The sequence below is a fragment of the Canis lupus genome, chromosome 21, assembly GCF_011100685.1.
Source record: "Canis lupus familiaris isolate Mischka breed German Shepherd chromosome 21, alternate assembly UU_Cfam_GSD_1.0, whole genome shotgun sequence".
In the NCBI taxonomy this organism is placed as follows: domain Eukaryota; kingdom Metazoa; phylum Chordata; class Mammalia; order Carnivora; family Canidae; genus Canis; species Canis lupus.
The window spans coordinates 34,183,423-34,245,887 of record NC_049242.1 but is presented as its reverse complement, the minus strand read 5'-3'; the positions used below and the strand labels follow the sequence as shown (position 1 = coordinate 34,245,887).

The 62,465-nt window shown below is 45.9% G+C and overlaps 2 long non-coding RNA genes across 2 annotated transcripts; one reads left to right on the top strand and one right to left on the bottom strand.

The window, feature by feature from the left end:
* The first annotated feature begins 26,880 nt into the window (after positions 1–26,880).
* LOC119865009 lies at positions 26,881–30,629 on the top strand. The gene is made up of 3 exons (XR_005375741.1): positions 26,881–27,057; positions 29,060–29,193; positions 29,418–30,629. It is a non-coding gene; the product is annotated as an uncharacterized LOC119865009 (long non-coding RNA).
* Positions 30,630–36,883: 6,254 nt separating this feature from the next.
* Positions 36,884–60,105, bottom strand: LOC119865010. The gene is made up of 3 exons (XR_005375742.1): positions 59,923–60,105; positions 57,852–57,913; positions 36,884–36,928 (listed from the first exon to the last, which is right to left on the bottom strand). It is a non-coding gene; the product is annotated as an uncharacterized LOC119865010 (long non-coding RNA).
* Between the last annotated feature and the right edge of the window lie 2,360 nt (positions 60,106–62,465).

Genomic DNA, 62,465 nt, shown 5'->3' with positions numbered 1-62,465 from the left:
CGGTGCTTTATTTGTTTTATGAAGATTTTTTATTGTGGTAACATACATCTAACACAAAATTTATCATCTTAGCCATTTTTAAGTGTACAGGTCAGTGGTATTCAGTGCATTATGTTGTACAACTGTCACTACCGTGCCGCTCCAGAACTCTCTATCTTATAAAACTGAAACCATGTACCTGTTAAACAGTACCTCCCCATGACCCCTTCCTCCTGCCCCTGGAAACCAACACTCCTTTCTGTCTCTGAATGTGCCTATTCTACACGCCTCATACAAGTGAATTGTACGTTAATGGTCCTTTTGTGTCTGGCTTTTCTGACTTGGCATCATGGTTTCAAGGTGTGAGTACTTCATTCCTTTTTAGGACTGAATCCTATTCTACTGTGTATTTACCACATCTTGTTTATCCATCCACCTGCTGATGGACACCTGGGCTGCTTCTACTTTTGGCCCTTGTGAATAATGCTGCTCTAAGCTTTGAGGTGCAAGCAGCTGTGTAGTCCCTGCTTTCAATTCTTCAGGCTCTATTCCTAGGAAAGGAATTGCTGGAATATATAGTAATTCTAGATTTAACTTTTGGAGGAGACACCATACTGTCTTCTATAGCAGCTGCACCATCACTTAGTGTTCTAATAACTGTAGTGTCAATAAGGCACATGGCATTCACCATTTTATAACCAAGGAAATAAAAGCTTAAGTGAATTGCTTAAGGATACATGACTCCCAACAGATACAAGGGGAATTAGAACTGGGACCAGTCTGACTCCAGGGTATACACTTTCCCCCTGTCCCGTGGCCCTGTTATTCCCTGAGGCCAAATTACCTGTCACACCTCTATGGCTAGAAGAGAAAGAGCTGCTTACGCAGCTGGCCTCTCCCCATGCACAACCATAGCTCTTTTCCAGGGGGCTGAGAGACCACCCAGTATGGTGTGAGGCACTAGGGCAGAAGCTCACTCACCGCATGGACATCCAGTGAGTCCACAGTGAGGTCATACGGGTCCATGTGCAGGCTGTCGAACACCTGCCGCAGGGTGATCTTCCGGCCCCGCTTCTCCGCCACAGCCCTGTCAGGCTCTGTCTGGTACGTGTGCTTGATGAAGCGCAGCAAGTGCTTCTGGTTCATGCAGGCAGCCGCATGGATGTGTGTGTCCACCTGCAATGCCGTGCCCACCAGCCATGAGCCAGGCCACCTCCACTGGCAATAAGAGTTGGGGTGTCCAACCCTCAAAGTGGAGTGCAAAATCTCAGCACCCGTGGCCCCCACCAATGCCTGGATCTACACCCCTCCCCCCAGTTTCTCCTCTGGACTTTGAAATTGGTCCTCCCGCTAGCTTCGCTGCCCTACCTACCTCATTACAGCACCCAGAGTGCTTTTTAAAATGTAGGCTGGGTCTGGCCATTCCTTCTCACAAACCATCAGTGGCTCCTAAGTCTTTAAGATAAAGCCCAAACTCCATAGCTTGGGATTCAAGGCTCACTTCCAACCTTAATTCCCACCTTGCCACTGCCCACTCTCTGCTCCAACTCTGACAAACCACTAACAGGTGCTCAAGGCACTGCATCACTTTGCCCATATGTCTCCTCTGCTTGGCATGCCTTCCTTGCTCCCACCAATCATCCACCTACCCCAGATTTCTTACAACTTTCTCCACTTGGAAGCCAATCCTGATCCGCACCTCACACCCCCAGCACATTGGCCAGTTGTTCCCTCACCCAGCCAGGAAAACTAGCACAGACACTCCCATTACTGTCACATCCTCTTGATTCACTCTACAAAGTCCCTATCTCCTCTGTCCCTAAACTGGGAGCACAGTCATCAAAAGACAAGGACTTCATCTGATGCATCCAAGTCTCCAACGCCTACCCCAGGGCCTAGTATGACATATCTGTTGAATCAGTGGATGGATGAATGAACAAATGGTGATATCGGCATCCTCATAGAACTCTAAGGGCCCACCGAGTGCCCCACACAATACCATTCTTCACATTGACCTCTCTTGGGGCATTTCCTTCAGCCACTAGCCCTGAGGAACGGAGCCCTCGCTAAGCTGAGGGATGGCCTGAAGTCACAGTGGGCATCCTGATTCCCCTTGCATGAGCCCAACGGGCTTCAGAGAGGTCCCCAAGGAGATGGCAGCAGGCTCACAGGCCAGGATGCTGCCAACCACCAGATTGGCTCCGTAGGCTGCCAGGGCTGGGATGAGGAGGCGGTTGACCGCTGGCCAGGGAATGCTGTCCACAGCTGGCCAGGCATCTCCAACTCATGCCAAACCAGACATTTGATCTATGCAATCTCTGTGAACATTATACAAGCCAGCCCATGTCATTGGCCACATCACCGACTCATGGGGCCCTTCTTGCCATTAATCCTGCCACTTCCAACCAGAAAGGCCACTAGACATCAGAGAAATAAAACAATTACAAGCACAAAAAGCTAAGACATCACCCAAAGCACAGTGTAAATGGTCAATCACGTCAGGGACAGGCTGGGCTCATGTGGGATGCACAAGTGGTCAGCCTGGCTTAGCTCAGCCAGACACAGCTGGACTCAACTACCTCAGCATGACATAGCACATTCTGCATTTTCTCGTTGTGTCCTCTAGCATACCAATGACACACTGCAGGGGGTGCAGCCTGTCCTTACCCCCACAAGTCATAAGATGAAGGAGGAAAACAACTGGACAATCCAGGAAGCATCCAATCCAAACTTTAGAATGTCCAAGGTGGTTATTTTAGGAACAAGTAAAAGAACCTGTCATTGGAGGTCAGTGTTTTCAATTCACCAGAAGATACAAGTGCATTCCTTGCTTTTACCTCAGATCCGGGTCTAAGCAAACAGTACGGTTTACAAACAGGGCTGGCAATACCCGGCCCCGGCGCCAACACTGACCATTTCCACATGCGTGTCAGACATCAATAATTGATTGCAGCACTTTCACTAGGCTTTGGGAGCAGCCACTGCCAACTGGTCAAGTTTGGCACAGAAGATGAAGCCTATTTGCTATGCCTGATATGACACTTAAACCAAAGTGGAGAAGGCCTAATCTTACCCAACTCCTAGGCAGTAAACACACTCAGCCCTGGTTCTCAGCTCTGAACAAAAACAAATGTCTTATTACACAGTCCGGCTGGCTGGGCCTCGTTGTGTCATAAGCCATGCCCTGTTGTGATGTTGCAGGCACTTTCATAAACACCACCCCCGGACCCATGGCCCCTCACAGCTTCGGCCTCAGAGCACAGCTCTGGCCTATCCTCCCAACACTGACAGTTAACCTTGGAAATACGGAGGCCACCCTCCCAGCCCACCCTGGGTTTCAGAAATCCAGCTCTCCTCCCAAAGAAGCTTCCAGGGTAAGATAAAGCAGCCAGGACCCGGGAGGCAAGGAGGGGCAGGCAGAGGCCTGACTTGGAACAGATCTGGCCTGTGTTTATGGACTGCTGTGGTGCCAGAGAACAGGACACTGAGTCACAGCACAGGGGTGAAGGTCATCCCTATCTGGAGAACACATTAACCCCCAGACTGACAGGGAACGCCTAGGGGTAGGCAACCACAGCCCCCACCAGGACTCTCTCCCGTATCACAGCCAGAGGGCAGCTGGTTGGCCCAGGAACACCCACTGAGGCCCCACCTCAGAAGCAAACAATGTCCGAGCCAGTGCAATTCGCAAGGATACCTCAGCCCCAGGCAGCAGGAAGCAATGGGCCCAGAGCATTCATACACGGGCAGGGCTGCACTGGGCTGGCCAACGAGCTTCCTCAGACGCCCACCTGGGCAGGTGGGGTGCTTCAGGCAGGGCTGAGAGGAGCTGGCGTAGTGCCTGAAGCACCCACCTGTCTGAACACCTGAGGCTGGGAGAAGCAGCTGTGTTCAAAGGCGAAAATACCAGGCAGGTGATTTCTAACACATCCTCTCATCTCTGCCTAGAACCCCCGAGACACATCCCCCATAGCCCATGAGCTGAAGCCACCTCTCTTAAGGTTCCATCCAAGTGAGAGTCCATGCCAGACCCCAGGCTGCTTCACACAAGTAACCTCGGGGCCTCCCTGGAGGAGGCCTTCTGTTCATCACTCTGGGTATCCCCGAGCAGGTCAGGGAGGCCTGGGCTCCACATCCTCCCCTGACCCACATTCCCTTACCAGAGCTGACCCCAGGGAGGGGCAGTCCTCAAGGGGTCACGCCTGGGACAGAAGCCCCTATGGAGACCAGGACCCCAATCCCCACCCTTCCCCCATGAGCTTCTCTCCCAGAATACCACCGTGCCCCCTCCCTGCTCCCTGCTTCCTCTGAGAAACCCAGGGGCCCCGTCAGGGCCCAGAACCTCACCTACCTCTGCCACCTGACGCTCCCCACAGCCCAGCACCACGCTGTCCCCCGGCACCGAGCTCCTGTCAAACCGCACCACTTGCTGTCACACCACGCACTCGGCATGGTCTCTCCTCTCATGGCACAGAACTCTCTCCCCTGGTCTTCGGCATACGCTGCGCCCTCTGCCTGGAACGCCATCCCTTCCATTCCCTGGCCTCCCACCCCTGCCCAGGTGCACTCTTTACATCTGCTCAGTTCTGGGCTCTTCCTGGACGCCACCCCTGCCACAACACTTCACACTGAGAGGACTAGGCTAGGAACATCTAGGACATAGGCAGTGGCTCCTGCTCAACATCCAACACCCTAAGCTGAGCACTGATATTAGTTAAATGGGAGGAAATTGGAAAAGCTGGAGGCCATGACCCTTTAACACACACACCTGCCCGGGCTGCAGCCCCCAGGCCCAGGCTAAGGCTGCTCACCCAGCCTAGGGCAGGGGCAGAGACAGGAGCACTTCGGTTGCTCTTCCTTACCCATACCTGATCCAGAAGGAACCAAAACCATGAACTCCCAACCCAAAGAGGTCATAACAGCCTTTCTCTCTCCATGATGAACTTAAGACATCCTCTACCTTAAAAGCAGCCTGGCCTCAAGTCTTATGACCAATTAGCAGACCATACCCTATTTTCCAAGGAAGAGGGCACACTGCAACAGGTACATAACGTGGACCAAGGTTTCCACCTAGAGTCATACCAACTACCGTCTGAGGCATGGCCTGACAGAAAGAAGGCAACGCTCCAATCTTCCTTCTGCATGTACGCATCACACTCATCTGGCCAAGGAAGGCCACACAGGGGACCAGCCCCAGACTGGCTCACGGCATGCCAGTGGGTTGGGAGGGAGACCGGGAGGGCTGGCTCTCAATTCTGGCCCACTGACGCACCTTTCTCACATTATAGAAGTCTCGGTGGGGGTTACTCTTCAACTCTTTGAACTCAGACATTTCATTTAACATTTCATGAAGGCTGAACTTGGATTCCAGAAAGTTCAGTCGCCGGTGACAGTATGTTTTCCTGCAGGTGGGGAAGGGGGAGAAACCACAGTTGAGAAGTCCCATCAAGCTCTCCAGTCTACAGACCTCCAGTGGCCATGGAGACCAGCCCTCAGGTGGAGGGTCAGGATGCAGTAGGGAGGGATGGGGGTGGGTTCCAGCTTTCTGCAGACTCAGCTGGACTGTGGAACCACCTTCATGTGTTCTCCAAAACAAATGGAGAGTCAACTGGGGGCAGTGCAAAGCTGCCTTCGGGACCTTGTACAGGTTGTCTGACGTCTAGCTTTATGTGCTTAGGCAATTCATCCAAATCTGTTTCCCACAAGTAAATATGGAGATGGCAGTGTCCAAGACTGAGCAGAGTAGACGCTCAATAAAAGTCTCCTCATCCCTTCCTGCTTCTGCCCAGAACTTGAGTAATAGAGCCAAATTATATAAGGCGAGACCTGCCCACCTTGGCATGGAGAGGAACCATCTTGTGACCTAATGATGTTTCCTAAACCCCAACCCCTAAAGACTCTGCAACTCTGAGGTTTCAGGACAAGTGGAGGAGGTTTTGTATGACGGGTAGATTAAGAATGTAGGGATGTTTGTTACTAGGACAGAAATCTCTGTAGGGACTGATGCTTCCACCAGCCAGCAAAGGCCACCGAGGGTGGGAACACTCACTGCTCCTAGCCAACTCTCAGCCCACACCCAGCCCAGGGGCCTGGCCATGTGCCACAAGCCACACAGAACTTTCAACCACAAGTCACGCCACCCTGCTTCCTTGTGACCCCCAAACAAACAGCAGCTCCCTTGGCATGCAATCACTCGAACTTTCATAAGGAGCAGCTGCCGACCCTGGAAGAGCACCATCATGTTGACCGAGGCAAGCCCCAGAGCACATCACAGAGGAAGCATGAAGAGTCTGAGTCAGAAGGGATTTCAAAGGCTATCTCACCCAGTCCCTTCCCCAGGAGGACTGGCCTGGACAGCCTCCCGGACAGGACAACCACTGCTCACATACCTCCTAGAACAGCCAGAGTCCTCCCACCTCTCCCTCCCAAGGCTTCTCCTCAAAGCTCCTCCTTGCAGGGCAGAGGTGAGCCTCCTGGGAATTGCATTTTCCCCTCCCAGATCTTAGCGCTGCCCTCAGATCAGTGAGGCCCAAGACCCACTCCGCCCATCCTCCTGCGGTCCACTCTCCTCCCTTGGAAACTGGCGTCACACCATTCCCAGCAAAACCCTGAAGGCAGGGCAAGAGAGGCTCCTGGGCAGTGACCGCACCCTTCCCCTCCCCCAGCTGCCCAGTCCTGGCCGAGCACTCGGCACAGCCATCCACGGCTCAGGGCCAGGCTGCCGAACCTCCTGCTGATTAGCTGAGGGGCTCACCAACAAGAGAGGGGCCAGATGCAGAGATAACTGCCCACCAGTTTAACTCAGGCCAAGCCCACGAGCATCCTGGGGGCCGTGGTACAAAGTTCCCAGGCCTCCTGCACTCTCCCCTCCAGAAACATGGAAAACCTAACACCTAAAGCAACAGTCTTCATCTCTCTTCTACCATCTATGATGCCCTGGGCTGATTCTCTACCAAGGTGCTGCCCCGCCTGGGGTGAGGGAGAACAGCCACTTTAAGGTAGCCAGGTGGCCACCAGCAAACAGAAGTCCACCTCTAGGATGCAGAAGAGACAGGTAGTACCAACTCTAAGAATGTGCCAGCCTATGATGGGAAATTGTTGCAGGAACCCACAAAGCACTGGGGAAAGGGGAAAGTACTCTATTTCTGGGATGATTGAAGTGCAGGGAAGCCCAGAATAAAAAGGGGACCTGGTTGGCCTTTCCCAAAGAGAGGCACTTGGGGAAAGCTGGCTTACGTGGGGCCATCTGTGATGAGAGCCAGGATGTGGCTCATGTCCACCGTGTAGGTCTCCAGGTCGGGATAGGGCAGGCTGTGGGGCTCCTGGCGCTCCAGCATCTTCTTGTTATCATACACGAAGAGGATGCCTCCCTGCATGCGAACCAGGTAGCCCAGGTTGGGGGGAGCATCGTCCAGACAGTAGGGGTCTTCCTGGGGCAGAGGGGGAGGGTGGAAGTCTGCAAAACAGGATTGAGTGATGGCAATGTGCCCTTGACCTCATGAGCTGACATGAGCTCAAAAGTCACATTTTCAATGAGGGCCATCCTCATCATCTCATCTCAAACCCAACCATCTCGACTACCCCCACCTACCCTCACGTCACCTATCTCCCTCCCTGTTTTATTTCATCTCCCTGGCATTTACCACTATGAAAAATAATGTCACTTACTTATCTTGGGTCGTAGATGTTTGGTTTGTTTACTATTGTATCCCCATTTCCTAGAGCAGTCCCTGGCCCATGGCTGACACTTCAGTAAATGTTTTTAATTTAACTGAAATGGGCTTCAGCCTCCTGGGCATGACAGGGACGCCAGGCACATTAAAAAGGGCCACTGTGTCTTCTCCTAATAAAATAACAGGCAGCACCTGGGACTGCCCAGAGGGAGTAATTGTCCCTGTCCACCCACATCTTCCTGAGCCCAGGGCAGCCAAGGAGCTAGATGGAAAAGCCCCCCACCTCCCCAAATAAGCACAGAATAGGCAGTTTATCTCCCACAGAGCAGGGAATGGCAAGGACAGAGCTATCTGTCCCCACAAATATTAGCCCACAGGAGGCAGAAAATGCCTCTTGGCCATTTCCCAGCTATGAGACTGAACAAACCACTCCACCTCTCGGATCCTGCTGGCTCATCTGAGAATAACACACCCTGCCGTGATGGGCTGTTGTAAAGGCTGCAAAAGTAGGTATAAAAAATGCTTTGTGGGGCGCCTGCATGGCTCAGTGGTTGAGTATCTGCCTTTGGCTCAGGACATGATCCCAGGGTCCTGGAGTCAAGTCCCACATCAGGCTCCCTGCATGGAGCCTGCTTCTCCCTCTGCCTGTGTCTCTGCCTCTCTCTGTGTGTCTCTCATGAATAAATAAATAAAACCTTAAAAAAAAAAAAAGAAATGCTTTATGACAGTAATGCCTGACTGACTCATCAATTAGAGGATATTATTTTCATTACTCTTGTAATGAGTTCTCCTGACTCGATAAGCTCTGTCTCTGGCCAAGGACCAGATTATGCTAAATAGCAGTAGATCTGGGGGCTCCAACTCTGCACACCAGCCAACTCCACATAGGGTGCAGCTGCTCAGCTGCCAGCCCAGGCAGGGGAAACCCTAGGATCTTCATCAAAGAAAGCAATCAAGGCAGGGTGACCTGCCTGGGTGTCCTCCAATTAGTGCTCGGAACAGACTGCCCCAGGACAGAAGTGAGGCTTCGCAGGGGATGAAGCAGCACAGAGCCAATGTTCCCCAATCAGGCACAGCCCCAGGCTAGCTCAGGAGTCCCTAAAGTGTGCCAGGGAAACACTTTTCAAGTGTACATGAAACCATGGTGTCTGCCTCACTGCGCTCATTCCCAGGCCCCCTGGATACTCTGTTTTGTATAAAGTACACATTGGACGGTCGGTCCTGTCTGCTTTTGCCAAAACTGGGATAGGTGGCATCAACTTGCCTCAGATAGAGAGGGAAATGAGTCCAAAAGGGCTGAGATTTAACCAGGGTTCCAGGTGGTAACAGATGCTCAAAGTCCAGGTGTCAGAGCTTCAAGGAAAACCCAGACAGGAGACCCTTGGCACCTAACTATACCCAGAGGGCAGCCAGGGGCCTGGGCACTGGCACAGACCACTAGGCCCTTGTCTGATCCCCCAGGACCACCTTTACAGATTGTGGTTTCTTACTGTCTTCATTCATATTACCTAACTTACAGCCTTTACTGCTCCTAGGTCCTTCACAGGCCGGACTCCCCCAGAAACCATCCTGCCATCCCCGATCTCCTCTTCCCCAAATTCTGCAGCATAAATGCAGCTACCATTTGCTGAACACTCACTAGGTGCCAGAACTACACTAAAAGTACTTCAGATGCATTCTCTCATTCACTCCTCAGAACAGACCCAGGACATAGATACTATTCTCATTTTCCAGGTTTGGAGAAATATCTTGCCCAAGAAAGTAGTGGAGCTGAGACCAGAATGTAGGTGTGTTTAACTCCAGAGCCTACTTTCCTTGTCCTCAGAACATACCCCCTGCATCTACCCCGACTCTATATCACCCCACCAACAAACTCAGCATTTACTGTCTGATGGTGCTGTTTTAAATACCTAGGGTGAGGTTGCCATTGTCTCTGGAGGACTCTCAAGCTCAGGGACAGTCTTTTGCCTCTCTCTTAACTTCTATGGCTCAGCTCTACCCAGGGCAGAGTACACAGTGTACACAGAATCAATCCTCGGGGAAACCAGCAAACATGGGTATAGGAAGCCAAAACCAGGACCCTATCCTTAAAACAGCAGCTGGGACAAATACATCCAGCCAGTAAAAAGTCTTCACCAATTCTTGGGTGCTCAACTTAAGGATCCCACATGTACCCACAGTGCCCTACCTGGGAGGCCCTCCTCCGGTGGTGCAGCGTCTACCCGCCGATGACCCAGGTACCGGGCTGTGGTCCGTGGGAAGCGGTGGTAGGCAAGCCTGGCATACTTCTCCCGTATCATCAGGGCCTTGGCCAGGCTCTTGGCAGCCTGCTCATAGTCCTCTACAGTGATCTGCAGAAGAGGGTATGCAGGGAAGAGTTCACATAGCAGGTCTGAAACCACTGTCCTTAGCAAGATCTACTGCAAAGATGGCTTTCAGCTGGCAGCTAAGAACTTGGGTTTCGGGAGCATTCCTACCACTTGCTGAAATATGAGCAGCTCACCCAGCCCAAGCTGTTTGTACAAACACTACGGTTTTTGCTGAACACCTGATTTTCTCTGGGAGTCTGGAAGACAAGGTTTTTATTAACCTGCTAGAGACGAGAAGGAAGGCAGACACTGCAGCCTGCCACCCAAGGCCAGCCTCAAGTGCTGCCGGTTAAACCTCAGCCCTGCTGTTGCATCCTGCACACAGAGAGGCAAGGCCTGGACCATAGCTCTGACGATGGTGAGTGTCATCACTTGCCTTTCAGAAAACATACAGGCTCTTGGAAGTAACTATAAAAACTCTGCATGCTCAGTCTGCTGCTTTGCCATCCCCTGGCTTCTGAGTCGTGGGTTAATCACCCAATTCACCCAGTCAACAAGCACTTATTGAGAAGGGTTTGATTTCATTTTAGTCCTCACGGCAACCCATTCTACCCATGGGGAAACCGTGACCCAGAGAGGACAAATCACTCGCCAGAGGTTACCAAGTCAAACTTCAGATTCTTATCTGACTGGGTCCCAAAACCTAAGCATGTTCTGCTTTCCCAGAGCTGCCTGGCTCTTAACAAGGGAAGAGAGAAATCCCCACCTTCTGGTGGGCTCATTTATCTCTGTTTGGGAAGGATGTGTGCGGGAGAAACCCGAACATGTCTGGGGAGACAAGCAGCTAAACAGACAGTCATAACAGGACGTAAGTGACACAACACAGGGAGGTACAAGATGCTGGGGGAGCGTGGGGATGGGGTGTTCCTGGAAATTTCCTCTCTGCTTTAATTAAAAATCACTTTTAGTTTTCAAATATTTTAAACATACAGAGAAGACACCCATGTGTCTACCTTTCAGAGCTAAAACTTTTAATGTTTTTCATTACTGTGCCAGTTCTCTTATATATTTGGATAAATGAATCATCACAGATGCAGCTAAAACTCTACCCTCCCCACTCCTCCACCCTACTCCAGGCTCAGAGGAAGGAAGTTGGTATATATCTTTCCCAGTCATGTTTTTTCACTTTTAGTAAATGTTGCTCCTCGCTTTTGTTAAGAATGTAGCTTCTCCTTTCCTGATTCCACATGTCCCCATAAGGGTGTATTAATTCCATTTTACATCTTCCAGCGGATGGCTTCTGAGAGCAGCAGGAATAGGGGAATGAACACAAACACCTCAGAACTTTAGACAAACATATGTCCCTGCGACTGACAAGCCAAGCACTTTGCAGAGCCAATGGACTCAGCATGGCAAGGGGTTTAGGCCATGGCTAAAGAGATCAGAGAAGGTGCTCAGGATCCCCGTGGACCAGCAGCCACCAGCCAACGTATAGATAACTGTGGGCCTCATGCACAGCAGCAAGCCCATTGGGACCCAAGGTGATGTGCAAGGTCAGCCTGCCTCTCATGGACTCATAGATCTCTGGGAACCAACTGCCCAGGTCAGGGGCTCCGTGCCAGGAGACTGATGGAAAGAAGCTAGCTACTGCACCAGGCCAACATCCTCCCATTCAGCGGCTGCCAGTTTACCCCTACTCCCCCTTCTCCTGTTCTCCTCATATGTCAGGGCCAAGTAGACACTAAGGACTCCTGGTCGGGATGCTGCATCATCAGAGAAGGCCTGCATTGTTTCCAATCCAACAAAATTCCCATCCATAAGAACTTAAAGTGTGGTAAATCCATGCAATGGAATAGTACACACTTGTAAAGAAAAAAGAAGTTCTTTATCTATTGATATGTCATTATCTCCTAGATACACTGTTAAGTGAGAAAAAGCTAGACTCAGCATAATGTGCACAGTAAACTACCATTTGTATAAAAATAAACAAGTTATACATGCTTAGTTAATTGTAAGTACACAGGCCATCTATGGGAGAACACACAAGAAACCAAAACCAAGGGTTGCCTCAAAAAATAAAATATTTTGGGGGCATCTGGATGACTCAGTCTGTTAAGCATCTGACTCTTGATTTCAGCTCAGGTCATGATCTCAGGGACGTGAGATGGAGCCCCACATCACGTCGGGCTCCATGCTCAGCAGAGAGTCTGCTTGGGACTCTCTCTCGCTCTCCCTCTGCCCCTCCCCTCCTTTGGGCGCATATGTGCTCTGTCTCTCAAAAAAAAAAAAAAAAGAAGAAGAAGAGAGAGAGTAACAAGGACAAGGACAATTGAGGTGTGGGTAGCAGGCTCAGGGCCAGGGGGAGAGAACCAAACTTAACCCTGGCACTAAGTGATACTTCTCTTCAAGAAGTAAGCAACAAAAATGCAACATCCACCCAGGAAAATGAGCACATTTTCTGTGATGAAGTGAACCAACTTGGTTACTTGTTCACTTTCTCATCAAGACCCCCCTGCCTGGTTGGGAAGGTCGAGCCTGTATTTAAAGATACTGAGTGGGGAATCCCTGGGTGGCTCAGCGGTTTAGCGCCTGCCTTCCGCACAGGGCATGATCCTGGAGTCCTGGGATCAGGTCCCACGTCAGGCTCCCTGCATGGAGCCTGCTTCTCCCTCTGCCTGTGTCTCTGCCTCTCTCTCTCTCTGTCTCTCATGAATAAATAAATAAAATATTTAAAAAAGAAAAAAAGAAAAGAAAAAAAAAGATACTGAGCGGAAGCCCATAGATGGAGCGCTAAACCAGCAATAACTGATCCCACACAAACCAATCAACACCTGGACTTCGAAGTCCACTCAACATTTGGAAACCCTAAGACATGCAAGCTGGCATCTTCCTCAGGGGGAGCTTCCTCTCTTCCACAGAGAGCAGCATTCTAGATGCAGAGAACACAAGGAACGTGCAGGCCATGGCCACGGTGTGCCAGCCTGCAGCCCCAGGCCCCCCTCACAGGGGTGAGTGGTGCCCGAGACACACTCATCCACACCCACAACCTCCACTGAGACCCTCCTTCTCTTCAGACTCCTGTGCATCCTGCCCACTGCCTCCCAGACACCCACAGACCAGACCAGGCTTCAGCACTAGGCACGTCCCCAGTGACCCAAGGACCCCGGCCTCCGCACAAGGTGCATCGGCCCTCACTCAGTCCCCAGGGGAGCAGATAGAGAGTGGGGAGTGGGAGCCACCTTACCCCAGCACAGTAATCTCCGCTGATGGTGACTCGCTGGAACTCGGGCATGGCATAGGGCGCTGGCGTGGGCTGGGAAGTGGCTCCAGGGAGCACAGGGGTGGTGGGAGACATGACCGGACTGGCTGTCGGGGGACCCTTCCAATCTTGCTGCGTCGGCATTTGCAGAGACAGGGACTGGGACCGAATCATCTTGAAACTTTTCTTTCTAAAAGCCAAGGACAAGGAAAAGTGGGAAACATCAGCCACTAATTAGGGCAAGTGATAAAGAGTCTTTGTTATATACATGGCGGGAGAATTTCCCTCTGATTAATCACTGGTACTGGCCCTATCATTAAGAAGCTGCTAATTATGCCTTCCTCTCACACACATCTCTGCCTGAGGTACAGAACAGCTCTTCAGACACCTCTCCCTGTGGTCACTAAGAATGGCCGTGGCCTGTGTTTGAACAGCACTGAACATTGGAGAAAGCAACTGTCTCGGGAGACAGAAGTCAGACCACACGGCAGGGGCCTAACACCAAAGCCAGGAGGAGTGAGGACCACAGCAAGTCACCCAAACTCTAAGTCCCAGCATGTGAGCAGCCTCAGGAAGGACAATGGACAGGGTCACAGATGACAACCAACCTGTATTTGTATTACAGAGTTTGAAATTTGGGGCATTGGAAAAAGGAGAGATCGTGACCACCAACTAGTCCCGCCTCTTTTTATTCATGAAGGAGTCAGGGGCCCAGAAATAGAAGAGGGCTTGCTCGGGCCCCCTGTGGCTCAGTGGTTGAGCAGCTGCCTTTGACTCAGCTCATGATCCCAGGGTCCTGGGATCATGCTTGCTTCGACAGCACAAATACTAAAACTGGGATCCTGGGATCAAGTCCCCCGCCAGGAGCCTGCTTCTCCCCCTGCCTCTATCTCTGCCTCTCTCTCTATGTCTCTCATGAATGAATAGCTGAATGAATGAATGAATGAATGAATGAATAGATAGATAGATAGATAGATAGATAGATAGATAGATAGATAGATAGATAGATAGAGGGATCCCTGGGTGGCGCAGCGGTTTGGCGCCTGCCTTTGGCCCAGGGCGTGATCCTGGAGACCCGGGATCGAATCCCACGTCGGGCTCCCGGTGCATGGAGCCTGCTTCTCCCTCTGCCTGTGTCTCTCTCATTCTCTCTCTCTCTCTCTCTCTCTCTCCGTGTGTGACTATCATAAATAAATAAAAAATTAAAAAAAAAAAAGATAGATAGAAAAGGGCTTGCTCAAGGTCACATGGCAAGGTGGCAGCTAGCCCTTAGCCTCCCCCCTCTTGGGGACCCCACTCTACCCTGTCACCCCCGCTGCTCCTTCCCTGGGCCTGACATGTGCCATCTCAGCCGCTGCTACTGCTGGGCAGGCACGGGCTTGTATCTATATTATGGGAAAAAGATCAGTCAGCATCACTTTCAGCATTTTTTTTTGGACCTGTCACCTTAGCACCAAAAGATAATTTCACAAACCCTTGGGGAAGAGGGCACAATGGCGGTTTAAAACGCCACTCGCTCATGCTTATTTGCAGTGATTCGTGAACACTCACCTTCCTCATTAACTAAAGAGTTCAATGACACCACCCCAAGTCCTAGGTTCCCCAGGAAGGGAGTTAAAGGTGAACAATGAGGGGAAGCCATGAGCATTCCCCTCGCCCACGTCTCTTTCTGCCTTAATGACCCCAGTCCCCTAGCATTGCAACCCAGCAGTGAACAATGCCAGAAACTAGCTGAGGGTCCAGCAGGATAGCCAAGGCCTATGGCCACCAGCAAAGGACCCAGTGGGCCACCAGAGCCCATAGAACCTCTCTCTTCTCCAGGCACCATGATACTTAGAAGGGGTATTGAAACTACTTGATCTCCAAACTGGCCTTATGAGTCACCCAGAAGCAGTTATCTTCCTCCTGATGCTTGGCTGGGTCTCCTCACAGGCCCACTGCTAATCTTCCAGGAGCCACATTTACCTCCTCTCTCTATCCACCTACCACTTGCCACAGCTCTCTGGTCCTTCTCCGACCACCTGTGTTATCACCTCCTTGGGGCCAAATTCACACCTGGAAAGGAGAGGCAGGCCCTTTTGAGGAGTTTGATGTTGTGCTGCCCTTAGCCCTGCATTAGCAGACGTGCTGACTTGTTTCGGAAACTCATCCTGAACTCCAGGAGCCTCCAGCCCAGGCTCTCTCCAGCCTGCCATCCATCCATTCCACAGAGCTGAGCTAAGCCTCCTGCCCCAAAGATGTCCACTCACACCAATCATTCCTCAGAGGCAGATTCACCTTGAGCAATAAAGTTCTCACTTTGGCATCTTTTGGACGTTCACACCTACAGGAAGAACTATTACTTGGGCTCCCTCTAACATTCTGACCGGTTCGGCTGGGTCCCATGAAACTCTGGTGTTTGTTTCACTCACATGCCTGCCAGCTCATTGTTTTTATCTCTTTGCCAACTTCACCCCCCATGCCTCAGCCAACACCACCTGAGGGCTGCTCTCACCAAGGAGAAGCAAGATGATGTCTAAGGTGAGCAACAGGTAAGAAAGGTAATAAAGCCCACGCCTTCAGGAAGCTGAAAGACTGCTTAAGCCAAGAGCCCACCAGGCTTGTCTTAGAAACATCCATATTCATCTGCCGCAGTGAGGAAGCCAGTACCCACCAGCTGTGCCCAGAGAATTCTTCTTGAAGACGTCCATTATGGGGGCATCTGGGTGGCTCAGTTGGTTAAACATCTGACTTCAGCTCAGGTCATGATCTCAGGGTCCCAGAATTAAGCCTCGCGTGGAGCTAGCCCTGAGCATGGAGTGGGGAGTCTGCTTCTCCCTCTCTATCTCCCTCTACCCCTTCATTCCCCCACAATCCCAAGGCCAAAATCAAGATTCTGGCTTCACTGAGCCCTTATCTGGAGACTCTAGAAAAGAATCCACTTCCATGCTCATGCAGGGTGTTGCAGAATCCAGTTCCATGTGGGCATAAGGCAGAGGTTCCTGTTCTTTGCTGGCTCTTGGGCAGGGGTTGCTCTCTGATTCGTGCACACAGCCTGCTCTATCTTCAAAGCCAGGCATGGCTGCCTCTGGGGCTCCAAACCTCTCTAACTTTTCCTTCTACAACCAGCCAGAGAGAGCCCCTTATGCTAAGGGCTCGTGTGAAGTAGATCAAGCCCACCTCAGTAACCTCCCTATCTTCAAGTCTGCCGTGCCATATACTACAGGATAATCCCAAGAGTGATTTCTCATCATATTCAAAGGGTCTGGAGATTCCAGAGGGCCATCTCTGAAATTCTGTCCACCACAGGCCCATATCTAGCATCTGTTCTAACCAGTCAAGGCTGAAGAGCAGCAACTGCATAACTGAATGTGTATGTGTGTGTGTATGTGTGTGTCCACACAACTGTCTTTCTTTCTCTCTCAAGATTATCTGAAGCCCCACATGTGTAACAGTAATAAAAGAAATCACCATAAGCTTTATCCAAAGTATAGAACCAGGGGGTGTCCTGTCTGGAAAGGATTTTAAACACTACCCACCCCAGTCCTGTCACTAAGGTAGCCTCTGCTAAAATACCTCCACTGATAAACAGCTCATTACATTTCTGAACAAGACATCAGCCATCAATCATTTATTCAAGAAACATTTACCAAGCACATGCTCTAGGCCAGGCCAGTGCTAAGCACGCAAACAAGGTGAACAAAACATGATCTGTTGTCACTGTTAGAAAGCACTTCCTTATGATGGGCCAAGATCTGTCTGTCCACAGTCCCATCTGTTATACCTCGTGCTAGCCCTTGGGGCACCAGGGTAAGCCAGTTCTCTCTGCCACAGCTGGCAGGCCCCCTCCTCCCCCACCCACATATCCACCTGGCAGAAACTCACTCCTGCCAAAGAGCTGGCAGGGTGTGGGGCTGTGAGGACACCAGCTCCAGGCCAAGCCTGAGGGCCCAAGGGGCCAGGAGCAGCTTTGTCCTCTCTGAAATGGATGGTCCTTCTGGATCATAGAGACCTTCTTGCCCAAACAGGCCCTCAACACAAGGACATGAACTGATCACAAGGGTTGTTATTACAGTACCTCTCAGCACCTGTCTGGTACCCCTCCTGCCCCAGCTCTATAGCCCTTGGCTGTCCCTGCCATTCACTGTGTCCCCATCCTTACCCTGTCCCACTCCCCACTCCTCCTCAGCTCCTGGGCACCCCAAAGCCTTCCTGTAATAACATTTGATTCACATGCTAAACCCAAGTTAAGACCTCAAGAGGTCCTCCTCAATCTTCTGGACAACAGCTACCATCTTCCCAGGGACCTTCTGAAGCCCACTGCCTGTGTAGTCTGTCCAGAAGACTTCAAGGCAAGGAAAGTCACCAGAGCAAACTTTTCACCAAAGACTCTCAATGGGGTACAGTGAGTCAGGGGGCCACATGCAGACCTCATTTTATTCAATAAAGTATCAAATACCAGGTCCCAGGAGTAGACAGATAGAAAATATACCCCAGATTCCAGGGGCTGACTAATGATGGCATAGATGGCCAGACAATTCAGCAGACTGTCATCACAGTGTGGTTGGTATGTAAGATGCTCTGGATATTTGGGGACCCTCAAGGAGACACCTAATCAGATGGGCATGGGAGCAGTGAAGCAGCATGGTCAGAGAAGCCTCCCTGCATCATTCCCAAAAGGAGAGGGGAACACTCCAGAATGGGCAGGCTTGTTTGAACCCTTCCCATACATACACACATACTCAGACCATTCTGGTAGCTTCTACCTCTCCAAATGAGAATGACCACTTTAAAGATTTGGGGTAAGAGTGACAAATCTTCACAGCATGGAGATTTATTAACAGTTTGAATCTGAATGCCATTAGGTGGGGTAGGCATTCCCTACTTTCAGAGGTTTATCTATCCCCATTGCTTCCACCATCTGCACTGATTCATATGGAAGTGGAGACCTATGGTCTAAAAATGGGAGCAGTGGGACACCTGGGTGGCTCATTCGATTAAGCATCTGCCTTCAGTTCAGGTCATGATCTCAGGGTCCTGGGATAGAGTGGTGCATCAGGCTCCCTGCTGAGTGGGGCATCTGCTTCTCCCTCTCCTTCTGCCCACCCCCCCCCCCACTCATGCTCATGCATACTCTCTCTCTCAGATAAATAAATAAAATCTTTAAAAAATAAAATAAATTAAAAAGGGGAGCCATGATTGAGACTCGAGGTCCCAGCCTATCCAGAAAGGAGAACACAGATACAGCTGACTCTGGTGCATGCTCATGATGAGCAGGCTCTACAAGAAGGGATGGCAGGGCCTTGGGTCCCACAGAGAGCACTTACTGTGTGTGTGCACCAAGTGACCAGCGGCCTGCCCAGGTGGGCATAGCTTTGATTTGCACACTTGAAGCCTATCAGGTGTAAAGACTCAACCTCCACCTGTCTCTCCCTTCACTTCTCTCTGATAACTTGCCCTTTCCTGTCACTGTTCCCCTTTGTGCCCTCCTGACTAAATGTGGGTCTCCATTGCCTGCCAGCAACCTTCCTCCCTCTTCCCAGTCCTTCCCAGATACCTTTCCTCCCAAAAGACCCCAGAGGTCAAAATAAAACACAATCATTACTATCTTTTAAATTTAGGTCTACTACTCTCTATGCCTAACTTTAAAAGCAGATGAATCAAACTGTTTTAAATGAAGCTTCTCGGGGCATCTGGGTGTCTCAGTCAATAAGCACTGGCCTCTTGATTTCAGCTCAGGTCATGATCTCAGAGTCCTGGGATACAGTCCTGTGTTGAGATTCATGCTGAGTGTGGAGCCTACTTGAGATTCTTTCTCTCTCTCTCTCTCTCACACACACACAAATAAATAAAATCTTTTTTGTTAATTTTTTTAAAAAATAAATGAAGTTCCTTTGTTAATTGTCCTGAATTTAAAAAGTTACCTAACCCTGATTTAAGAAATTTCATTGGGATCCCTGGGTGGCGCAGCGGTTTGGCGCCTGCCTTTGGCCCAGGGCGCGATCCTGGAGACCCGGGATCGAATCCCACGTCGGGCTCCCGGTGCATGGAGCCTGCTTCTCCCTCTGCCTGTGTCTCTGCCTCTCTCTCTCTCTGTGTGTGTGACTATCATAAATAAATAAAAATTTAAAAAAAAAGTTAAAAAAAAAAAAAAAAAGAAATTTCATTAAATAAAATGATTTGATAACACCATGGCTGTACTATGCGCAATTCCTAAGAAGTATCCATTTATCTCTTTTACTTGGGAAAGTAGATAATTCTAGAAAGTTCTAGATAGTTTCTAGTTTCTAGATAGTTCTAGAAAGCTACATTTTTTCAGACAAAATCTGTCCCCCTTATGCCCTAATAAAAAAAAAAAAAGAAAAGAAAAAAGCTATGGTGTGGCTTTTTTAATGAAATTCACAATTCCTCTATCTTAATCAGAGCGTGCTGAACATAATTTAAAGTTCTCTCAATGACTCATAGTCATCGTTGTGTTACCCAATCATGAGCTTAGAGGCATTTTGTCCCAAGATTGCTGTGTTTCGAGTTCTTGGGTCTGGTCTGCTTTTCATGACTTCCTCTTTCACTGTTGACTGTCAAATAATAATGATGACAAAAACAAGAACACTAATGACGTTCCAAGCATTGTCCTAAGTAGTCATGCTTATTAGCTCACTTAATTCTTGCAAGGTAGGTGCTTTTATTATCATCAATGTGCAGATCAGGAAATAGGCCCCTACAGTTAAGAGCCTCACCTGAGGCCACTCAGTAGTAAGAGACAGGCTGTCATCTGAACCCAGTGGCCCGTCTGCCACACCTGAGCTCACAATTACCACACACCACTCATGGAAATCCCTCTCCCCACTTCTAATCTCCTTCCTTAAATCTGTCGCATGATAAGAAACAAGACAACAAAGGCTATTAGAGCTGTGTGAAGAATAAATAGGAGATGGGATGGGAGTACTGGGGAGATGATGGCTGAAAACTATAGGGTCTCTTTCGGGGATGATAAAAATGCTCTAAAATTGATTGTGGTGATGTGAGCATAACTCTGAAAATATAATAAAACTACTAAACTCACACATTAAATGGGTGGACTGTATGGTGTGGTATGTGAATTATATCTCAATAAAGCTGCTTAAAAAGAAGTAGAACTGAGGAGTGCTGATGCACATTTTGGTTGCACATTCTTCGAGTTGCCATCAATGTTGCCCTCAGTTGCAACTTTGTGCTTTCGTAGAGTAGGTGAGCTCCAGGATAGGTAGGATGATAAAATTCGAAGTGAACAAAGGATAGCTTCTTGGTACCTCTCACCTTCTCCTGTCTGCTTTTTCTCTGCCCCCTAACTTTGATTCCATAGATCGTCCGTCCCATCATCTCACCTTGACCCACCCCACCCCCAGGTTCCAACAAAGACCTGGCCAATGTCATCTTCCTAAGGCAGCAAGGCCCTGTAGCAAGGTGTCCCTGCTAGTCTTGTCATCTGGCCTATAGCCTACAGAGAGTGCAGCCCGGAACACTGGCTCCCTGGAGTCAGCCCCCAGCCTAGAAAGGTCATGTCTGAACCCAGCTCAGCTTTTCCATCCTGGAAAACCAGCATCTATGTCTTAGGTGCTCATCTTTCTTATTCACGATCCAGCCTTTCTTCTTTTTATAAGAAGCTGTTTTCCTTCCTAGTTTTACTTTGTGCCTTTCCACTAGACCTACATCATCCTTTTCTTTTTTCTTTTCTTTTTTTAAATAAGAGAGAAAAAGGCAGTGGTGGTAAAGAGAGGCCTTCTCTAAGCACCAGGAATATTCAGGTTTGTCAGAGGATCCAGGATGAGGAAAGGCTTTTTACAAACTGGATGCCCTTTCTCATGTCGTGGTTTGAAACACAGACCCACAGACTCCGGGTATCTGGAGATGTGCTGTTGCTCCAGGCCTGTGGACTCCTTGCAGGACGGCTCCACATGACCATTTATATTCCAGAATGCCAGGAAGGAACCAGAAACAAAGAGGAAGCTGGGGAGAGGGTTCCTCCAGGGACTGTTCACATCTGAACATTTGCATAATGGTGGCTCTATGAGGCAGAGAAACTGAAAGACAAATTAGGGATGAATAGCTCTGGAGAACATTGGGACTTCCGACAGGTAGTCCAGGGACCAGTCTGTCCTTGGCAGAAAAGAAACCAATGGGCAGAGAGGAGCTCTGGCCCAGCTTCCCTTTATTTCATTCAGAAGGCTGGTAATTACATGGTAATTACACCCTGGAGAGCAGCACCCAGCATCATTCCAGCACGTACAGGTGGAATCAAAGACTCCACCCCTGGAGATGGAAGAGCCTCATGACCAAAGTGTGTGGTTCTGGATTCAAAAGACCTGGGTTCGGGGTGCCACGGTGGCTCAGCGGTTGAGCATCTGCTTTTGACTCAGAGCATGATCCCAGGATCTGGGATCGAGTCCCGCATCGGGCTACCTGCGAGGAGCCTGCTTCTCCCCCTGCCTGTATCTCTGCCTCTCTCTGCGTGTCTCTCATGAATAAATAAATCTTAAAAAAAAAAAAAAAGTCCTGGGTTCTAGTCCCTGCTCCATCACTTCCTCACTATGCCTCCTGGTGCAAGTTAACTAAACCTCTCTGAGCCTTTGTTTCCTAATCTGCAAAATGGAAGTCCAGAAGATTATCCAACTAATAAGCCTGACGTGGAGAGTAAAGAACGAAGCAAGCCGTGTGGCCGACACCAAGCCCACAGCGGGCAGGGAGGTGGGCAAACAGGGCACAGTGACGGGGGGCTTACTGTGACCCAGGCACCGTCCTAAGCCCTTCCCAGGTCGATTCCCTCATTACTCACTACGCCCCGCCAAAGTAGCTACTCTCACCATCCCCACTTCATAGGTGAGGAAGAGCCTGGGGCACGGAGAGGTTTCCTAATTTTCCAAGGTCATAGAACGTACTAGTGAGGGACAGAACAAAGCAGTCCAGAGAGCTGTAACCACCCTGACGTAGTATCTGCGGTGGCAGTGAGGAAACAGAACATCTTTCCTCTGCCACACATCCACTGCTCGCCACCACGGGCTAAGTCCTGGGGATACAGTAGGAGCCAGATGCAGATCTCCAGGGGCTTCCATCCAAGGGGGCAGATAGATGCAAGCCGAGACCACCGCATCCTAGTAAGTAGGGACAGGACATAATTTCCGGAGAGAGGCCTACAGCAGAATTTCTGGAAACCATGGAGTGCCGTTTAGACTACGAGTAAGAAGGTTTCCATCTGGGATCCCTGGGTGGTGCAGCGGTTTAGCGCCTGCCTTTGGCCCAGGGCGCGATCCTGGAGACCCAGGATCGAATCCCACGTCGGGCTCCCGGTGCATGGAGCCTGCTTCTCCCTCTGCCTGTGTCTCTGCCTCTCTCTCTCACTGTGTGCCTATCATAAATAAATAATAAAAAAATTAAAAAAAAAAAAAAGAAGGTTTCCATCTTGCTGTTAGCCTGGGCTTTCATAAGATAACAACTTCTTTTTGGAGCTCTCAGTCCAGTGTCACCCTGTCATGGAAAGCGGCCTCAGAACCCACTATTCCTAATAACAAAAAAATCCCAAGATTGCTTCTCTTCTCATTATTAGGGTGTAAAATGCTCGATTCATAAGACACAGAGGGTCCTGCACACCATTCAGTTCATAAGGCCAGCCCCCTATTAAGCCACTGCAGGGTGGATGAGGGTCTCTGCAGTCCTGCTCTTGACCCTCCAGGGATGAACTCACAGCTGGGCCTCCAGCCACTGCCCCCCACCTAACACAGGCTGGTACAGTAGACTGCGGGCACAAACCACCCCCTCACTGCATGGGCTCAGAGCCCCTCAGGGGAAGGAAAGCTCTTCTCTTATGGATGGTAAAGCTCTGTTCTTGCCTTTACACCAGTGCTCGACTTTTTACTTCTTTCCCAAAAAGTTAAGGAAATACTGAAATTCTAGACTACCAAGAAAGCAAAGGGCTTGCCTTTAAAAAAAAAAAAAAAAAAAAGGAGAGATCTCAGGAAGGATCTGATTGATGACTGGGTCGCAGACAAGGCCCATGTTATACTACGTTCGTTAGCTCTGAGGTCTACAGCATGCTGGCTGGGCAGGCACCCAGCTAAAGCCCCACTAGACACTTTCTCAAAGCTCTTTTCTTCTTTAATTCCACTCTCCTGGGTGAGATAACCTGAAAGGATGACTTCACATTGTACTTGGATTAAGATCCAAGCTTCTCTTCAGGGAACCCAAGGCCAGCCTGACCTGAGCCCTGACTACCCTCCAGGCTGAGGGTTATCTCTCTCTCTCTCTCTCTCTCTCTTTCTCTCTCTCCTCTCTCTACCCTTCAACTCCTTATTCATCTGCTTCATAGCATCCATGCTAGGCCTGTTTGTCCTCAGATCCACTCCTCATCCTCCCATGTTTCCAGCTTTATGGCAGCTGGAAGATACCTAGGCTTCTGGCTAGGTTTGGCCAATGGCAACCACTGGAAGAAACTGGAAGGTGCCAGGAGGAATAAAGCCAGGTATCTCCTGCTTCCATTTCTGCTTGGAAGCATCTCATGCATTGGAAGCATCTCTGCAGCTGTGGCCCCCTGCTACTTGGCTCATTTTCCATTGAAAAGGCCACCACAGTTCCAACTTCTTCACCCTGGGCTCCAGCGACACCATCTCTTCCCATCATCCCTCCAGCCAGAGAAGTAGCTACTTCCTACTGCCACTAGTCTCTGGCCCACCTCCCTGTCTTCTGCTTATCTTCTCAGTTTCCTACCACCTCGGTAACCATTCCCAGTATTAACATCTGATATCCAGTAGTTGTGTGGTTTCTGTTTTTCTGGTTAGACCCTCACTGATAGAGCACTTATCATAATTTGCCATGTTTTATTTAATCTCTCCCATTACTAAATTATTGTCTGGACCAGCTAACCGTAAGCTCTCCGGGGCAGGGACTGTATTGATCTTGCTCATTAGTGAATCCTCAGTGCCCGGTACAGCACCTGGCAAACTTATTTAATAATGCCAAGCACTTGTCAAGTGATGAGAAGAAGTAAAATTGATGCTTCCCACAAAATCCTCAAACTTCCAAAAAGAACATGGAAATATCATTTGCAAACAGTATGTCTTCATGCGCACGATTTGTTACTCAAACACCAGCAGAGAAAAAGTGGGTGTTGATCCTTCAACCCAATGCAGGCCCTGAAACGTCCTTCAGGAAGTAAGTGGTGAACTAAATGGTCTCAGTTAAGAAATAAATTCAGCTCCCAGGGACATGCCAGCTTATCTCAGGACACACACACCCCCTGGCCTCCCTGGGCCTGTGCACACATGAACTGGGTCATGGGGACAAACCTTTTCGCCGTCTCCACAGACTTCTGCTCCGCCAACTCCTTCTGCAGCTCCCTCTCCTTGGCCTCCTTCTGCCCGATGGGGCAGTCCTCAGGGACGGTGAAGAGGGACAGGGCATCTTTGCTGTCCTCTTCACGGAGCACTTTGGCAAACACCTTCTCTGCCAGCAGCCGGACTTGCTCATCGACCTCAGAGATGTTCAGCTTGGGAAACTGGCGCGGCATCTCGGCTAGCAGAGAAAGAGTGAGTGTTAGCCTTTCTGAATTCCTGGACGGCCTGAGTCAGTGGGGTCGGGGGCCAGAAGGTCCTAACACAAGGGCCTGGCCCTGGAGGTCAGCTGTCTTACTCAGGAATTCCCCAGACCAAACTCAGCATGCCAATTTTAAAAACAAGCTCCGTGGGGCCCCTGGATGGTTCAGTAGGTTAAGTGTCCAACTCTTGATTTCGACTCAGGTCCTGGTCTCAGGATCATGGGATCAAGCCCCGTGTTTGGCTCTGCACTTAGCACAGAGTCTGCTTAAGACTCTTTCCCTCACCCTCTGCCCCACCCGCACTCTCTATTGCTCTCAAATAAATCAATAAATCTTTAACAAAAAACTAACTCCCTAAGTCATTAGGTGTGAAGAGTGTAGTGTCACTCACATTTCATGAGAAAGTAAATGTTCAGAAGTCCAAGAATGGACTAATTACGTGTGCTTCTGTTTTCCTGAACCCAGGGGACCCACAGCACTCCTGGCTTTGTTTCCATGACCAGGAAGGGAGAAGAGAGTTCAGGCCCCCCTCCCCTCCTACAGACTATCCGGAGGCCCTCTGGGTACAGCAATGACCAAACCTCACTCCACACAGCACAGAGGGGAGTACTAAACCCCAAAGGTACAATGACCTAGCCCAAGGTCCCACAGGATGAGCATGGTGCTCTGGGGAATCCGAAGTTTCATTCTCCATCACATAAAACAATTATGTTTTATTGTTCAGAAACAATTATTCTTATTCTTAATTATTCTGAAAAGAAAGAATCTGCCATCGTGGTTCTACCATCTGCCAAACTTGCTGGAACTTGGAACAAGGCACAGCAAATCAAATAACTGCTTAAAGGCAGGGATACTCTTTACCTTTCACAGCCCAACTGAACACTCACTTCCTCAAAGAAGCGTGCCCTAAACACTTTTCTTCATGCTGGCTCCCTCCTATCAATAGCTGGCCTCAACTACCTGGTTGGTTCCCTTCTTTTCTTTCTGTCTGTCTGTCTTTCAACATTTATATAGGATTTATTAAGTATATTCCTTCAAGCCCGATCTACGTAATAACTTAGTTAATCCTATTATTCACATTTTACAGATGAGAAAGTGAAGGCACAGCGAGCGAACATGGCCAGGTCCCACTTTTATTAAGTGGGCAGAGATGTGTGCTGTTCTCAGCCTTTGGCCCCCTTGCCCATTTCTTCTCTGAACCTCTCTGCTCAGGGATCTGAACCCAGGCAACCACGTTCCACGTCTGTCTTCTTAACCACTACACCGTGGTGCTTCTCTTTGTCCATTTGGGCACCAGGGCAGGTCTCCTTGCTGTCCCCAGTGTCGCATTTACAGAATGGAGGAATATTGCATCCTGTCAACAAGCCACCTCCTCTAGGAACAGCCCTGGAAGAAGAGTGTCTTGTACCTATCACCATAGTTTCTTTGAGGAAGGTTTATTGCTTTTTTTAAGATTTTATTTATTTATTCATGAGAGACACAGAGACAGAGGCAGAGACAGAGGCAGAGGGAGAAGCAGGCTCCATGCAGGGAGCCTGACGTGGGACTCTCGACCCTGGGACTCAGATGCTCAACCACGGAGCCACCCAGGCGTCCCTTTGAGGACAGTTTAAAGAGAAAGGTGGTTTAGTCAGCCGAGAGAAGATGAAGGTAAGGCAGGGCCCAGCTGGTGTGTGGCCCGGAGAGGAAGCAATTACAGGGCAGGCGGGGCTCACCAGGCAACCTTGCGACAGTCACTCTCTGCGCCTCATAGTTTCTCCTCTGTGAGACGAAGAGAAGAGACTAAGCAGTCTCCAAGGCCCTCTCAGTTCTAAGTGCTGCAATTTCTAGGCACCAGAGAGGTTTCCAGTGCCTGGGGAGGCTTGCTGCTCTGGTCGTCTCTGCGGCCCATAGGCCTGATTCATGACACAGGCAAGAAGGAAGAAAGCCAGCTCGTAACACCTGTCAAAGAACATCTGTGGATCCCTTGACTGTGAAACCAATTTCCTCCTCCTCTCCACCCCCAGGGCCATGCCTTTCCTGGGCCTCTCTCCCCTCCAGGGGGTTCAGTGGGAGGGCACCGCTGAGAAGGAAGGAAGTTGGCACACAACTGTTCTAGTCTGTGGCAGTAGAGAGCAAGACAGCAAAGGCCTGACCTGCACAGAGGAAGAGGACCAGAGCTAATTGCGAAGATGTCCACATCCTGATAGAGCCTACAGAAGGGGAAGCTGGAAGCTCTCAGAACAGGGCTCGGAGAGGAAGGGACAGGGAGAGAAATGGAGAAGACAAAGAACTGGAGCCAGGAGGAGCTGTTAGGTGAGAACAAAGCTGGACCCCTGACCCCCCAACCCTAAGGCCGCGGGTTAAGTACAGAATTCCAAAACCTCACGGGGCATCTCAGAAGTAGACTTCAAACAGGGCCCAGGCAAGAGGCAGCGGATGCCATAAGGCATACACACCATTTGACAGAGTAAACCCACTTCCAGAAATGGCTTCTAAGAAAAGAATTTGAAGGAAGGAAAAGCGCAAAGATGTTTACCTGCACTATTTTTATGGTTGCTTTAAAATGTCCAAATGAGAGAGAGCACATTCACTTGAAAAAAAAAGTTAAGCAACCAGTGTAATCCTCTAAAAAATACTGGGAAATGACAGCAAATGAAAAAATTAATACATAACACTATACCCAATGCTTTGATTACAATAATATGAAAATGTACCCCCTCAAGGATAGGGCTGTAAGAGAAACAGACACTCAAATGACCAGTTGACAGGATTGCCCGTGTGTGAGGCAATATCTGATTTTGATCATTGATGCTGTTATAATGTCATTTTTTTAAAGATTTATTTATTTTAGAGAGAGAGAGAGAGGAGAGAGAGAGGGCACAAGTAGGTTAAGGGGCAGAGGGAGAAGGAGAAGCAGACTCCCCGCTGAGCAGGGAGCCAGATGAGGGGCTCCATCCCAGGACCCCAGGATCATGACCTGAGCGAAAATCAAGAGTCAGAGGCTTAACTAAGTCACCCAGGGGCCCCAAATGCTGTTATAATGTCATTTTTCACAAGCACAAAGAAGACAGGAAAAAAAGACTAAAGAGGTTTTGTTTTATTTTGTTTTGTTTTGTTTTAAGAAAGGAAAACAAGGGGGAAAAAATTAAACTTCTCCAACCCAGGTTTTGGTAATCAGGGTCCTCTCCCAGCTAACCCACATCAGAGACAGGCCACCCAAAGGAATTATGCCACTGAGATCTATATCTGCGTTAGCTCTTGCCCTGGACAGAAAATGCCCACCACCACCTTCCTACCCCCTAGCCCTTATCCCTACAAACATATCCAGGCCTGAATCAGCCACAGCCCACCAGGCCTCCTCAGAAATGGGCATGGTGGGGGGGGGGGGTCCTTTGTGTCTGAGGGCTCTTATATCAGATCCTGCCATGTTTTTCTCTGAAGCCTTTTTTACCTTGCTGAAGTCAACTAAACATACTTTTCTGGATGCGCCTTTCAACAAAAGATCTTCCTTTTTCCTTAAATAGTTTACATCATCCCGGGTTTCGGCACAAAAACAACAACAACAACAACAAAATAGTTTATATCAGCCTTTTCCAGAATGGTTCTTATGAAAAGTCGATACTTGTTGCTGGTGAAACAGGTATTCTGGTCAATTACCAGGGAGATGCTACATCCCACAGCTCCCCACCCGATTCCCAGAGCACATCAAAGACCTGAGGATAGGATCACAGAGTAGCATTTGCCCATATAGATCCTTTTTGTTGCAGACCCATATCAATCTCCTGCAGAATTACTACTAGTGTCTTAAATAAGTGGTGGAGACTTCATTTCATACCTTAGTATGGACCCAGTAACCCAGTCGGTGGGCCTTAGGAGCCTGTTATCCACCTGTCTTCTGGACATCCTTGGCGGACAACTCCCACCTGCCAGCCCCTCCCTCCACGGCTCATATCTCGTCTGAGACCCAGAGACACCTGGCAGGGCAGGCATGCCCAGGAAAGCCAAACAGAGCGTCAGCTCCAGCTGCCTCTTCAAGCCTGGCTTTCAACCGTCTGTCAACCGTCTGTCAGCTGAAGCCAGCAAGCCTGGGAGGCTTAACTGTAAATTCAATCAGCTAGGGTTTAGCTTATCTTGCTGTTAAAAAACGACACCCTCTGAAGAGCTTGAAGGATTGTCCCAAAGTCAGAAAGCTATAAAATGCCACCGGTGTCAACAAACAGTAACTTTTCATGGCACCCCAGGCCCTCGCAACAGGAAGCACGATACTACTTAAACCCCTTCTCACACCAATGAAGCTGTTTCTTGCTCTTGCCAGACTCCCATTGTCAGAACCCATGACACAGACCTGAGCCTGGTGCTGGAGTCTCCATGGCTGATCCTGAGGATGCCACACCGGCGACGCACCCAGGCCATGGGCCGTGTGCGCCCAGGAGGCTGAGCTGAGTCAGTGTGAGTGCAGCTAGCCGGGTCCTGCCTGCCGCTGCTGGGGTGGGAGGTCTCTGATTTGCATATCTGTGAGCAGCCTTGAGCAAGAGCAGGAAATGTCCGGGCTGGAAACTCTTCCATGAATACGAAATGGAAGTGGAAAATTTCCAAAGGTCCTAAAGGGCCCAGGTAATGCCAACTATCCACAGCTGCTGTAGCTGAATGCGGTGTCCTCGCCCTGTTCACAGACCTCTCCAAAGCAAGAAACGAAAGCCACTCTCGCCCCAACACAGCAGTACCTTCAGCCTCCCTGACCAAGCACAGAAGGTAAGCCACAGCCTCCCTGGAATGACCAGACCCCTGAAAGCCAAGCAGGAACATACCATACCATCACCTTTGCTGCTTCCATTTGAACCCCACCTCAGGCCTGGCCCGGCAACCAGGTTCGTTTTACCAAGGGGATTGTCTACAGTACAACCTGCCCTGCCTTTCCTCAGAAGGCCCCCCAAAGCAACCTCCCTGAAGCCACCCCAGGACTGACAGGGGAAGTGCTGAGCCCAGTTGCCAATAGAGTTCCTCCTTCCCCTCCTCCTCTAAAAAAGCCAAGGACTATTGAACTGCTCCCTCCTTTCCCAGGAAAAGACAGAGACTCAGGGACAAGACTCCTCAGTACAGGAGCAGGCTTAGGATGAAAAGCTGGCATGCCTTGTCCCACTCCTTCCTTTCTTCCCTGGAAGAAGCTGACATCGCAGGTGACTGGACAGCCTGCCAGGCTCTCCCAGAGTATCAACACATATGCATGCACACACACATACACAACAGAAAAGAAGGATGTCCCTCCTGACCCACCTGAGCCCCCCCTCTCCCGTCCTCCCCCTCTTACTGCCGCTCTTGGTTTCCAAGTGGGCCTCCAGCTCTGAGTAGCCTTCTGAGCACTGGCTGAACTCGACCACCCTGCCACCACCACCTCAGCTCCTCTGGGGACAGTGGAGCCACAGAAGCAGCCCTCTGAAAGCAAGGCTCAGAACCAATACAGTGACTTAGACAAATGGTGTGGGTCTGGGAAATAACCGTGAGCAAAATGGCTATTTCTGTGGTGCTGTTGAAATCCTGGGGACAGGAGCCCAGAAAGGATGGGTCAGTTGTTTACCAGGAGGCTAGCTCTAGCCCTTGACTTGGGCCTGAGTCACCTCCTCATGTCCAATCGTGAGATTGTGCCTTCCTGAGCCCACATAATGATTCCTGTGTGTGCAGAGCAGGATTACAGGGTTGACACATGATCCTTGGGCTGCTGCTGGGCTTTAGCTACCCAGAGATTACAACCCACCTGTCCTCACAGCTGTTTCATAAACAGTACAATTGGCAAGCTACAAGCAACCTAGAGGAAGGGTAATATTTATTCATTAAATAATTAAACGAATTTAAAGCATAAGGGGAAAAGGTCCAAGTCCTTAGTACTGTAGTACCCTACAGAAGGGAGGAGGGGCAAGTGATTCCTTCTGCTGACATGTTCTGGGGAGGGGGAGGTACGATGGGGGCTGCAGTGATAGCATCCGAGCTCATTCATCTGAGAATCTACCTGGATCCAATTCAGGGAATTCTATTCTGCACCTGTAAGCAGACCATGGATAGCCTCAGTCTAAACAAGCACTTTCCAAAGTATAGTCTGTAGAACATACAAGGTCAGAAGGCTTGGAAAATACTGCATACACATAATACTTTATGGAGATTCATACACAATTTCTAAAGATTTTTTTAAATTTGTTTTTTCATGAGAGACACAGAGAGAGGAGAGAGGCAAAGACATAGGCAGAGGGAGAAGCAGGCTCTCTGCTAGGAACCCAATGTGGGACTCAATTCCAGGATCCTGGGATCATGCCCTGAGCCAAAGACAGATGCTCAACCACTGAGCCACCCAGGTGCCCCTATAAAAAAAAAAAGAAAATTATTTATTCATGAGAGACACAGAGAGAGAGATAGAGACACAGGCAAAGGAAGAAGCAGGCTCCTCTCAGGGAGCCAATCACATACAATTTCTATTAGCAGATTCCAAACACCAGAGATTCCTTTAGTAAAGAAAGCTATTTGACTCTGTTTAGCCCAACACACTTATTTGACCCTCTGACCACTGCCACCATAGGAAAAAACACCTATTAATATCCGTGGCACAGGCTTTGGAAAATGCCTTTCACCTGAGCCTTTATTTTCCAACATAGAAAATGCTGTCTTCCCAAGGCCCAGGTATGGATGTGAGACCCATTCCATCAGGTCTAGACAGAGATGGGCAGCAGCTCAGCTAAGAAAATATAGGTTGGGACAATGGCCAAGGGTCCTGGTAGAACCAAAGAGATAGAAGAACCTTGGGAACAGGAGGAGACTGTGACTTTGTCTTGGGAGGGCAAATTCACTCATGACCTAAAATGAGGATAATAACAGTATCAACCTCATAGGTTGTCATGGCAATTAAATTAGTTGGCATATGAAAATATGCTAGAATAGGCTTAGAATAGGACCTGGCACATAGTATGTGCTTTGTAAGTATTTATCAACATCATTGTCATCATGATATCAGGTACAAGAGAGTCCAACTGGGAAAACAAGCATGAAGTTTCATCTAGACACTGAATCCTTTTATTCAATATTATTTATTGAGCACCATTATGTGCCAGATACTCACTCAAGCTCCCATTTGGGAGCAATGAGAAGGAAACCATGTTTAAATGTGAAACCAGATCAGGAGAAATGGCCTTCTTCTCTATGATTCATACTTCTTGCTGACTTTGCATGGCCAGAGCTCCAGCCACCAGCCCATCTTTCTATGCTCCTTTTATATCAAAGCCCAAAGATAAGGTCTCCTCTCATTGATATGCAGTCAGCACTGAGAAGATCTCTGAGAAGATCACTGAGAAGAAGCGATTAATACATTGGTGGGGTGGGAGGGGAACGACCAGGAAGGCCAATGAGTAGTTTTAGGGGAGAAAAGGTATCTCCCTGCTTAATCCTAAGGCTATATTTTACCTGCCCATGATACTGTCAAGATCTGGGATTGATTTTGAGGCCATCTGAAGAGTGATTCACGGAATGTAAGGACAAAGAAAAACAGGCCTCATGTCTCAAAGAACGTTTGCACCTAACTGAAAGCTCCTCAGTCAGTCCTTATCTAGGATTTCAGAAGGACTAAGAGTGTGCTGAAGGTGGTACTAAGAGGTCTAGGAATCTATCCATGTAAATGCCATGATTCTTAGGGCAGCCCCAGTTCCATCATCTTCACAGCAAGCCAGTCCCTCAGAATTTCACCCAGAGTTGTAGCCAACTCTTCTTACTCCAAACCTGCTGCCAACACTTAGGGAGGCGAGAGCTGACAGGGACTCTGCCTGCCTGGCTCAGTAGCTCAACTACCACTCAGCATTGATGCCCCACAGCCAGGAGTGGAATTTCTCCCATGAGGGCTCCAGCCACCATCAGCTTTTCCCTGAAGCTGACCAACCGTTGGCCAATGCATCAAGACAGATGGCCAACATGGGCTCAGGACCATGCTAAAATTCCTTCCTTCCAGCTTTCACCTGGTTCCTTTCCTAATTTGTCACCCCCTCCCCCGCAAGCTTCCAGACACATACAAAGGATCTGACAGTTTGGGGAAATGACACTGTAGTTAGCAAGCCCGGCCTATTCCAGGGTCTCTCAAAACTTACCCCAGAGGCCTCTGCCAGCCAAGACGAGCCATTAGGAGCTCCACTGGCAAAGCAGCCACCAGGAAGTTCAAGGGCAGAAAGCAGACTTTCAGAGGCCAGTACACCTCCCATCCTGGGAGAGAGCCAAAGAGGTAAGGATGAAGGCCTCAAATGAGCCCAGACCCTGTCATTCTGTCCATCTCCCTGCCTTCAGGAGGAAACCCACCCCAGCGATGGGCACCCGGCCAGTCGTCCAACCCCTAGAAACGTGGCCAGGGGCTTGAGTGGCGGCATGTCCCGGGTCCCTTAATTTCTCTAAACCTTGCGAATCCAATGTAGGCCTCCGGGGAGCCGAGGTGAGGCTGGCTCACCTGAGGTCCCGGAGCCCCGGCCGCCGCAGAGACGGCGGCTGGAGCAGGGGCAAGGCCCCGGGCAGGGCGGAGTCGGGGTCGGGGTCGGGGTCGGGGTCGGGGTCGGCGCCGCCACGGCGGGCTGGGAAACCCGAGGCTCCGACCTCCGGGGGCCGCGGCTCGCGTCAAGGTCAGCAGCGCAGCATCGCGCGCCCGCGGGGGCCGGGGCGGGGGCCGGGGCCGGGGCCGGGGCCCCGCCGAGGGCCCGGAAGGGGCGGCCCGCGGGGCTGGAGCGCGGGCGGCGCGGGGCAGGGCGCACGGCGAGCGCGGCGGAGGGGCCGCCCGCACCGCAGCCCGCAGCCCGCAGCCCGCAGCCGGGGAGCCCCGGGCCAGGCCGGAGCCGGCGGCGCAGCCCGCGGCGGGGGCGGGGGCGGGGGCGGGGGCCGAGGTCCGCGGGCGCCCGGGGCCTGCGCGGCCGGAGCGGAGAGCCACCTCCCCACGGAGGCAGCCGGCCGGCCGCGCGCCGCCCAGCGGGGCCCTACCTGGGCGCGGAGCGGAGAGGCGACCGCGGGCGGCAGAGGGGCGCGGGCCGGGCCGCCGCGCAGGGCGACCCGCCGGCCGCCGAGCAGCCCGCCCGCCGCCACCTGCCGCCCCGCGCCCCGCGCCCCGCGCCCCGGCCGGAAGCGCGCCCGCCGCAGCCCGGGGCCAGGCTCCAGCCCGGCTCCTCCGAGCTCGCCTCCGCCGCCGCCCGCCGGGCCCCGAGAGCGCCTCCCGCCGCGATCCGACTGGCCCGAGCCTCCCCCCGCGCCAGGACGCCTCCCAAGGTGAGCCCCGGGGGCACGGCCCCCCAAACAGGTGACTTACTCCCGGTGGCTGAACGGACCCGCAGGCATCAGCCGGGCGTCAGCCTGGTCCCTCGGCTCACCTTCCTGCCCCTCCCAGCTCGCGCACACACACGCACGTACACACTCACACTCACATAATCCTTCTCCAACCTCCTGCCCTCCAGCTTATACACCAAGTCCCGACTGACCTAGTTGCTCAACCCCTGGGTGCCTTCTAGCCCCTTACTCGCCTCTCCCAGCACTTGAACCTGCAGACCACGCCTTCCTTCCTGGATCGCTTAGAGGACTAAAGTTTCCAGAGTTGGCGCCCGCCGCTTTCCTTCCAAATTTCCTACATACCTTGGTGACTACAGCTCCGCAGCCTCCAAGGCCGGGCTTTTCATCGCGATGTTCCCCCCCAGGTCCCGCCGCAGCCTGTCTCCTCTGTCATTGTGCGGGCCCAACCTCCTGCCTGCTAATGACTTTGAACTTCACCTCCAAGCCAGAATGTCCTAGAGCTGCAGATGGTATATCCAGCTTCCTGGGGTCCATCTCCACTGGAGGTTTGTAGGCCGAATCTCAGACTCCCAATTTCCTCCCAGGAACGTGCCAGAACCTGCTCCTGCTCCTGTGTTTCCAGTCTTAGTGAATGATAGCACCACCTCCCACTCCAGGCCACACTGGGGAGCCATCCTTGACTCTCCCGTCCATCTCTCACGTCCAATTTGTCATCAAGGGAGGAAATGGAACTAGTCATTAGTGAGCACCCACTGTGACTTCACTGTGCCAAATGCTATCGAGTAATTGCCTCATTTAAGCACCAGGTTTTATTCCTTCTACCTCACAGCCTGGTATTTACAATTTACTTATTTATAAATGATACACACATGTAATTGTATGAATATATTACATATTACAAAGCATACCTAAAAACTGTCAAAGAATGTGGTAAAGATAATACTTTATTTTTAATGACTGGTACAATATGCCTTGTCCTTTTACTTTAAAGTTCTTTGCAAAAATTGGTTTAGGGAGAGCAACAGGATTAAAAATGGTTTTAATATATCTTAGTTTAATATTTTATGAAACTACAAAGTATGCTTTTAAGTTCAGTTAATGCCAATACTTAGTCCTAATGGCTGTTATTGTCCACCCCTCCCCCCAAAAAAGGATATTTCACAAAGATAAATAGACCCAAATTCTATCTTTGACTACACTTAGTAAATCCGAATTCTCTTCTAAATTCTATATACCAATTTTGCAAATGTGAAATTCCACCGGAAAGCTCTTCTTTGTCCTTGAAGCCAGCATTTTCATGATGTTTTCCTGTTATTTTTGTGAATATTTTTAACAAATGGATTTTTTTAAACTCTTGAAACGCTTCATTTGGAAGATTGTAAAATGGATTTAAAAGTATATTTCTTGGGGGATCCCGGGGTGGCTCAGCGGTTTGGCACCTGCCTTTGGCCCAGGGCACAATCCTGGAGTCCCGGATGGAGTTCCACATCGGGCTCCCTGCATGGAGCCTGCTTCTCCCTCTGCCTGTGTCTCTGCCTCTCTCTCTCTCTCTCTCTCTATCATGAATAAATAAATCTTTTTTAAAAAGTGTATTTCTTAATTATGAAGACTATAGCTGGCACAGCTTGCTTGCTTATTTATTTATTTTTTCTTTATTTGAGGTGGGAGCAGAGGCAGAGAGAAACCAAAGCAGGTTTCACAACTCAGATTACAACCCCTAGCTGAAACCAATAGTCGGACTCTTAACCCACTGTGCTACCCAGGTACCCCATTAAGCGACTATATATGTATTTTATTTTTTTTCTTCTCAGATTTTTATTTAAATTCCAGTTAGTTAACATAGAATTCAATGTTGGCTTCAGGAGTAGAATTTAGTGATTCATCACTTACATACAAACATATAACCATACAACTACACATCCCCCAGTAGCAATGTCTATATGGGTGATGACACACTTCCTTTTGGCATTAAAATCACATGATAATGAAAATAGTTCCAAACATCAGTTTTCAAAGTCTTTCTCTATAACATGATTCTTTCAAATCATAATTATATTCAATACAAAAATATAATCTATCTGAAAGGATACATTGTGTGTGTACACGTGTATATGCATGCATCTGTGACAATCACAAGCCAGCACATCAGAGATCGGCAAATTTGGATTACTTGGTTCTTTTGTTAAACTCATCTTTAAATTCCACAGATTTTAAGTTCTTTGCCTTGAGATGACCAGTAAACCTTTGAGTAATATAAAGAATTTCATATTCTCATTCCACATTTCATTAAAAAGTATTGTAAAGGGCACCTGAGTGGTTCTGTGGTTGAGTGTTTGCCTTTGGCTCAGGGCATGATCCCGGGGTCTTGGAATCGAGTCCTGAATCGGGCTTCTCACAGGGAGCCTGCTTGTCCCTCTGCCTATGTCTCTGCCTCTCTGTGTGTGTCTCTTATTAATAAATAAGTAAAATCTTTTAAAAACCAAAATAACATTTTTTTGTATTGGTAAGATTTTAAGATTTTTTCAAATTAGCCATATTATTGACATCCTATAGAATTTTGTGCCCTTCCAACTTCAATTACAAGAAAGAAATTATAACTTGAGAATGAATGATACAGTTGATAGCCCCTCACTACTCCCAACTCCCAGTTTTGTATTCCAGGCAAGGCAGCCATTCTATCAGTGCTTACTTTTACACATAAAAACCACAACATGTTGGGGTACCTGGATGGCTAAGTCGGTTAAGCATCCAACTCTTGATTTTGGCTCAGGTCATGATCTTCTCAGGGTCCTGGGATGGAGCCCGGCTCTGGGCTCAGTGGGGAGTCTACTTGAGGATTCTCTCCTTCTGCCCCTCCTCTTGCTCATGCTCTCTCTCTCTCAAATAAATAAATAATCTTAAAAAAAAAAAAACAACAACCCCATAGCATGTTATAAGCCATTCACATTGTAAGCATCTTTCCTTTAGTAGAATGCAAAAAGTATTTCTTTATGAATGCCATCATTAAAAAGTATGGCAAATGTGTAAGGGGAAACATGTCAGCAATGTGCACACACATCATGTCTTCTAAACCTTTTCTTCAAATCTTCAACTGTGTTTTCTGTGTGTCATCCAATAGAATGCTTTTTTTTTTTTTTTTTTTGGATAGCCATCCCCTCTCTGCACTAATTCCATCACTTTAACAATGGCAAATAGAACAGAGGTTTTTTCCCAATGACACTGACTGACATTTTGCCTTTTACTATTAAGTAAAAGAGATTTTACTCAAAAGAGATTTTTAAACATGTTTATTGCATTTAACAATAGCCCAGAAAAGTACACAACTCGGTACTGCATGACTTGAAATATTGCTTTTCAAAAAATTGTAAAGATTTGTCTTCATGCTCTGGTTGTGTAGAATTCCCATGTCTTGCTGATTATGAATGGCACATTTATATTATTATTAGCTAATACTTTAAGGCCCAATATACTCTCAGGTTAGTTGTTAACTACAGTGATCTAAATCCATATTCCAAGTAGTCTCTTCCATAAATTTGAACTTTTTTCTGTCTACTTCCTTCTCAGAGATATCATCATAATGGATCTCATATGAGTTGTAGGAAATTGTTAGCTCTGCCATTTTTCTGAGTTTGACTTTGCTTGCACTATTCATATTATTTTAAATCTGTGGGTTTCTTTGCAGGAATCTTTTCAACCCACTTCTCTGTTTTGTGAGAATTAGTTTAGTTAAATGATAATTAGATGATATAATCTATCTTTCTACCACCTGGGATACAAATAATTCATAATACCTTGTGATTCACTTGAAAGCAACCGAACCAGTGAGGGTGCCATAGTCACCCCCTCCCCTGTGGAGTAGAACCCCCTTTTCCCTGAGGACACCTTAGCTATGTTACATGACGTGAACACCTGAAGCAAGGGTTGAATTAGGGTACCTGTGTCAATCCATATAGTAAATATAGGTGAATCTTAATTTCTTTGAGTCTAAAACATAAATAGAAGTTTTAACTCTTCTTTTACATGCCAGTGGATCATCCTACACACCCACTTTGAAGACCATTGATTTAATCCATCCCTGCCATTGCCTCGGTTCCATGTGAATATCACCTAACTGGTTTCTGCCAGTACAACCTCCTCTCCAATCCCTAGCAGTACCACCAGTCTCTTCTCCATGCTTCTACCACCAGTGGCAGACATCCTGAGTTCTCTCCTCTCTTCTTTCCATGCTCCAGTCATTCAGACTTGAACACCCTGGAAAGCACTGGGATCAGAGCTGTAGGTTACCTCCAACAGTGCCCTGAGTCCTAATAGCACTGAAAGTTGGTGTTATTCAAGCATTTTCGGCAACCCAGAGGTATTTGGGATCTGTGTTCCACCCTCCACCCCACTAATGCTCTCCTCTGGGTGATTGTCACATAATGTACACCCACATCCAAGATGGGCATGGCAGGCTTCAAATACCCAATTTCTCTCTTTCCTTTTACAGTCTCCTGGGCTACAAGAAACCAAAATCTTCCCCCAGGAGGCAATAAGAAAGGCGCTCTGCTTCTGAGTACTTTAGCAGAGTCTTATCAGATACATCCAGTTTTCAAACCAAAATGCCCTGGGGCCTTCTGTTAATTGAGTGGACTGAAATTATGGCATATGGTCTGACAACAGGCAGAAATAACTATATCAGGAGTATATGGTGGCTGGAAGAAGAATGCCCAAGGCAGTGCTCCTGGCTGTGGGCACAGAGAGTATTGTGGCCACTGCCGACGCTGTAGTATATAATGAGAGGACAGCCTTCCCCCCACTTGCTTCTCACTCCAATTTGAGGTTCAAATCCTTCCTCCAGGAATTTAAGTCTCTGGACATCAATCAGCCCTGAGCAAGCTGGAGATGGACAGAGGGCAGAACAGTCTCCTTATAGTTAACAGCCAGTGCCTTCTTTCTGAAATGGGTTTCTAGAAAGGAGAGTGTCAAATCTGAGTACTTCAAAAATTAGTGTGAATGAGAGTTGGGCCCTAGACCCAGAGCACATGAACTGGGTTGGAAATGGAGCTATTGTAACAGGGAGCAGAGGGAGAAGGGAGAGCTCAGGGGTAGGAGGTGTTGAGTCTTGGGGTAGCTGGAGACCTCGGCCTTAAAGAGTCACTCCTGTCAGCACTGCAGTGAAGGAAGGTCAGTGAGTGGGTGTTTGAAGCTTGGGCCCACAGCATATGACCACAGAATGCTCTCTCTCTCTCAATAGTCAGGAGGCTGACACTCCCCAGGACATGTCTGTGTGCTCATACGCACATGATCTCTGTAGTTAAATTGAAGTCTGGCAATTAGCAGTTCCCTTCCCCATCTAAGAATGGCCTATTGTCTCTGTCTTCCGTCCAGGACTCTGTACAAGATAATCCTAGGCTGTTGTTCCAGCTCACCACTAGCTCATTCCCAAGTCTGTATGTCTTTCATACTCTCCAAAACTCTACCATCAGCCATGACACCATTCTAGTGAGACTATGCAGTTGGACTTCTACAATGAAAGTCACAGCTTCAGGTAGTCTCGTACATTTAACCCATTGTCTGAACTGCCCCAAACTCCCTTCATCTTTTACCTTATAATTTGAAATTCAAATGTCAAATTCTAGCATGATTGTGGCCCTCTAGAATTATTTGGGAGGGAGAAGAGAGTGGTGGGCAGAGTAGACCCTCAGATGAGGCTGTGACCTCTGTCTCCCAGAGATGCAGTCCTCCCCCATTACTCCCCCAAGGTGCATATACACACACATTCCCCTTCGGTGATACTCATTCCCAAGTTCCCTCCTGGCAGCAGCTTTTAGCATTCCCCCATCCAGGCTGTCCTCTTCCCAATCCCTTGTTCAGAACTGCCTGCCCAACCATTCAGTGAGTGATAGAGTCAAAGGCTGAGCCAGGAGCAAGAGTATGTAGCTATCCTATCCTTCAGTGTCTACTTTCTAGTCGAGTGTCAGGCTTCAGACAGTACCATCAACACCCAATCCATCCTCACTCAGCTCAGTGGGTTCTACCAGGAACATCTGGAGGAATGGGAGCGGCTGAAATTGTATCAGAAGGAAGAATAGGAATTTTTCCAGTTCCGGAAATCTTGTTATTTGAATGAGTCTAATGATGATCTCACTAAGGATAAATAATACCTCTGGGTAAGGAAAGAGGACTCTGTATAAGAATTTGATTTGGGGGGCCCCTTGGTGGCTCAGTTGGTTGAGTGTCTGACTCTTGATTCAGCTCAAGCAATGATCTCAAGGGTCATGAGACAGAGCCCCACATGGGGCTTTGTGTTCAGTGGGAAGTGTGCTTGAGAGTCTCTCCCTCTCCCTCTGGCCCTCCTCCTGCTTGTGCTCTCTCTCTCTCTCTCTCTCTCTCTCTTGCTCTCCCTAAAATAAATAAATCTTTAAAACAAAAGAACTTGATTTGGGAAACCAAAAATTAAAAAATTATGATGTTGCATAACATTGTGAACATAATTAATGCCACTGAATTATACATATAAAATGTGCATGTAAAATTATGCACGCTAAAATGGCAAATGTTCTGTTCTACATGTTTTACTACAATAAAAAATTGAGAAAAAAAATCAAAAACTGAATTTTTAAAAAGCTACTACTTCAGAGCTCCACTGTTTCTTTGCATCATTAAGAAGTGTGAACAGGGCAAATGGCTCTTTATCAGCTATCCAACTATCCACAAACCTTCAGGAAAAGTGGTTTAAGAGGTTCTCTGAGGGAACAAAGAAGGAAGACTCATGTTCCACGCTGAAAGGACACAGGAAAGAAAGGAAGGCAGTTGCCAAAAAAAAGAGGATTAGTGCTTAAAGAGGAAAGAGAACACAAAGGTCACTATGACACAGAACCTCCTCCCAGGAATCTTCAGAAATCTTGGAGAAAATACAAACCGCTAACAGCTCACGGTGGGCAGAAATTCTCGTTACTCATGATTTTTCTAAAGACTGAGTCTTTGAGAAAGAGAAAGAAATAAACTACTTGGAAGTCACCAGTACCCATCATCTGTCAACTGTTCCCCAAAAGTAAGTCCCAGTCACTGGTCCATCTGCATATTTCATGTCTACATCACATTCCGGGTAATCCTCATTTAAGCCAGATCAATTCCCAGTGATCTATGGCAAAGCTCAGATCCTTTATAAATAAACATAGCCAAAATGTGGCTTACCAATCATTTAGTATTCCCAAATGTATTGATTGGCATTAGGTTCAGCTGAAGGTAACCAAGATCTAAAATGAGATAAATAAAAGTTTCTTTCTCTTTCTTTCACTAAATAGTTCAGAGTTGGGAATTATGGACACTTCACAAATCCTCAGACTCTACCATCCCCTGAGTGTGGCCCTCATCCTTGAGGGAATTAATCCCCCTTCCTTTGCTAAGAGCCTATAGCTAGATCTTCAGCCATTATATATATATGTATCATAGAGCAAGAAAGAGGAAAGACAGTATGGTAGTTCCATTTTTTGTTTTTTGAGTAATGTCCATACTGTTTTCCATAGCAGTGTGCCAATTTGCATTCCCACTAACAATGCACAAGGGTTTTAATTTCTCCACATCCTCACCAACACTTGTCTTTTGTTTTCTTGAGACTAGCTATCCTAACGTATGTAAGGTGATATCTCATTGTGGTTTTGATATGCATTTCCCTGATGATTAGTGATGTTGAGCATCTTTTTACATACCTGTTGGCCTTTTGTAGGTCTTCTTTAGAGAAATGTCTACTCAAGTCTTTAGCCTTTTTAAAAATCAGGTTATTAGGGGTGTTTTGCTATTGAGTTGTATTACCATATGATCTAACAATCCCACTTCTATGTATTTATCCAAAATAATCAAAATCAGGATCTCAAGAGATAGCAGCATTCCCATGTTCATTGCAACAATATTCACAATAGCCAAGATGTGGATGAAATCTAAATGTCCATCAATGGATGAATGGATGAAGAACATGTGATATACACGTACAATGGAATATTATTCAGCCTTTAAAAAGAAGGAAATTTGCCATATATAACAAAATCAGATGAACCTTAAGGACATTGTACTGAGAGAAATAAGACAGTCACAGAAGGAAAAATACTGCATAATTCCACTTATATGAGTTATCTAAAATAGTCAAATTCATAGAAGCAAAAAGGAGAATGGTGGTTGCCAGGAGCTGGGGGAAGGGGGAAATGGGAAGTTGCTAATCAACATATATAAACTTTCAGTTATGCAAGATAGAAGAATTCTAGAAAAGAAGATTTCTAAAGAAGAAGAATTCTAGAGAAGATAGAAGAATTCAGCTGTTCACCATTGTTCCCATATATAACAGTACTGTACACTTAAAAATCTATTAAGGCAGTAAGTCTCATGTTAAGTATACTCAAAAGAAAGAGAAATAGGGAGGGAGGGAGGGAGGGAGGGAGGGAGGGAGGGAGGGCAGGAGGAAGGAAGTGATGAAGAAGGAAAGAAATGGAAGGAAGGAAGAATAAAAGTCAGAGGGCATGTGCCAAACGTCTTTTAATGAAGCCATCATATCACACTTCCACTTAACCTCCCACTGGCCACACGGAGCAGCTCTGTAGCATCACTGACCAATGACACTGGTGTTTCTTCTCTCACATATAACTCTGCTGAGGCATAGCCTTCCTTTCCAAATAGAATTGCCATAGTTTTTCATGATTAACTTGATGATACCAAGCCTAAAATCTCACATCAAAGAAAGCAGAGAAAAGCACCAACACAGTGCAGTTTAGATCTCCTCACCACCTCAGAACTTCTCCTGGTCAGTCTCAGTGTGCCATGATATCTGCATAGTTGGAGTGGCCACTCCAAGATCCAAGACCTCTGACTCAAGTGAAAGCCTTTTGGCAATTTAGGGGGAATCAAAGAAGGTATTTGTCTCTCATGCTAGGAAGGTAGGATTTCACCCAAGTAAAGTCCTGGTGTCAGCAGTTACCATGCTAATGTAGCATACTCCCACTTTATTAGCGTAGTGTCAGAAGAATGTATTTACAGAGAGAAATGCAGGCAAAACAGGCCCAGAATACCAGAATTATGTTATGCTTTACCTTCTCTTCTTGGGAAGCCAGTCTTAACTTGGCATGCTTTAAAAGTTGTGTAGGCAGTCACCTATCAAATAGCTATTGGGCATCTGGCAGGTGTCAGGCACTGGGTGAGCAACAGTGTGATCAGAACACAGCCCTTGGCTTCATGGAGGTTATCAACTAAGGAGCAAGACATGACACTGATCAAATGACCACATGAAAGCATGACTTCCAATAGTGATAGTTCTGTAAAGGAACAGTGCAAGACTTATAACAGGGCATAATGAGAAAACCTGACCTTCTTCTAGGTATGAGGAAGGAGAAGAAGGTTCCAGACATTGGAAACAGGATGTGAAAAGGCCCTGGGAGAATTTAGGGGAACAATACCTCAGCCATTTCCCTCCACTTTATTTCTGTTGTGTATTCATGATTGCTTATTCTAAGTTTACACAATAAAAACTCAGTTTCCAATGTCTATAAATTCTTTAGTTTACTGAAGGAAGTACCACATGGCCTGGGTAAATAAAACCAGATTTAGTGCTCTAGGGTGGTGGTTTTTTTTTTTTTTTAATTAACTTTTCTAAATCCTGTCACTTTTCCAACACTTATTAAATTTATAACAAAGCTATTTTAAAATTCCTAATGCCTTCCTCCCCAACCTCTTGTTGTGTTTTCTGAATATTTCCAGTACTGTCTCAAACATTCCTTCCATGAGAATATATTCTGAAAGTCAGTGGAGAAGAATGCCCTCCCTGTGCTGTTTTGTAAGCATCTTCATTTCTTCTGCCAAATTTATAGAGGAACCCACTAGTGCCAAACTCTGCAGCAACTCCAGTGCCAGGTACCACCCATCCCTTCCTACTCCTTCCTCATGGGCTCTGACTTTAATCACTCATCCAACCTGAATCCATCCTTCTGCTCAGCTCTTCTCCTGAGAGCAAGTGGAATAAGATCTGGGTGATTCATGGTCCTGGGCTATTGTCTTACTTTATTAGCCTTTCTGTCTCCTACTAGCATTACCCTACCCTGCTTCAAATTGGATCTATCTAATCTCTACCTATCCCAACATGTCAGGTCTAAATGCATTGCCAAATTCCATACCTACCAAGGACCTCTGAAGTATGACAATGAAATCACAGTCTCTATCCTTACCTGTTGTGTCTTCCTCACACATCTCCCCTGCAGGAGTCCACCATTTAAACCTCATCCTCATCCTCTGTCTCCAGAGCTGGCTGATGAGAGCCAGAGTCCCAGGGGGCCTTCCCAGAGCCATCAACAAAATAGCACTATATCAGTAGTGTCTTAGTAGCAAATGGATGGTACATTCATGTTGGAATAATTGATTTAACAGATAATTTAATAGAAGGACTATTTACAAAGATGTGGGAAGGATGTAGGAAGCCATGAGGATTTGTACAACACTCAAGAGCTAGCAACATCAGGGTGTTACCTTCCCGGGCCTGAAAGGGCAAGTCTGAGGAGGCAGCAGCACTAATTACCCGGCAGACTTCCAATAAAGGCAGACTCCAAGCCAGGTCTTCTTCCTCACAGCATTACTTATGTATACACACCCCTCAGTAAGCCCCTATGCAGGGGTTAGTCTTCTGCATAGGGCTTCCCTGTCTCTAACCTGGCCTGTGGGCCTTCCTATGAACCTGATGGCTGCAGGCACCTGGCTGAGCCTACCTGCTCCCCCCCACACCCCACTCTGGCCCAGGTTCTCTCTCCTCCTTAGCTGAGGATCTGGGAAGAGTGCTAAGTTACCACTTTGGCCCTCTGATCTCCCTTGCCTTTTGGTTAGCTGGTGATTGGTTCTCAATCAGACTGAACATTGAAGTCATGGCCAGTTCTTTTCTTTTAAAGATTTTATTTATTTGAGAGAGAGAGAACACAAGTGGTGGGCAAGGAGGGGTAAAGGGAGAGGGAAAAGCAGACTCCCAAAGCAGACTCTCCCACTGAGCAGGAAGCCCGATGCAGGGCTTGATCCCAGAACTCTGGGATCATGATCTGAGTCAAAGGCAGACACTTAACCAACTGAGACACTCAGGTGCCTCTATCATGACCAGTTCTCATGGCAACTCTTCAGACCCTCCTTTTCCAGACATAGTTTGGTTCAGCTGACACTTCAGGCAACTGTGTGCAACCTGTTTCCTAGGGTTATCCATCAAGAAGGTGGAGGGCCTTGGGCAGCCCGGGTGGCTCAGCAGTTTAGCGCTGCCTTCAGCCCACGGCGTGATCCTAGAGTCCCAGGATAGAGTCCCACGTCGGGCTCCCTGCATGGAGCCTGTTTCTCCCTCTGCCTGTGTCTCTGCCTCTGTGTGTGTGTGTGTGTGTGTGTGTGTGTATCTCATGAATAAATAAATAAAATCTTAAAAAAAAAAGAAGAAGAAGAAGTTGGAGGGTCTTTCCACCATCCCTTCCCTCCTCTGTGGGCCACTATTGTGGAAAACACAAAGGAAGGAGTTTTGATACTCCCAGAGAAACTTCAGTGAAATCACCCTGCTTTTATTCACTTGACATTATAGCGTCTCCCTCTGAGGCAGGGCCAGGGCAATGCAAACAACATTCACAAGCTGGACCCTTTCCCAAGGGTCCCCCGATCCTTTTGACAACAGAGTACTGCCTGCCGCCTCCCCACAACTGCTCCAGACATACACAGATGCATCTGAATCAGGCAGTCCTGGTTCTCAGAACACCAGGCTGTCCCACAAGGACCATGGTTCTGTTACAGTTTGGTAAGGGACAGCTTTGTCCAAGCAATTACTCCATAGACTCTTTTTTTTTTTTTTTTTTTTTGAGAGACAGAGACAGAGACAGAGAGAGCATGCATGTGTGCACGCTACTGATTGGGAGGGAGGGGCAGAGAGAGAAGGAGAGAGAGAATCTGGAGCAGACTCCGTGCTGGCACAGAGCCCCATGCAGGGCTCAATCTCCCAATTGTGAGATCAAGACCTGAGCTGAAACCAAGGGTCATAGGCTTAAGTGACTGAGCCACCCAGGCACCCCCTTCCACAGACTTTCTGAATATTCTTTCTGTTCAGCTGTCAGTGCCAAAGTCATGTGGCCAGATTTGTTCAATGCTCTCTGTGCAGTGGTTGGGATTTCAGAAAGTTGTTCATCCTTCTTATACCCCGTAGGACTGTTCATTGGGTTTTTAAATAGGAAAAAAAAAAAAAAAAACACAGGAGCTGATATGAGACAAGTCCTCTTATATCAGCCAACATGGGCTAAGCTATAGCAAGCAATACAAAACAAATAAATGAGATAGAAAACTCAGTAGCCAAATACATCAAAGTTGCTTCTTACTTATATCACAAGCCACTGCAGGTCAGGTAGCTCTTCTGCATGGCTTTCCTCCAAACAATGACTCAGAGATTCATGCAAGTTCCATTCTACATTTCCACCATTAGGAGTCTCTTACTATTTGCTGTGTGGGAGAAGGGAGATGATGTGGCCAATAATACTACTAACACAGTGCCTAGAAGAAAACATATACCTTTAAATTTATACATTGAAAAATAAGAAAGGTTGATAACCAATGATCTAAGATTCTAACTCAAAAGCCAGAAAAAGAACAGCAAACTAAGCCCAAATAAAGGAGAAGGGAAGCAAAAAGGAGCAGAAATCAATGTTTAAAAAAGACACAATAGGGCAGCCCCGGTGGCGCAGCGGTTTGGCGCCACCTGCAGCCTGGGGTGTGATCCTGGAGACCCAGGATCGAGTCCCACATCGGGCTCCCTGCATGGAGCCTGCTTCTCCCTCTGTCTGTGTCTCTGCCTCTCTTTCTCTGTGTCTATGAATAATTAAATAAAATCTTTAAAAAATAAAAATAAAAAAATAAAAAAGACACAATAGAGTAAATCAACAGAGCCAAAATCTTAATCTTCAAATAGATTAATATAATTGATAAACCCCTAGAAAAGAGCACCTAGTTGGGGCAGTCGGGTAAGTCCCCCACTCTTGGTTTCAGCTCTGGTCACGATTCCAGGGTTGTGAGATCTAGCCCCATGTCAGGCTCCTTACTCAGCACAGAGTCCTTGAGATTCTTTCCCTCTTCCTCTCCTGCTCCCCCTGCTCCTCCTCCACTCACACATGCACATGCTTACAAGCTCTCTCTCTCTCAAATAAATAAATAAATAAAATACATCTTTTTAAAAACCCTAGATAGACAAATCTAGAGAAAGAAAAAGGGGAGTAAGACAACACAAATACCAAAATCAAATATTAAAAATGAGATATCACTATGGATCTTACATACATTAAAAAGATAATGAGAGGATATCATAAACAACTTTATGTAAATAAGTTGATACTCTGTATGCCTGCATTTATGCCAATAAATTGGAAAATTAAGATGAAATATATGAATTCCCTAGATGATAATTTACCAAAATTACAAGAAGAAATTTTAAAATGCCAATAGTCTCATATCTATCAAAGAAATTGAATCTGAAATTAAAACTCTTCCCACAAAGAAAACTACAAGTTCAAATGGCTTCACAAAAATATAAAGTCTAAGTAATACTTATATAAACAAATGCATCCAGAGAATAGAGAAAAAGATATCCAAACTCATTTTTATAAGGCTTGCAAAACTTGATACTTTGATATCAGAAAGACATTATAAGAAAAGAAAATTATTGGCCAATATTGCAGGCTGGGAAATTTAGAGGAGTGTATGGTGAGCCCATTTGGTAAGCAATTAACAGTCTCCACCAAAGTATACTCTTCTGGTCTTTAAACACCTGTTTGGGGACGTCTGGGGGGCTCAGCAGTTGAGTCTGCCTTTGGCTCAGGGTGTGATCCCAGGTCCGGGGATCAAGTCCCACATCAGGCTCCCTGCAAGGAGCCTGCTTCTCCCTCTGTCTGGGTCTCTGCCTCTCTCTCTGTCTCAAATGAATGAATGAATAAATAAAATCTTTTTCAAAAATAAACACTTGTTTGTTCCTTTCTTCCCACAAGTAAAACATCTTCATCTGGTCCTTGTGGAAGACAATGCAAAGTCCAATCCAAACGCCATTGCGTTTCATAGTCCTCCCCATCAAGAACAGAGGCAACTTCTCTTAAACTAAAGACCTAGGAACTAAAAAGGCAGGTTGTCTGCCTCATACCCATACTAACCTACAACGAACAATAATGGATCAGAAACAGGATAGGGCAGCCCGGGTGGCTCAGCAGTTTAGTGCCTGCCTTTGGCCCAGGGCCTGATCCTGGAGACCCGGGATTGAGTCCCACGTCAGGCTCCGTGCATGGAGCCTGCTTCTCCCTCTGCCTGTGTCTCCACCTCTCTCTCTCTCTCTCTCTCTCTCTCTCTGTGTGTCTCTCATAAATAAATAAAATATTAAAAAAAAAAAAAAAAGAAAGAAACAGGATAACTGGGCAGCCCTGGTGGCCCAGCAGTTTAGCGCCGCCTTCAGCCCAGGGTGTGATCCTGGAGACCCGGAATCGAGTCCCATGTCGGGCTCCCTGCGTGGAGCCTGCTTCTCCCTCTGCCTGTGTCTCTGCCTCTCTCTCTCTCTCTCTGTGTCTGTCATGAATAAATAAATAAAATCTGAAAGAAAGAAAGAAAGAAAGAAAGAAAGAAAGAAAGAGAGAGAGAGAGAGAGAGAGAAAGAAAGAAAGAAAGAAAGAAAGAAAGAAAGAAAGAAAGAAAGAAAGAAAGAAAGAAAGAAAGAAAGAAAGAAAGGAAAGGAAAGAAAGAAAGAAGAAAGAGGATAACTTCAATAAACACTCCCATTCAGAAAGGTTGAAGATAGAGGGCACCTGAGTGGCTCTGGTCATGATGTCAGGGTCATGATGTCAGGGTCATGAGATCGAGCCCCATGATGGGGCTCCCTGCTGGGCATGGGGTCTGAGCCTGCTTCAGATTCTCTTCCTCTCTCTGCCCCTCTGCAACCCCCCCCCCACACACACACACACACTAGTGCTCTCTCTCTCTCCAAATAAATAAATCTTTTTTAAAGAAAGAAAGGGGAAGACTGAAAGATCCAAGAGAGTCAGTGTTCCACAGATACACTGGTATCACAATGCTAAAATACCAATGGGCAGATATCAAGACTAGCTAGCCTGGGGCAGGGACTCTCTCATCTATTTTCCTTTGTGATCTAGGCATCAAGTTCTGAAGGGCTTCTTCCTGGACCCTTATTCTCCTTGGCTACATCTAAAGAGAGAGCTGGGGAGAATGCTCTCCCTAGGGACAGTGCAACTTCCTGCCAGAAGTTGTTTTAAGGCTTAACTAACGAATTTGGGCTTTTTACACAAACTTGTGGTTTCTTTGACAAAACAGTTTCCTCAAAAACTTCTTAAGTTTCTAATCTATTGGCATCCAGACTGTTCCATTTGCCAATACCCATACTCAATGTTCTTTTGTAAGACATAGTCTCCAAATTTGCTTTATTCTTTTGCCTTCTTGCCCCCAGGCTCTCTCTTTCAACGTGATAGTGATTTCCTTGAAGCTAGCTGAAACAAGGAATACACATTTAATCAAAGATTTTCCATGATTCACTTTAATCAACTAAAACATCTTCTTGGGCCTTTGTCATGCAAAGCCTTTTAAATTTCCATCTCTTACTATTTGGGAACTAGAAGCAGTCAGCTTTTCTAAGTCAACTGGCCTCAATATCCTGGACTTTGTCTATATCATTTAATTTCTGCTGACAAAACAGCCAAACATATTCTTTTTTAATTTTAAATTGAGATATACTTCACATACCATAATGTTTCCCCATTTAGAATGTACAATTCAGTGGTTTTTAGTATATTCACAGAGTTTTGCAACCATCACCACTATCTAATTTCAGAAAAGAAACATAACTGGGGCACTTGGGTGGCTCAATCGGTTAAGTGTCTGCCTTTGGCTCAGGCCATGATCTCATGGTCCTGGGATTAAGCCCTGCTCAATGGAGAGCCTGCTTCTCCCCCTCCCACTACCCATCCCCCAATTTATGTGCGTACTCTCTCTCTCAAATACATAAATAAAATCTTTTTTTAAAAAAGGATAAAAGAAACAACCATTAGCAGTCACTCCCATTTTTCCTATCCAGCCATCCCCCAGAAATCACTAACCTACTTTCAGCCTCTATAGATTTGCTGATTCTAGACATTTCAGATAAATGGAATCATATAATATGTGGTCTTCTGTGTTTGGTTTCTTTCACTTAACATCATGTTTTCAAAGTTCAACCACATGGAAATGTGAATCCATACTTCATCACTTTTTTCTTTGTGTGTATATGTACTTTTATTCAAGTATAATTAACACACAGTGTTGTATTAGTTCCAGCTGTACAATATATGATTCACCAATTCTCTGCATTACTCAGTGCTCATCAAGATAAGTGTGTTCTCAATCCTCTTTATCTATTTCACCCATTTCCCTGTCTGCCTCCCTTCTGGCAACCACCAGTTTCTTCTCTGTATTTAAGAGTCTGGGGTTTTTTTCTTTTTTTTTCTTTCTTTGTCTTTCTTTGTTCATTTGTTTTTTAAATGCCACATATGGGTGAAATCATATGATGTTTATCTTTCTCTGACTGACTTATTTCACTCAGCATTACACTTTCTAGGCCCATCCATGTTGTTACATATGGCAAGGTCTCATTTTTTATGGCTGAATAATATTCCATTATATATATAAAATCACTTCTTTATCTATTCATCTACAGATAGACACTTGGGTTGCTTCCACATCTTGGCTATTATAAAATAATGCCGCTAAAATAAAATAAAATAAAATAATGCCACAATAAGTATAGGGGTGTTTTTTTTTTTTTTTAAGATTTTATTTTATTAGGATCCCTGGGTGGCTCAGCGGTTTAGCACATGCCATCGGCCCAGAGCGTGATCCTGGAGTCCCGGGATTGAGTCCCACATCGGGCTCCCTGCATGGAGCCTGCTTCTCCCTTTGCCTGTGTCTCTGCCTCTCTCTCTCTGTCTCTCATAAACAAATAAATAAAATATTTTTTTTAAAAATATTTTATTTATTCATGAGAGTCACAGAGGCAGAGACATAGAGGGAGAAGCAGGCTCCCTGCAGGAAGACTAATGTGGGACTTGATCCCAGGACCCTGGAATCAACCACTGAGCCACGCAGGCATCCCAAACACAGGGTTATATATATCTTTTTGAATTACTTTGTTTTCATTTTGTTTTTAAAATATTAATTACTACTTTATTACTTTTATAGCTGAATAATATTCTATTATATAGATATAACATATTTTATCTACCCCTCTGTTTATGGACTTGTGGATTGTTTCCACTTTGGGACTATTCTGAATATTTCTACCATGCACATTTATGTACAAGTTTTTGTGTAGACATATGTTTTCATTTTTCTTAGAGAAATACCTAGAAGTAGAATTGGTGGGTCATATAGGAACTCTCTGTTTAACATTTGGAAGAACTGGCAAACTGTTTTCCAAAGTAGCCATACTATTTGACATTCTCACCAGCAATATATGAGACTTCCAATGACTCCATGTTCTCACCAGCACTTGTCATTGTTTCTATTTGATTATAGCTAGCTTGGTGGGTGAGAAATTGTATCTCATAGTTTTCATTTGCATTTCCTAATGACTAATGATGTCGAACATCTCTTCGTGTGCTTATTGGCCATTCATATATGTTATTTGGAGAAATGTCTATCAGATCCTTGGCCCATTTTTAAATTAGGTTATTTCCCTTTTTATTGTTGAGTTATAATCATTCTTTATATATTCTTGACACTAGACTTTTACAGATATATACGATTTGTAAATATTCTCTCCTATTCTTTGGATTTTTTCACATTCTTTAGAGTGCCCATTGAAACATTTCATGGTGTTTAATTTTGATGAAGTCTATTTTTTCTTTTGTTGCTTGTGCTTTTAGTATTATATGTTAGAAACCATTGCCTAATCCAGGGTCATGAAGATTACACCTGTTTTATCTAAAAGTTTTATAGTTTTATCTCCTAAATTTAGGTCTTTGATAAATTTTGAGTTAATTTTTGTGTGAGATTGGGGCCCAATTTCATTCTTTTGCATTTTGTTTTCCCAGCATCATTTGTTGAAGAAACTATTCATTCCTCATTGGAAGGTATTGGCATACTTGTCAAAAATCAATTGATCACAAATGTATGGATTTACTTCCCGACTCCCAATTCTATTCCATTGATCTATGTGTCTATCCTTATGCCACTACTACACTGTCTTAATTATTGTAGTTTTATAGTAAGTATTGAAATCAAGAAATGTGAATCCTCCAAGTTTGTTCTTCTTTCTCAAGATTGCTTTGGCTAACCTGAATCTTGTGCATTTCCATATGATTTTTAGGATCAGTTTACCAATTCCTGAAAAACTCCAGCTGAGATTTTGATAGCAATTATATTGAATCTGTAGATCAGTTTGGAGAGTGCTGTCATCTTAATATTAAGTCTTAAAATTCATGAATACGGAATGTCTTTCCATTTATTTAGGTGTTTAATTTCTTTCAACAATGTTCTGCATTTTTCAGTGTACAAGTATTACACTTCTTTTTGTTAAATTTATCCCTAAATATTTTATTCTTTTTGGTTCTACTACTGTAAATGGAATTCTTTTTTTTTTTTTTTTTCTAGTTTGAGGGAGAGGGAGAGAGGTAATCCTAAGCAGGCTCCATGCCCAGTGCAGAGCCCAAGGCAGGGCTCAATCCCACCACCTTAAGATCATGACCTGAGCTGAAATCAAGAGTTGGAGGTTTAAGGCACCTGGGTGGCTCTGTTGATTAAGTGTCTGCCTTTGGCTCATGTCTGTCATGGGATCAAGTCCCACAATAGGCTTCCCACTCCATGAGGGGCCTGCTTCTCCTACTCCCCTTGTCCCTTCCCCAGCTCATGTTCTTTCTCACAAGCTTTCTCAATACAAACTAATTTTTGCATATCGATCCTATATCCTGCATTCGAGTTTTTTGTGGATTCCTTTGAATTTTCTATATTCAAGAAGATGTCATCTGCAGAGATCATTTTACCTCTGTTCAAATCTAGATGATTTTTTTTTTCTTGACTAAGTCCTCTGGCTAGGCCCCACAGTACAATGTTGAATAAAAGTTGCAAGAGTGGACATTCTTATTTCATTCTTGATGTTAAGGAAAAAGATTTCAGGCTTTTGCCATTAAGTACAGTATCAGTGGTGGAGGTTTTGTAGGTGGTTTTTAGATTACAAAATTCCCTTCTAGTCCTAGTTTGTTGAGCACTTTTTTTTTTTTTTAAGATTTTATTTATTTATTCATGAGAGACACAGAGAGAGAGAGAGAGGCAGAGGCACAGGCAGAGGGAGAAGCAGGCTCCATGCAGGGAGCCCAACATGGGACTTGATCCTGGGTCTCCAGGATCAGGCCCTGGGCTGAAGGTGGCGCTAAACCGCTGAGCCACCTGGGCTGCCCTTGTTGAGCACTTTTAATCATGAAAAGGTTTGGATTTGTCCAATGCTTTTTTCCCATCTGTTGAAATGATAATGTGGTTTTTGTCCTTTATTCTATTAATATAGTATATTACATTTATTGATTTGTGTATGTTGAACCAATCTTGCATTCCTAAGATAAATCCCACTTGGTATATAATACTTTTTACAGATGGCTGGACTTAGTTGCTAGCATTTTGTTGAGGATTTTTGCATCTATATTCATAAGGGATATTAATCTATAGTTTTCTCTGCTGGGAATATTTTGCTCTGCCTTTGCCATCAGAAAAATATTGCCACATAGAATGACTTAGAAAATATTCCCTCCTCTTATATTTTTTGGAAGTATTTGTGAAGTATTGATATTAACTCTCCTTTAAACATTTGGTAAAACTTATCAATGAAGCCATCTGTCCTTTGTTTTTCTTTGTGGCAATTTTTTTGATTACTAATTAAATCTCTTTACTTGTTTCAAGTCTGTAATATTATTCTATTTCTTCTTGGGGCACCTGGGTAGCTCAGTTAGTTAAATGACTGACTCTTGATCTTGGCTCAGGTCATGATCTCAGGGGCCTGTGATGGAAACCCTTGTTGGAGTCTGGGTTCAGTGGGGAGTCTGCTTAGGATTCTCTGCCTCCCTCCCTGCCCCTCCCCACTGTTAACTCACACTGTCTCTCAAATAAATAAATGAATCTTTTTTTAAAATTTCTATTTCTTCTTGAGTCAGTCTCAGTCGTTTGTCTTTCTAGAAATTTGTTCATTTCATCTAGGCTATTTAATTTGTTGGTATATAAGTGTTCACAGTATTCCTTTATATTCCTTTTTTATTTTTGTAAGGTAAGTAGTAACGTCGTCCCCTCTCTCATTCCTGACTTTAGTAATTTGAGTCTTCTCTTTTTTTTTCTCAGTCATTCCAGGTAGAGGTTTGTCAATTTGCTGATTTTGTTGATTTTTTTTTAAGATTTTATTTATTTATTCTTAAGAGAGAGAGAGAGAGAGAAGCAGAGACACAGGCAGAAGGAGAAACAGGCTCCATGCAGGGAGCCTGACATGGGATTCAATCCCAGGTCTCCAGGATCACGCCCTGAGCTGAAGGCGGCACTAAACCACTGAGCCACCTGGGCTGCCCGATTTTGTTGATCTTTAAATAGAAAAAGCAAAAGAACAAAAATCCTTTTGGTTCTGTTAATTTTCTCTATTGTATTTCTACTTATATTTTATTTATTTCTGATCCAATCTATATTATTTCCTTCCTTCTGTCTGCTTTGAGTTTACTCTTCTTTTTCTAATTCCTAAAGAAAGTTTAGATTATTGATTTGACATCTTTTTTCTCTTTCAATATAAGAGAAGAGCTACAAATTTCCCTTGTACTGCTTTCATTATATCCTGTAAGCTTTAGTATGCTATGTTTTCATTTTTATTCATCTCAAAGCATTTTCTAATTTCCCTTTGGTTTCTTCGACCATTGATTATCCCGAAGAAATATGTTTCATTTCCACGTTTATGAATTTCCTTCTGTTTTTTATTTCTAATCTCATTCTTTTGTGGTCAAGGAACATATATTATTCTAAACCTTTTAAATGCATTGAGACTTGTTTTATGGCTTGACATATAGTCCATTATAGAGAATGTTCTATGTGCACTTGAGAAGAATGTATTTTATGATGTTGTTGAGTGGAAGTTTTTTTTGCTGTCTATTGTATTAGGTTTAATTTGTTTATATTGTTGTTCAAGTCTCTACATCCTTTTTGATCTTTTAAGTCCCCTGGATATCCTATCCATTAATGAGAGTGGGGTATTAAAGTCCTCATCTCTTATTGTAGTATTGTCTCTCTTAGTTCTTTTAGTTTTTGCTTTGTGTATTTTGGGGCTCTGTTGTTCGATGCACATGTGTTATAATTTTTATACCTAAAAAAAAATTTTTTATACCTTCTTGATTGGTTGATTCTTTTGCAATTAAAAAAAAAAACTAAATCTGTTCTTCTCTGTTTCTAGTAACAATTTTTGTCTTAAAGGTTTTTTCCCCCCTAATATTAGTGTAGCCATTCCAGCTTTCTTTTGGCTACTATTCGCATGGTATATGTTTTTCCATCCTTTTACTGTCAACCTATTTCTGTCTTTGAATCTAATATGCATCTCTTGTACACAATACATAGTGGATCGTGGGTGTCTGTTTGTTTGTTTGCTTTCTTTTTACCCATTCTGACAGTCTCTGGACAATTTTATTCTGAGGCCATCTTTTTCTTGTGAAACTTTGTGAGGTGCAACCCATAGTAGCCAACATGCACCACTAATGTTCTGTTTTTCCATTTCTTCTCCTAGAGATGTCATGTAAGTAAACATGCATTCTGCCTCCCAAGTTAGAGCAGTTGATAATGTTTCAGCACCACAGAACATGCACTGAGACATTACCAGTCTCCAACGTTAGTTTTCCTCTCAGACCATTAAGCTGTTAGAGCAGTGCCCTACTTTGAGATACCAATTTGTGTATTTGTACAGATCTTCCTTAACTTACAGTGGGGCTATGTCCCAATAAATGCATTGTAGGTTGAAAATATTATCAGTCGAGGGGCACCTGGGTGGCTCAGTGGTTGAGCATCTGCCTTTGGCTCTGGTCATGATCCCGGAGTCCTGGTATCGAGTCCTACATCAGGCTCCCAATAAGCAGCTTGCCTCACCCTCTGCCTATGTCTCTGCGTCTCTCTCTGCATCCCTCATTAATAAATAAATAAAATCTTTAAAAAAAAAAAAAAGAAACTATCATGAGTCGAAAATGCATGTCCTACATAACAGCTTAGCCTAGCGTACCTTAAATGTGCTCAGATTGCTTACATTAGCCTACAATTGGGCAAAATCAACTAATGTAAAGCCTATTTTATAATAAAGTGTTGCATACCTCATATAATTTATTGAATACTGTACTGAAAGTGAAAAACAATGGTTGTAAGTGCATCAGTTGTTTCCCCTACTGATTGCATGGCTGACTGGGAGCTACAGTTCATTGCCACTGCCTAGCATCACAAGAGAGTATTGTACTACATATTGCTAGCCTGGGAAAAGATCAAAATTCAAAGTATGGTATCATTTTTACACCATCATAAAGTCAAAAAAATTCTAAGTTGAACTATCGTAAGACAGGAACTGTCTACACAATGTTTATATTACAGTATGATAAGATACAGTATGATAATAAACCCCAAAATCTAAGTGGTCTAACCTAACAAAAGTTTATTTCCCACTCATGTCACCATCCAATGCAGGTCAGATAACTGTGACTCTCTCCAAGCAGCACCAAGCAACTTACATGTGACAATTTTGCCATCTCTGAGATCTTCACTTTCTGAAACCATAGGCCGGAGAGATAAATTGGCTGATAGTGCGGGGAGTATTGAAAATAACACATATCACTTCAGCTTGCACCTAATGGGCCAGACATAGTCACATGGCCCCAAGTCAACTACAACGGAGATGGAAACTTTACAGGAACACTAGTAGTCTCCACCATACTCTTGTCCCCTAAACATATCAGAATTTCACCTTCAAAACGGCCAGAATCCACTATTTTATAAATAAGGCCATTCAGAACTGGAAGGAGTATCATGGTTAAGTTAAGGGGTGGGTTCTGGAGTCAGGCTGTCTGGGTTCAAATCTTAAATCTACTACTTAATAATTACGTCACCGAAGACACCAAATTAACCTCTATAAGCTTCTGTTTGCTCATTCTGTAAAGTGGGATTAAGTAGTACCTACTTTTAGATCTACTGTCAAGGTGAAATGAGGCAACCTATGTAAAAACAGCACAGTACCTTGCACACAATAAGTATATGACAGATGTTACCAATTATTAGTTTAAAAGCTGGAAAATAATGAGACAGGAAATAAAACCATACAGTGAATGCTATTGCTGTTAACATTTTCCTCTGCTTGCCTGATTGGAAATGTGTTTGGGAACTCTGAGCAGTGGCAGGAAAGTACATGGCCAGACAGACAAGGCGCTAATGGGCTTATTTATATGAGATGAACAGCGTCTGATAATGGCATTAGCTCTTACAAGTGCATGGTCCAAGCCAGAGAATGCTCCCTGAGGACCTAGAGAGGAAAAGCTTAATTGGAGTGCAATTTAAATCTCATCACAACTCTACCCGAAGAATAGAGCTGCCAGCACAGTGGCAAGAAGCTTGGACTCCACTTTGACTGCTTCTGATATTCCAAACCACATGGCTCTGCCAAGACCAGGATGAGGGGCCAGAGGGAGCCCAGTAAGTGCGAATCTATCGCTTTCACTCTGAGGGAACTGGACTATGTGCTCTTGTTGCTGCTCCAGCTAAGAGATGAATTCGCAAGGAGCTCAGAGAAATAGAGTACTCACCTGAACTGAGTGTGGTCAATCCGGGTCTTCATCTGAGAGGTATTTGAATTCAGGGTCCTCATCTGAGAGGTGATAAGAGCACAGTGGTTAAAAGCATAGGTTCTGGAATCAAACTGACTGAGTTCAAACCCAACTCTGACCCTGAATTAGCTGTATGAATCTAAGCTAGTCATTACTCCAAACCTACAGGTTTTTAATCCATAAGCTGGGATTTATATTATTTTGTTGGTTGTCTTCTATTTGCCTCTCCATATTCACTCTCCCTCCTTCCCTGCACACCTTGACTTATGTCCTAGGAGGCTGGCCTATAAGAACCGAAACAAGGGGGGCACCTGGGTGGCTCAGTGGTCGAGCATCTGCCTTTGGCTCAGGTCATGATCCCAAGGTCCTGGGATCCAAGGTCCTTAATTCCTGGACCTTGGGATCAAGTCCCGCATCCAGTTCCCCACAGGGAGCCTACTTTTGCCTCTATGTCTCTGCCTCTCTCTGTGTATCTCTCATGGATAAATAAATAAAATCTTTAAAAAAAAAAAAAAAGAACCAAATCAAGGGACTCTACTGCTCTCTGGCTTCTGGCTGTCCAAAAAATTGTCAGGTGAGAAGAATAAAATCTTGGTATTTATTTCCCTAGACCCCACACTGCTGGATTACTGCAGGTTGGTTGGTACCCTCTCCCAAAGACCACAGCCTTTTCTTTATAGCTTTTCCACAGGGTCCAAAAACCACTATGTCATCTTTCCTCTTCAGGCCTGGCATGGTAACAGCTACCCACTATCACTAGCCCCAAGATACTCTAATATCCCTTGTTGCTTACACTAAACTCTTCCTATTTGATCCCCCTTAAAAAAAAAAAAAAAGATTTATTTATTTATTTATTCATGAGAGACACACAGAGAGAGAGAGAGAGAGAGGCAGAGACAGAGGCAGAGGGAGAAGCAGGATCCATGCAGGGAGCCTGATGTGGGACTCCATCCCCGGATTCCAGGACCACACCCTGAGCCGAAGGCAGGCACTAAACCGCTGAGTCACAAGAGATCCCTTTATCCCCTTATTAAGTGTTCTTCAGTTACCCACTTTTGAGTGCCAAGACCTAGACTGGGAAAACTACACGCTTTTAGTAGATATATCTTTGGGTGGCTAACTGGTTCACAGTGACTCCCTTTCTCTGAGAACAGCCCTTATACAAACGTAGGCATCCCTTTATTACATGTCCCTTCAAACGGATTGGTTCGAGGAGAGATACCTGACTCAAGGTGAGCTAATTAGAGCTAATTTTGGGACAAAGATAGCAGCAACTAGCAACCAGTAGGACTGCACCAGATTTATCCCCAAATTTACCTTCTAAAAAGCCTACGAAAGGGCAGCCTGGGTGGCCCAGCAGTTTAGCGCTGCCTTTGGTGGCAGCTATTATGGTAAGCTCCCAGTAATCTGCAGCATTTATTTTCTATAAAAGTGGAACTAATAAGAGAATAGGAAGACAAGCCACAGATTGGGAGAAAATATTTACAAAAGACACATCTGATAGAGAACTATTATCCAAATTATATAAAGAACTCTTAAAACTCAACAATAAGAAAATGAACCCAATTTAAAAATGGGTAAAAGACATTAACAAGTATCTCACCAAATACAGATGGCAAATAAGCATATAAAAAGATGTTCAACATCACATTTCATTAGAGAATTGCAAATTAAAACAACGATAAGAGGCACCTGGGTGGCTCCGTTGGTTAAGCAGTTAAGCAGCTACCTTCAGCTCAGGGCATGATCCCAAGGGTCCTGGGATGAATCAAGCTCCCTGCTCAGTGGGGAGCCTGCTTCTCCCTCTCCCTCTGCCTCTCCCCCCTGACCATGCTCTCTCTTTCTTAAAAATAAATAAATAAAAATATTTTAAAAAATAAATGAGATACCACTACATGTCTATTAGAATGGCCAAAATCCAAACACTGACCACACTAAACACTGGCAAGGATGTGGAACCACCAGAACTCTCATTCATTGCTAGTGGGAATGTCAAATGGTACAGCCACTTTGGAAGACCATTTACACTTTTTTACAAAATTAAACTTACTCGTATTATACAATCCAGTAGTTGTGTTTTCCCACGTGAGTTGAAAAAGTCCACACAAAAACCTGCACACATTTATAGCAGCTTTGTTCATAATTGCCAAAATTAGAAAGCAACCAAGGAATCCTTCAGTAGGTGGACGCATAAGTAAACTGTGGTCCATCAGTCCAATGGAATAGTATTCAACTCTAAAAAGAAATGAGCTATTAAGCCATAAAAAGACATAGAGGGAAAAATGCATATTTTTTCAAATGTATATTATTAAATAAAGAAGCCAATCTGGAAAAGCTATATATATTATATGATTCCAACTACGTGACATCCTAGAAAAGGCAAAAGAATGGAGACAATAAAAAGATTAGTGGTTTCCAGGGCTTGGGCTGAGGGGTAGGAATAGTCAGAACATAGAGGGATTTTAAGGCAGTAAAACTACTCTCCATGATACTATAAGGGTGGATACGTGTCATCATGTCATTACCATTTGTCAAAACCCATAGAATGAACACCACCAAGAGTAAACACTAAAGTGTGGACTTTGGGTGATTATGATGTGTCACTGTAGGCTCATCAGATATAACAAATGAACCACTCTGGTGGGGGATGTTGATAGCGGGAGAGATGGGTGAAGGCGGGGGTTTACGGGAATTCTCTGTACTTTCCATTCATTTTGCTGTGAACCTAAAACTTCTCTAAAGAAGGAACAGGCATGCCTGTGTGGCTCAGTGGTTGAGCATCTGCCTTTGGCTCACGGAGTCCTGGGATTGAGTCCCACATCAGGCTCCCTGCATGGAGCCTGCTTTTCCCTCTGCCTACATCTCTGCCCCTCTCTGTGTCTCTCATGAATAAATAAGCAAAATCTTTAAAAAAATTAAAATATATAAAAAAGGAAACTTGTTGATTTTTTTTAGTGGAAAAAAGGTGGAACTAATAATTTCTTCACAGATTTTGTGAAAACTAAATGAATCCATGTGGTCTCTACTAAACTCTGATAGGCCCGCATAGGACTCAGGTCTAAAAAGTTAATCTGGACAAATATCAACCTGTTCTAATGTCCTGCAAGAGAGATAATGTTAACATTGTCGGGGATCCCTGGGTAGCTCAGCGGTTTAGTGCCTGCCTTTGGCCCGGGGTGCGATCCTGAAGTCCTGAGATCAAGTCCCACATCGGGGTCCCTGCGTGGGGCCTGCTTCTCCCTCTGCCTGTGTCTCTGCCTCTCTCTGTCTTTCATGAATAAATAAATAAAAATCTTTTTAAAAAAATAAATAAATATTAGCTATTCCTATATAAACAGTTCTTTATAAAAAAAAAAACACATTGTCACAGACTGTGGCACCTAGGTGACCCAGTTGGTTAAGCGTCTGACTCTTGATCTCAGCTTGGGTCTTGACCTCAGAGGCATGAGTTCAAACTCTATGTTGGGCTCCATGCTGGGCATGGAGGCTACTTTTAAATAAATAAATAAATAAATAAATAAATAAATAAATAAATAAACAAACAAACAAACAAACAAATAAGTATTAAGAACAATAACAATGTCATAGACTGGTATAGTCCAGGAGTGGACATGATACTTGGTCTGTTTGAGTTTCCTCATTTGGAAACTGCTCTCTCCCTCTCCCAAAGGAGTCATGTGAGACTGTCAATCAAGTCATGAAGAAGCAACTGATTAAGTAAGCCTGAGAGAGCACTCTGTCCCCTGGTCACAGGGAAACTCCAGATACCAAAGCAAAGACCAATTAGAGTTCTTCTGCAGAATCAGCTGAGTTACAAGGAGTCGTCTCTCTTAAGGTCATAAACTGAAGGATAATTAAAGCCTGCAGTCTCTGAGATTCTTTCCACATGTGGGGAAAGTGTGCTAGAAAAGAAATCCAGCATAGAAGAAAGCCAGCCAAAGAGAAAGAGGAAAACAGAGAAACAGATTCCTGGTGAATTTGAAGCCTTCTTCATTCAGCTATGCCTGAAGCTGGAACCTTTTCATTTGCCTATGCTGATTTGAGATGGATACCTGTTATTTGCAGGTGTAAGATAATCCTATCATTATAGAAGCCTTTTTTCTAAAAAGTTTAGATACTTTCAGAATGATTTTTGTGTGTTTTTTTTTTTTAAGATTTATTTATGACAGACATAGAGAGAGAGGCAGAGACATAGGCAGAGAGAGAGAAGCAGACTCCCTAAAGGGAATCAGATGTGGGACTCGATCCCAGGATCTGGGATCCAGCATCAAGCTCTGAGCCAAAGGCAGATGCTCAACCACAGAGCCACCCAGGGGTCCCAATTTCCTTTGTCTTAATAAAAGTCCTGAGAAATGATTAGCTACAGAAATTTTTCTTTTCGTTCTTCTGGTAAAAAAAGCTAACATATTAAGAAACTTTTTCAAATTTATATAGCAAGTCAATGTTGGTGCCAAGTGTAAAACAACCAGTCCCATCAGTTCCTAATTATGACTTTTGTGAGGTCCAGACACTTTTGCCTTCATGAGCAACTTCTATAAAATGACATTTAAAATTGCATTTTATGAATGCACTGGTATACAGATAAACATGATC